The sequence below is a fragment of the Zeus faber genome (genome assembly GCF_960531495.2).
Source record: "Zeus faber genome assembly, chromosome: 22".
NCBI lineage: Eukaryota > Metazoa > Chordata > Actinopteri > Zeiformes > Zeidae > Zeus > Zeus faber.
In genome coordinates, this window is record NC_137209.1 from 18474719 (window position 1) to 18546807 (window position 72089).

Here is a 72089-nt window from a genome sequence, read left to right on the forward strand (position 1 = left end):
TTTATTTTGCCCGGCGGCTCTGGCCTCGCCACCAAGCGTGGAGCCGCCAGATGGGGCGCAGATGCTGCATCTGTTTAAATATTGAGGATGTAGCAGGAATAATAAGGTCGCTGTCTGCTCCTCGGCCTGAAACGCCCGAAAGGACAGTGAAGGTTAATGTTTTTGCTTTGGTTCCCTGTGAAAATCCTCTCATCGGGCTCATACGTGTGAAGCAACGCAGCATGAATCCAGAGTTTGTACACACTCTTGCGTTTAAAAAAGAAAAGAAAACCCATTATTTTATATGTTGTGTTTTCAGGGTCGGAACCTTTTTTCTATCGTGCTTTGCACATGTAACGATAACAGAATGATTCTTTTCAAATCAAGGTATAATATTAGTCGGTAACGGCAGTCAGTCCATGGTTACCCCAACGGCTGCTGAGGTTTCAAGCTCTTAAGTCGGGTCTCTGAGATTATATCCCTAATCTGGTTTTCATTAAAGTTTGCACAAGCACAATCGAGGGCCTGTTGGATGAGCCTTACGGTTGGCGATGTTGGTGTAGTTTCCATGGCTTCCTTTAGGTGGCGCCAGTTGTAACCAATTGTCTTATGTCATTGATTGCAACGTTTAAATATCCTCCTGTGAAAGAAATACCAGCTATGTATCAGTTGAAAGAGCTACAGGCTATTAAGGTGCTGGGAAAAGGTTGATTACACACATTTTCTTTCTGCAATAGGTATTGCGATATGAAAAAAATACAGAAATTTTCACCAGTTGACTTGAACAGCTCTATTTGGAAATAATTAAATAATTGTATTTACGATTGGGGTGATTTTGTACGGGAGTGCATCTGCATAAAAAATAAAAATAATGGTCTTTATTCTTGGCACATTCCGGCTATAATCATTAACGGTCAACAATGACAGGAAGGCTTGTTAGGAATATTCGGAATGGATAAGCACAATCAAAATGCATGCGTCTTTATCAAATCCACGGTTCTTGGAAATTTGGAACTGGGTTCTTGATACCCAACCCTTCCAAGAACCCTTAAATCGGGTCAATGTGGTTTTGGATAATGAAACATGCATACTGTACGTACACAGGCAGACAGAAATGGGTAACCTGTAATGGTCGCTCTATGCTTATCGTATGCCCCGAGGAGTTCTATCACAGTCTAATGAAATGACTGGAGGCATTAAGGAACCGCAACTCAGCTGCAGTAGGTTGTTCCCTATTTTTTTTCTGTTCGTTTGTTTGTCTTTGATAGATTTTTATGAATCAGGGTCGCGTGCCAGAAGATAACCCGTTTCACCGCTTGCCAGATTCCATAAATAAAGTGAGTTACGGCCCCTTTGGCAGAAGCACAGAGCAGGCAGTTTGGGGTGGAGTGGATGGGCCTCTTGAAAAAGCTGCGACAAACAGTCGCCCGGGCTCATATGGTCGCTGCAGAACAGGTCTAGTGTGGAGGGTCATGGAGGTCCTGGATCCTATCCCAGTCCACTTTGAGCTACACCGGATCTATCTTTGGTTTCTCGGCTTCTGTGTGTTGAAGTGGAAGATACCAATTCGGAGAATTTCCCCCACATAGAATTTTTTTTCCCCACATTCTTGCCAACACAGCTAAATAACGCCTTTGTCCTGAATTTTGTTGGGAAGAAACAAAACAGGACCTGTTTGAAGATCCATGCCTCTATTTTAGCTTGTTGACCTTTTTAATTGATTGGCCAAGTACCATGAGAAAGACCAACATGTCTATTGTGTATCGGTGGATACAAACCATTCATTCGTTATGCCTCCCATTTACAATAGACTGGGATTCAGTCTTCCTGCCTAAAAATTGACAGAATTTTTTACACAGGTGGATGTGGGGAAACGGGTAGCCAGGTGGTGTACACCGCCGTCGAGATTTGATTTGTAAATAATATCTCCCTTCTTGTTCCCTAGGTGGGAAGTGGTGGCTGCTGGACAACGGCATCCTCAACATCACCAGCATCGAGTTTGCCGACCGTGGCAAGTACACATGCATGGCGTCCAACACGCACGGCAGCTCCAACTGCACGGTGACGCTGCGCGTGGTCATCACCAAGGGCGACATGGGCGTGTACTACATGGTGGTGTGCCTGGTCACCTTCACCATCATCATGGCGCTCAACATCACGCGCCTCTGCATGATGAGCAGCCACCTGAAGAAGACGGAGAAGGCCATCAACGAGTTCTTCCGCACCGAGGGCGCCGAGAAGCTCCAGAAGGCCTTCGAGATCGCCAAGCGCATTCCCATCATCACCTCGGCCAAGACCCTGGAGCTGGCCAAGGTCACGCAGTTCAAGACCATGGAGTTTGCGCGCTACATCGAGGAGCTGGCGCGGAGCATCCCGCTGCCGCCGCTCATCATGAACTGCCGCACCTTCATGGAGGAGATCCTGGAGGTGGTGGGCGTGGAGGAGATGAGGCACACCTTCGTCCGGCAGGCCCCGGAGGGCCACCGCCTCACCGACGCGGTGGCCTCCATCGGCGCGGCGGGCGACGTCTTCACCATCCTGCAGGAGAGGGAGAGCGAGCGGGAGAGGGAGCGGGAGCGCAGCGGGTCCCCCGCCGCCGATTCGGACAATTCCTCCCTCGACCAGGCGCAGCACATGGCCGTCCAGGTGTCCATCCACCCCCCGCTGGCCATCGGAGGTTACTGCAGCATAGAGGCCCCGCCCCCGGCCGAGGCCTCGCCCTCCTCCCCGCCGTCACTGGCCCCCCTCCACCTCGACGACGACCCGGACGAAGACGAGCGGGAGACCAGCTCCGAGCCGGCGGAGACGCCGACCGAGAAGGTTCCTCCGTGCCAGGTCTTCTACGAAAGCCATGTCTAGCGAGTAATAACTCATCAGCAAGCAAACGACCAATCAAACGGACCGATCCTGGGGTCAGGGCGAACTGGCCGCTATGCATTTCCAATAGATAAAAAAAACAAACAAAAAAAAAAAAAAAACTGCCCAAATAGGTAAAAAAAAAATGTAACGTTTGTATTTCTTTTTTTTTTCTTTTTTTTGGGGGGGGGATGGAACAATCTCATTTTATTTCATATTTTCTGGACAAAATCAATGTTTTGATTCCCCAGGTAGAGAGGGCGGATCTTCGACACTTGAAGGTCATTCTCGTGCTTATTAACTTTCGTGTTTGAATGTACAAGGTCATGATATTACTACTAATAATAATGATAATAATAAGTAAAGAATTGTAAAGGGCCGTCTATTGTCGTTGTCATCGTGGATGACCATTATTTAAAGAGTTCCTTGATCCCACACTTTTGACAAAGACGATGTGCATAGTTTTGTTAGTTATTTTGGGTATGTACGACTACTTTCAGACATCTGCCTTGAGCTGGTCTTTCCGTCCGGTCGAGACGATGAGAACCAAGCCACTTTGTCTGCTGAAGAATCAAGTGTTCAGCTGCTGTTATTCAACCATGATCTGCTCACTTTGGGGGGGGGACAAAAAAAAAAAAACAACGAAATGCATGCTGGACTGAAGTAAAGCCTCATTTTCTAAAGTGTCGACCACGCTCAAGATCTGATGATTGTAAAGCCGAGCTGTTCTACAACCGGTCAGCCAGGTCAACGTCTGTACCTTCTTTCTTTCAAACACACTGGGACGTCATACCTTCATATCCCCGACATACAGTTAAGCACTACTTTTGAAATATTTTTAAAGGCTCTTATATTATTTACCGATAGCGTTGTGATTTTGTTTTATCGTTTAGACTCGAACGGCTCCTCACAGCGGTTTTATTACTTTGAAATGTATAAAAGGGTAGGTTGGCTGTTTCTTAATCCAGGCCTCATTAAAGTGTCACTCGCCGTCGGCTCCGGCTCAGGGCTTTACTGCTGAGAAACTCGCCACTCTGCTGCAGACCCCGTCCGGACCTCCGTGCCGCCCGTTGAGGCGCAGTGTGTAAGCCGTTTTGAAAAGGGAGATTTAAAAAGGTTAAAAGGTGGAGGTGCACTCGAAAAAGAGGCGAGAACAAAAGCCGTTAGAGCCTGACAGCGGCTATCGCGGCCTGGCTTTACATAAGGAGGAAAACAATAAAATCCCCCTCGGTTTAAAATATTTGTATCATGCAAGTAGAAACAAACTAGAACAACGGATCTAAAATAAAAACACAACGAAACAAGACCAAAACCACACTCACTCACAGTCGGCCCTGTTCGCCGGTTTTTATTTGAGGAGACACGGTATCAGCATAAAACTTAATCCGAATTTTTTTTCGGCTCTGGTGGTGGAGGGGACGAGCGCGTTGACCCGGGAGGAGGGGTTGAGTGACCCCAAAAAAGGAGGTGGAAGTCCCTCCCCTGCCACGCCCGGTGGCATTCGGACCAATCGCGACAGAACGAGAGAGAGTTGGCCTCCGCGGCGTGCGCCGGGAACGCGGCAAGAGCCACGATCGCCGCCTCAATTGGCTTCTCGTCTGGTTTTGAACCACGTCATTTAGAGATAAAAAAAAACAACTTTGTTTGTGTACCTCCACCTCCAGGCTCAAACGTCTGCCCCCATTGCTCTGCATTGAAGCTGCCGCGGAGTGGTAAGTTCCTTGACGGCCAAGCGCTCGGCGAGGTCGTACCGTCGACATTTTAAGGCCCGGGTTAAAAAAAAAACTAAAAAAAAACTGTGAACCCTCTCGCTTCAGGCCCCGGTGGAACGCTTGCCTCCCTTTAGGATTTACTAGTTTTAAGTTAACGTTTTTGGAATTCAATGTCCTTAAGTCTGATCCCAGCCTCCACTCGCTTTCCTGGGAGCTTTTAGGCCGCAGGGTACGGCGGGTTCTGCTGCATGTGAGGCGGACTGTGGTCAGCGGCCACTTTGGGGACGTTTCCTTTCTAATCCCGGCTCAAGGGTCCAGCGGGTTTGCGGAGGAGTGGGAACGGGCAACCGGGTGTTGTTCCGCTTTAAACGGTGCTCTCGAGATGCCTCTTTTGTAGTGGAATAAAGAGAAATTGCTGTGTAACCATGGTTTCCACCGGCTGGTCAATCACAGGACGGAACCGAGATTCGAGGTGAGCGCGGTGCCGCGAGAAGGTGAAACGGGCAAACTCCAAAACCGCTGAAAAGAACCATGTGGACAAGTAGGTAATAGATCAATTCTAGATCAGAAAACATACACATACAACGTGGAATAACTACGCAGTCTTGTTGAAATACATACAAATTGTGGAAATACTTTTGAATTTCGGGGTCAGTTGGATCGGGGGTTGGAGGGCATTCTAGTGGCCGTGGTCTGCGCGTCACGTTTCTGATCCATCACAAGGCGAGTGAAGCTGAAATGCAGGTTTATTTCGACAAAAATAAAACCAGGTTTTTGCCCCGAGTGCGACGCGACGATTACAAGAGGGAAACATGAAGTGCGGGACACGCCGCCCACACCGCCACCGTCCCCCCCGCCTTCTCACTCACGCTTTTCCATTTCACCCGGCGTTGGCGAGCCAGAAAAACTGCCTTTCTAAGCGCAACCGCGGGAAAAGACTTGTTTGATATTTGGATAGTCAACTTGGAGCTTTTATTTTGAAACGGAAAGGCTGTGCAACATGTCGATCAGGCCCTAAAAGCTCAGTCACATGACAAAAATAGCCGCTGAACGTTGGGAAATTGGGTCGTGTTGTTTTGAGGCGGTGTCTTGACCGAGTCCCAGCGCTGACGCAGGGAGTGCAGAAAGGTTTAACTGCTTATTCCACCCAAATACTATGGTTTTTAAGGTTTATTCCACCCAAATATAAAATGGTTTCAAGGTTTATTCCACCCAAATACTATAGTTTTTAAGGTTTATTCCACCCAAATATAAAAAGGTTTATTCCAACCAAATATAAAATGGTTTAAAGGTTTATTCCACCCAAATATAAAATGGTTTAAAGGTTTATTCCACCCAAATACTAGTTTTCAACCTTCATTCCACCCAAATATAAAATGGTTTAAAGGTTTATTCCACCCAAATACTATGGTTTTTAAGGTTTATTCCACCCAAATATAAAAAGGTTTAAAGGTTTATTCCACCCAAAACTATACTTTCAAAGGTTTATTCCACCCAAATACTATAGTTTTTAAGGTTTATTCCACCCAAATATAAAAAGGTTTAAAGGTTTATTCCACCCAAAACTATACTTTCAAAGGTTTATTCCACCCAAATACTATAGTTTTTAAGGTTTATTCCACCCAAATACTAGTTTTTAAGGTTTATTCCTCCCAAATACTATAGTTGTTAAGGTTTATTCCTCCCAAATATAAAATGGTTTAAAGGTTTATTCCACCCAAATACTATAGTTTTCAAGCTTTATTCCACCTAAATACTATAGTTTAAAAATGTTAATTCCACCCAAAAACTATAGTTTTAAAGGTCTATTCCACCATAATACTATAGTTTTAAAGCTTTATTCCACCTAAATACTATAGTTTTAAAGCTTTGTTCCACCTAAATAATAGTTTTAAAGCTTTATTCCACCCAAATACTATAGTTGTTAAGGTTTATTCCACCTAAATAATATAGTATTAAAGGTTTATCCCACCCAAATACTCAAATACTATCGTTTTTAAGGTTTATTCCACCTAAATACTAAAGTTTTAAAGGTTTATTCCACCCAAATACTATAGTTCTAAACGTTTATTCCCAGAGCTGTGGACGAGAGTCACTGTTTTGATGACTTGCAACTCGCCTTGGACTCGGAGGTGGAAAGACTCGGGACTTGACTTGAGACACGACGACTCCAAGGACTCGCTGGTGTTTCCTTTCATTCGCTCAAACATTTACATTTACATTTGGTCATTTGGCAGACGCTTTTATCCAAAGCGACTTACAAGGGAGAATAACATTCAAGCTACATTGCGACAGAGACATTAGTGTAACAACAACAATAATACTTGGTGCATAATGACGCGTAAACAAGACGCTGCTACGTGCGGGCTCGGCCCCCGCCCCTCGCCTCCCACTGACGTCACATATTGCCGTAACGCAGTCCCGCTTCGCGACATAGTGGCTGGGAAACGGTCCGAAAAGCAGAACGGCCTCCGTGTCCAGCGGACTTTTCTGAGCGCGTCGGGATCGGCAGTTATGCCGCCGATGCGTCCCCACGTTCGAATAAGCACAACAAACAAAAACCACCGTTGAGTTACTCACCAGAATGGGCCCGGAGGTCCGACGAGGCATTCTAAGTAGCATCCATGTTCGTTTACAGTCGCGCTCGGACCGGACGCGACGCTGCGTTCAGCGCAACTCGGGAAAATAATTGGACAATGAAAATGTAATTTCAATATCGCGAATTACGTTTTTTAATCGATCATGTTTTTTTGTTTTTTTTTCTTCCATTTGTTTGTTTGTTTGGTTATACGTGAAGGGTTTCTCAAATATATAAAGACGTTTTTCAAATTGATTTTTTGACAAAATATCGGTCAAAACATCGGTAATCGGTGTGCCTGGAGTCTCCCAAATCGGGATCTGTGTCGGACCCAAAAATGTGGCATCGTTCAGGCTCTAAAAAAAATATAGAGACAATACATATTTTTTATCGTCTTATGATATATATCGTCATATCGCACAGCCCTAATATTACGTGTAAAATACTACAATTTTCAATGTTGTCAAGTCACATGACCAGTGTTTCCCGGTATGTGAGCGCACACTGGGCATCGTCCTGATTGGATGACGGCCCTGTCAGTCAAGCTCCTCGTTACCTGACGTTTGTTTTACGCACGCACACACACACACACACGCACGCACACACACACACACGCACACACACACACACACACACCGTGATCAGATCACATCATCATCACATCGCCACGACTGTGCCAAGAGTCATGAGTTTCAGATTCAAAAATTCCATTCAATCATTTTGATTCAATCAATTCAATTTGTGCAAATCTGTTCATGACTTTTTGAGATATTCTGCAAACAGACAGACAGACAGAGAGACAGACAGGCAGACGGACAGACAGACAGACAGACAGGCAGACGGACAGACAGACAGACAGACAGACGGACGGCCAGACAGACAGGCCCAGCCTGAACCCAACTGTAGCAAGGTCTGATGTTTAGTCTGGATGTCAGTATTTCACTGTTTAAAAAGTGATGGGGAGGGAATATTTATTGATTGAGAGGAAATTAAGAAGTAAATAAGAAATAACTTTTAGAAAGTAATTTGTTTTCCCGCCCAAATGCTATAGTTTTAAAGCTTTATTCCACCTAAATACTATAGTTTTAAATGTTTATTCCACCCAAATACTATAGTTTTAAAGCTTTATTCCACCCAAATACCATAGTTTTAAAGCTTGATTCGACCCAAATACTAGTTTTAAAGCCTTATTCCACCCAAATACTACAGTTGTAAAGGTTTATTCCACCTAAATACTATAGTTTTAAAGGTTTATTCCACCTATATACTTTAGTTTTAAAGCTTTATTCCACCCAAATACTACAGTTTTAAAGCTTTATTCCACCCAAATACTATAGCTTTAAAGCTTTATTCTAACCAAATACTATTTTCTGGGTTAGTTTTTTTTGTTTTTGAGGTATGAGGTGAGAGATGGTTAGGGTTCGGGTGTTGTCCATCTTGTCCACGTGTCCTAGGTGCTGTCACGATAAACAGGTTCGGGTAAACCCAATCCTTTCGGCGAACATAAAATTTGGCAGTTTTTAATTTTTTTTAATCTTAGTTTGTCTTTTTGGGCTTTACCTTTTATTCGGTTTATTTTATTCTTATTTTACTTGTTTATTTACTTTTCAGACTACGTACCAAAATCCTCGCGCATGTAAATACAGCGGGTGCAGTAAACCCATTAGTTCATCATCACAATGATAAAGCAGAGACAGAACAGTGTTTTTAGCAGACGAAACATGCGATTCATCGCTTCAAGTATCCCAGTTACACGAACCCTCTCACGTTTCTTGATTCGGGAGGCCGAGGTCACCTGGCCGTCACCCGATCCCTCCCCCGGCTCCACCCTCTGTCACGCCACGCTTGTAACCACGGCGACGCCGGTAACACGTGGGAGCTCTGCTTCCACCCAGGGCTATGGTCACGCTAGCGGCGGCCACAGCGCGTCGCCTGTTGGATCCACTTCATTCACGCAGCACAGGGCGCGGGGGGGTGGGGGAGCCTTAAATCTGAATTAAATTCGGGTTTCGCGATAAAAGGCTTCAACAGGGTGGAAGGGTTGAATTGTTTCGAGAAACTTAGCGCTTGAGAAAAGAAACCTAACGCTCAGCTGCAGCTTCTCCCTGTGCATGAATCCGGTGTTTTAAAGGGGAGCAATTAGGCTTCTTTTACACAAGTTAATATAGACTCTGAGATCCCCAAAGCATGATTTTGAATTTTGTTTTTTTTACGCTGAAAATACCACTCTGATTATGCATTCTAACCATTCTGACATGCCTCTAACCCCTCCTGTTCCTGATGCTGTTTCAGTGTGTGTCACTTTAAGTGAAAATGCTGGTTGTTCCACAGCGGATCGCGCGCCGCAGCCTGCGGTCTACCAGATAAACCTGTGTTTTGGGGGGGTTTTTTAGACATAAAAACACTGGAAAATTATTTTTTTAATTCTTACATTTCCATCGTCTGCTGTTTCTTCACGGACAGTCGGTATTGATTCCTCTTCCTTCGAAAAGATTTGTGCTGGTCTGTAAGCCAGCAGCGCTTGTTATTCTCCAGCCATCGGTGGAGTTCGACGGACAGCTCACAACAAATTGACCGGGTCATCTTCTAAAGACGATAAAATAAGGATGTGATTCGACAAGCCTTCAAATATAACGTGAAGATGACAAGATGCAGAAAGACTTGGCTTTGGTATCTGGGAACCGTATCAAGGAAAAGGGGAAGGATGGAGGGATGAAGGGAGGGATGGATGGATGGATGGAGGAGGGATGGATGGAGGGAGGGCTGGACGGAGGGAGTCCAGATGAGCGGGTGAAGCACTCTGTGGAGCTGCTTTCTGGACAACAAGCCTCCATTGTATGACCTTGTCATTCTCCCGGGGCTCTTCACAAAGACCTGCCTGTGTTTCGGGAAACAAAAAAAAAACAAAAAAATAAAAGAAAGAAAAGAAAGGAAAAATCCCTCATTCTTCATCCATTCCAGTCGCTTGGCGCCAAAGTCCTAGAGTAGAAAAACAACAGATTTACAATTAACCAAAGTAACGAGGGTGAGGGTCACAGCCGTTCCTATTTTTGAAAGTTAAAGAGAAGAATCACTTTTCTACTTCTCCTTTGCTCCATTTAATCTCACCCATTAAAATAATTTCTCACTCAATTGTACAATCAATATCAACATTTTAAAAAGTGTTAATTCATGTTGGCCTTATTTGTCTTAAAAATTGCATTTTGTCTGTATTTTGTCTGTTCACAATTTACTTTCATTATTGTTATTGCTCTGATTATTATTATTCTCCTTGGCATTTTTTGGGCTAAAAGTGTCTGGTGCACGACAACCGCCGAACCCACAGGCGCGTTTGAGGCCTCGCTGGAACCAGGACGTTTCAGACAAATCATGCTGCAAGTTTGATCCCTGGAAGTTAAAGAATTGATTAGTTTGTAGAGCGGGGCGCTTTGCATGGAGATGTGGCTGCTTCGCTGCAACTATATAGTTCCATCTGCAAATATATATATACAGTCTGTGTGTGTGTATATATACATATATATATATATATATATATTTTTTTTTTTAATCATCAAAATGGTGAGCTAGTGACCTCTCGTATAGCATTGCTAGGCAACTCAAAAATAAAAATATTTATTGTTGGCTATTTAAATGTATTGAATCAAACTTGATTCAATCTTTTAGCCAAGCATCTGGCGCCACCTGGCGGCCACATAATGCACCTGTGGATACCTGCATTGGGTAAATAAATAATAATGAAGGCAATAATTGTGATCAGTTTAATACTTTACAAGGCTAAGAGTGTTTTATTTTTCCACTTATTCTCTATTTACTATAAATAACTGTACTGTATTCCACTTATGAAGGGTGCAATGTAAATAAAGCCTATTATAACATATTAAATTATATTGAGGTTTGGTAAAGCCCGCTTCATACCCAACACGACAAAAACAAACCGGAAGTTCCATTATTTTTTCCTGTGGAGAGTCGGATTGCACTTGCCAAGAGCTGTGAACCAATAATAGATGTCAAGATACTCAATATCAATAAATCTATTTTTATGTAAGTGAATTGTGTGTATTCTTTATTTTATTTTGTCTTTATTTTTTCCTCACTCTGCAAACTCGTTCATACATACAACACGGTAAATATCCAGCTGAGCTGTTGTTCTGGAAAAGAACAAGCTCTTCCATCTTCCCCGACATGTTTTGTGATGCGAAACCCAGACACAGTTTACCCGACGGCCACGAGGATGCGATTACGGATTCGGTGTGAAGCACACTTACACGGTAAGGGCCTTTTTATTGTTTACACAGGGATAAAAAGCAGCAGCCCGACACACCACGTGCAACTTGGAACAATTTTAATTTAAAACAAAAAAAACAAAAAAAACTTTTAATCTTTACATATTCTGCTTTAAATGTACAATCAAACCATCAATGTAATCAGACGTAAAATTCCTCATAATGTACAACTAATAAACACCAGCCATAAATAAACTACAAAAAAAAAAAAATAATAAAAAAAAAAGAGGGAGGGAAGGAAACATCGAGATCAGTATGAAACACGCGAGGCAACAAGCACTGCTCAACACACGGGAAAAGCCAAGCAGCAGACACACACACACACACACCTTCAGTCTCCACCTTTTAACTCTTCCTGTCCCAAAATTGCCACCTTCCTTCAGCAACAAAATCCTTCATTTCGCTGTACACATTGCTATGAATGGGAGTATGAGTTTGTTCTCTCTCTCACACACACACACACACACACACACACACACACACACACACACACACACACACACACACACACACACACACACACACACACACACACACACACACACACACACACACCTTCAGCCTCCACCTTTTAACTCTTCCTGTCCCAAAATTGCCACCCTCCTTCAGCAACAAAATCCTTCATTTCTCTGTACACATTGCTATGAATGGGAGTATGAGTTTGTTCTCTTACTCTCTCACACACACACACACACACACACACACACACAAGGGGTGGTATGACAGTGCATGTTGTCGTGGAAACAAAACAAAGCCGAGGAACCATTCTGACAAGCGAGACGACTTCCTTCCTTGTTTTACTAAATATAAGTTTGGGACGTTGACCCCGCGGCACAAGGCTCCAGTGGCTACAACCTGTTTTTTTAATTTTTTATCTGCGCTAAACACTTTAAATCTAGAAGTTAGTGGTCAGTGGGGGGCCAGGGACATTTACATGTTATGGGAATTTGTTCTGGTGAGGTTTGGTGTGTTTCACTACAGACGGTTAGCATTAGAAAAAGATTACAAAAGAAAAAAAAAAAAAAAAAAAAAAAGAAGCTTAATAGTCTGGAAAAAAATGGAGAATAAACATATAAAAAAAAAAGAATAAAAAGTGAAGTAAAATAAAAATTGTCAAATTATTTTGAGTAATAATAATAGTCCAAATATTAATTTCATCCAGATGGAGAAACTTCTCATTTGAAAAAGGAGCCAAACCGCACTTCATCATCAGGGCGACTCCGACGAGTAAACAAGTTTTTTATTTTCCTGTAAAAATTCTTCGAACCGTTCGTTCTTTAACCACAATCGAAAAAAACTGATTCGAGAACCAACACCACGTATGCGTGAACGACGGCCACGATTTCGATTAGGGGCCTCGGGGCCGCAAACGGCCCGCGAGACAATTTGCGGAAAATATTATTATTTTCCTTAAATCACGCTTAGTTAAGAAGTCCACACAATTTTACCTCATGTCCAAATAAAAAACTGAATTTAATAGATCATGAGACATTTCTTTTTTGTGGTTATGTGTTTGTTTCTCATAAAGAAATAAGAATGATAAACAAAGATTTCGGGCAGCCGACCACCCGGTAAGCGGCCCCCAGGTCGTTGAGTGAGAGACCCCTGGTTTGGAAGACGCTGAACTGGAAACCATACGAAAGCGTCCTTAACACAACAGGTCGTGACGAAGCTTCGTCAGAAAAACAAAAAAAAAAAAAACAAGAGACAAAAAAAACAAACCAAAACACATTTCATCTGATCTGCGCCGTTAGCATCGTCAGCACCGTTCTTCATCACAGTTTCATCATCATCATCTTCTTCTACTTCTTTCTCGCCTAGCTCCAGTCCGCGGAGCACGGCTTCCAGTTTTGACGGCCCCGCTTCCAGTTTTCACAGCCCCCTGCCTCCAGTTTTCACGGCCCCCTGCCTCCAGTTTTCACGGCCCCGCTTCCAGTTTTCACAGCCCCCTGCCTCCAGTTTTCACGGCCCCGCTTCCAGTTTTCACGGCCCCCTGCCTCCAGTTTTCACGGCCCCGCTTCCAGTTTTCACAGCCCCCTGCCTCCAGTTTTCACGGCCCCCTGCCTCCAGTTTTCACGGCCCCGCTTCCAGTTTTCACAGCCCCCTGCCTCCAGTTTTCACGGCCCCGCTTCCAGTTTTCACAGCCCCCTGCCTCCAGTTTTCACGGCCCCGCTTCCAGTTTTTACAGCCCGCTTCACACCCGACACGACAGACGTCAAACGCAAAGTGGAAGTCCGGTTCATTTCTACGGAGCCGGATTCCGCTTTGGAGAAAGGACAAACGGCGCTCCCATCTTCCGCCACGTGTCTTGTGAGGCGACGCCCGGGACGCCGTTCACCCCACGGCCGCCAGGGGGAGGGTCCGACTCGTTGGATGCGATTACTGACAAGGTGTAAAGCAAGCTTAAAGATTTAAAACTCATTCATATAAAAAAAAAAAAGGGGGGGGGGGGGTATTTTAGTCACACACACACACACACACACACACACACACACACACACACACACACACACACACACACACACACACACACACACACACACACACACACACACACACACACACACACACACACTACCCCCCCCCTTTTTTTTTTAAACAATAAAGGGCCTTCACTGATTGGAAAGACGCGCGTACACTCCAGTTTTCAGGCATTTTCAAACACATTTTGTTCTCCGCTTCCTCTCCGTTGCTCGCTCGCCCGCACACACACGCGGGCACGCAGGTGTGTGTGTGTGTGTGCCGAAGCAACACACTGAAGGGAATGTAGACAAACAAACAAACACGCACGTAAACAATGCTTTGAGAAGGATGGACGGGTAAGTTTCACCAAACTATCTATATATATATTGATATATATATATATATATAGATAGACATACATCTACCGCGTGCGTGTGTGTGTGTGTGTGTGTGGTTATCAGAGAGAGAGAGAGCGAGCGCGCCGGCGTTTTCGGAAGGTCCCTCTTCGCTTCCCAGCGGATCATTCTGACCTTTGACCTCAGAAGCAATACGCGGGTGGAGGGAAATGGGGGCGCGTGTGCACGTGTGCAGACAGTTAACATCATGCTCGTAAGTGTGAGTGCAAAAAGCTAAGACCGCCTGTGTTCAGGTGTGTGTGTGTGTGTGTGTGTGTGTGTGTGTGTGTGTGTGTGTGAGAGCGCGCGCGCGCGACCCCGTGACCTCCATGCGTTTCGAGTCTTTTTTCTCTCCCAAGTCGTTTGTTCCTCTCACGACCAGCAGGGGGAGCTGCTGCCACAGCAGTCACAGTGTTTGATGGGTGTGTGTGTGTGTGTGTGTGTGTGTGTGTGTGTGTGTGTGTGTGTGTGTGTGTGTGGGGGGGGGGGGGGGGGGGGGGGTCTGCAGAGGGATGTCAGAGATTGGCACTGCCCAAAAGTCGCACCTCCTCCCCCTCCCCCTCCTCCTCCCCCCCGGCCCAGCCGTCCTGGAAGCAGCGCACTAGTTGAACATGATGGAGGCGGGGTCTTGGTTCGCCATCTGAGCCATGTGACGCAGGATGTCTTTCTTTGTGATGATGCCAAGGAGCCGTCTGCAGGGAGAGGCAGGGAGAGGGAGAGACGAGAGAGGGAGGGGGAGGAGAGGAGGCAGAGAGGAAGGGGTGAGTGAGCGAGGGGGGAGTGACAGCGAGGGAGGAGAGAGGCCGGAGAGATATGGGATGACGGGAGGGGGGGGGGAGAGGGAGGCAGAGAGAGGAAGGAAAGAGAGAGAGAGGCAGAGGTAGAAAGAGAGTGAAAAAGTGAGGGAGGGAAGACGAGAGAGAGAGAAGGAGGAGGGGAAGGAAGGAGGGATGTGGAAAAAGGGGGAGAAACAAACAGAGTGAGTCAGCGCTGCTGCTTCTGGGACGCAGGAGTGACGGTGACGTCGTCTTTCTGTTGGCCAACATGGCCGCACGGTTTGGTTCAGGAGCCGAAAATTCTGTGTCCAAATAATAATAAATAATAATAATAATAATATTAAAATATGCTGCTCGTCACCAGGCGGAGTGACCCATGAGCAGATGCATGAACTCATCTGCATTTCAGCAATAATACAAGTCATTTAAGGTGAATTTTAACCCAAAGTATACTCCAGTTCTTTGGGGAATGTCGCCCGAGCTAGGCTAGGTGATCCCATCCGCAGCCTTGCGCCGATGCTAACCCAGTTAGCATGCAGCCCGTCGCTATCTCAGGCGCTGGACGCCCGGGGAGGAAATTGGTATCGACCTCCTCGTCTGAATCTTGAGAAATCTAAGAGTGACAAAAACAACAGCGCCCACCACCCCGAACAAACTGGAGTATCCCTCGGGGGCAACGTATTAACCGCCCCCAGCAAAACCACGCCAACAAAAACACGCGTCTCAGCCCGAACGGGAGGCGGCGGGGGGTAAAAGGTGGTTGGTAACCGGAGGGAGAGCAGCGAGGAAACGTAGGCAGGTCAAAAAACGGCGCCCAGTCGCGCACTCATCCCGAGCGCACTCCGCTTCAGTGCAGGGAGAAGCTCCCCCCCCCAAAAAAAAGGAGGACACGTCGCCATCACGGGAGCTCGATTCAGCGGCAACGTCGTCGCGGCCGGTCCGGGGTTTCTTTGGCCTGCGCAGTCTCACGGCGCAGGGCCACACATGTCGACGCGACACCCGGGGGGGGGCGTTTGTAGGAGGCGTCCGTTTTTCTTTTATCCCCGTTTTGACGGCACCGAGACCTCACGGGAGTCGCCGTTTTTTCTTGTTTGTTTTTTTTCGTGAGCCCCGTGATGGTTCTGCTCCACCTTCCGCTCTCCAGGCGCAGGACACCTACCTCATCAGCTGCAGGAAACCTCCCTGGGTCCGCCGGCTTTTTATTTAGAAAAAAAAATAATGGTTTTTTTCATTGCAGGTATTCTTGATTATTATTATTATTATTTTTTTTTTTAAAGCACCCGGGAAAGGGAGGCTGTTTCAGCGGCACCACGTGAGCCGAGGACGGGACGGTGGAATGTGCAAAACGATGCAAACGGACTTGACAACAGAAGCGGCGGGAAAAGCCCGCGGGGCCGAGCGGTGCTGTTCAACTCAGCCGCACGCAGCGCCGCGGCACCGGGGGCTGAAGGAAGGAGAAACTAGTCGACAGAAGGAGATGAAACAAGAGGAGAACTGGGTCCAACGAGCTCCGTCCTCACACTGAAGTGGATTTTGGAGATTGCGCTCGCTCTCGTTGTCTCTCAAAACCGGGAGCAAAGGGGTGGGAACCCTCCGGCCTGCGGGCCTATTAGGGCCACCCGGTCGGCAACGCCCCTGCGCAGGGGTTATGTTTTTTTTTGGTTTCGGAACGGGGACGACCTTTGAACCCAGGTCGGGGTGAGTAGAGCAGAGAGGGAGGGCGGAGATCAGGGCTGGAGCTACTCCGCGGACCAACGACTGGGTCTCGTAAAGGAAACTTGGCTTCAGCCGCGCAGGAAACAACCGTCGAGCGCCAAGATACTTTAGGGACACCGGGGCGTGGCTCAGATCGAGCTCAGCGTTGATTTGGATCAGAACCTCGATGGTGGCGGAGGAGAGGGGTGAGTCGGCGGAGTAACGTTAGGATTAGGTTAGGGTCAAAGAGGAGGGAGCTAAGGATAGCGTTCTACAGGTACAGGCGGTCGAGGGTGTCGGCACCACCGCACGCGGACGGGCGAGGTCGCTACGGCAACCACGAGCACCAATCAGCACAAGACGATCACTCCAACACAAGGCTCATCACCACTACAGGGCTCACTGATCGGAGGAGGGGGGGGGGGGGAATCAACTAACGACATCATCCCACAACACCACCCACCCAGCCCCACCCACCCCATCACCCATTCAGCCGTTTAAAAAATAAAATAAAACAATAAAAATCACAAAATAAACAGAGTCCGCTTCCCCGAGGCGGTTTAGCTACTCGCCGAGCGGCCGTTACGGACGATGTCGCTACGAGCCGGGCCTGACGTCGTCAATCTGTGGAGACTGGAAGCGACGGGAAGAGGGTTTCAAAACAAAACAAAAGAGGAGGGGCAGTTAATGGAGGTAAAAAAAAAAAAAAAAAAAAAAATTTTTTATATATATATATATATATATATATATATATATATATATATATATATATATATATATATATATATATATATATATATATATACACTACATTTTTTGTAAAAAAAAAACAACAAAAAAAAACCAAACAAACAAAAAAAAAAGCATAAATTAGTGTGTGAAAGAGGGGTGGAGGGGGTGGGGAAACACAAGCGCAACAGGCACCTTCACATGACCGCAGTAGTGTAGGGTCATTATGGGATGGGCTATATCTATTAGATCTACACACGAGGCCGGACTGACATCTCGCTGTGACACATGCACGCTGTTCAGGGGGAGGGGGCGGGGAAGGAGGAAGCTAAACGAGGACGCTTTGCAAAGCCGCGGGCGAGGACGCCACAGGACGACAGTTCCCTCGCTGTCCAAAGAACTGTCAGGGGTGTAATACATTTTATTTATTTTTTTTTTTTAAATAAAAGAAATAAGAAAATATTCGATTCTTGTGTCTTTGTGTGTGAATGGTAACGTAGCGTTGATTATTATTGCCCGCGACTTACTTCGGAAGACGCGCATTTACGCAAGAGGCGAAAGCGGGCGGGACATTAAAAAACGGAAACAACTGTTTAATATGAACAAGTACAGGATGTCTGCGGGCACCAGAAGGTGCTGATGACGTTCTGATGACACCTGGGGCAGATTTGTGGACAAATCATCTCGCCGTCGTTCCATGAAGTACTGCATATCGTCGACCGTGCAGGTAAGTGCCGTGTATTTGGAGCAGAGTGGTAAGTACCAGGTAAGTTTAAACCAGATGATTCGATGAAGGGCTAATTAATCGTCATCAATCAAAATGTTGGACCATGTAACATATCCTAAAACCTGAATATTTTTGTTGTTTTATTTATTTATTTATAAATCAAATCGAAACGCATCACATGACGGCGGCCACGGAAGCCTATCGAGAAAGAGCCGCCTGCTAGAAACGCAGAGGTTGGGGGAAAAAAACACGCCCGGGTAGAAGTAAATCCAACACCAAACCATCCCAAAACCAGATGAGACCTCAAAGTGAGCGACAGAGGAAGCGGAAAGAGAGCGGCTCCTCGTCGAGCTGGGAACTGTCTTCATGCGTCCCTCCTAAGAGGCGGAGCCTAAGAGACAGGCGTGAGGGGGGGGAGTCATGGGAGGAAGGGGGGGCGTGGCTAATCACCAGGGGCTCCGCGTGCTGCTTGAGCTCCTCCAGATGTTCTAATATATTCTTCTTAGTGATGATGCCCAACACAATCCTGCAACACACGCCCGTTACTAAGCAACGGCCAAGTACGAAAAAACAAAACAAAAAACAAAAATAGAAACAAACACAAACAAAACAGAAAGAGACAAAAAAGACAGCAGCACAAAGCATACAGGACAGGCAGAACTTAAAACACTGAGAAATTAAAAATAACACAAAATAACAGCAACAGAGGGTCAATGTTAAAAGGACATGGTCATTTAACTTTACAAAATAATACAAATTATATTGAATTTAAATGATCAATCACTAGCTGATTAACAGTGCTATAAGGTTTAGGTAAAAAAAAAACAAAAGAAAAAAAAAAAAAACAAATGATCTAAAACTTGAGATCAATGTAATGGAACCAAGCAATTATTTTGAATAAGCTAGCAAGGTCAGTGATCATTGTGTATATATACGGTGGACGTTTAAATTAAAATAAATGTGGGATGAAAGAACAATGCAACACAAGTAAAATAAAAATATATTCAATTAATAGTAATCTGGACCGCTGCTATCCCAGTCTCGTACCCCTGCACGGCTTCCATGACGGTGTCATGGAAAATCCTGCGATGCCTAAAGTCAGTCCCTCCGGGAAATTACGATCGCAATAATTTATGTAAAAATAACGTAAAAGTAATGAAAATTCGTCCAATCATTTTGCCAAAATTGCTGCGACTTTTTCGCATTAAAAGGCCAAAACCGACAGATCGCAGAATGCTGCCGGTAATGTCGCTGAGCGCTGTGTTACCGGCAACACATTGAGTTTATTTGGGGTTTACTGTATGTTGAATTAAATGTTTATTTTATACATTCATTCATGGAAACCAAGCAAAAGCAGTATTTTCTTTTTTTTTGTCACTTTGAGTGCATGCGCATATTTTCAGTTGTTTCTGTGATATGCAGAAGGTGCATGATCATAGGAAGAACAACTTTTTTCTTCTTTGATTTGCCATTTTACTCCTACAAGCTTACTGCCACAAAACAAAATAACCCCCCCCCCCCCATATAAGAGCTCTGTAAATAGCATCGCATGTTTTGCGAAAAGCCGCTCGGAATTCAAGCAGCAATCACAAAAAAATAAAAATAAATAAATAAATAAATAAAATCGAAAATTCTCTTGATTCGCAAAATACCGGAGGGAGTTTCGAGCCTGAGCCGATCTTGAACTCCCATTCAAGGTTCACCTAAAACGGCAAAATGACTTGGCGTGCGGCTGAATCTCAGGATGGAGGTGAGCAGCGCAGCGGGAGGCCAGGCGGTTAGAGCCGGTTTTTCAGGACATGGGTTCCGCGTTAGTCTGACGGAGGAAGGGGAGAGCACCAGCCCTGAGCTGGAGGGGAGGGAGGGTGGGGGTGAGGGGTGTTGGCGATCATCTCCCTCCCATCGCGTCCTGCGGAGGGGAAGGAGGGCGGTGTTCTACTCACCCGTTGTGGGTGACCAGGCACTGGCGCAGGCCCAGCTTGCGGAAGATGTCCACCACGATCTCCATGGGCGTGTGGTCGGTGACGGTGAAGGGGCTCATGTCCAGGATGGAGCGCAGCTTGAGCGGGCGGGGGCTGTCGGCCGGCAGGGTGGGGGCGTGCTGTGTGAAGTACACCCTGGAGGTCAGCAGGATGCCCTCCTGCTTGCGACGGGCGTTCTCTGGCGGAGCGATGGGGAGGGAGAGCGGGAGAGGTAGAGTGTGAGCCCGGCGAGTTTTGTTGGGGGAGAAACACTGAGACGCAGCCATGCGAGAGAAGGAGCCTTTACGTCCAAAGTTTAAAAGTACTTGGGTTGTTTTTTTTGAGAGAGAAAGATATAGATCGATTGAGATCAAAAACGGAGAGATAAAGGGAGGGATCTGGTTAGATATAGCAGGAAATAGAGAGATAGATAACGATACAGAGATTAGATGATGTAGATATGTACACATAGAGATAGATATATAGACAGACAGACGGATAGAGAGAGAGAGAGAGAGAGAGAGAGAGAGAGAGAGAGGGAGAGAGAGAGAGAGAGAGAGAGAGAGAGGGAGGGACAAATGTAGCTTTGGTTCTGAGCCACCTCTGCCACCGAGTCCTGCCTCACGGTGCCTCTGTGGAAGGAAATCACTCCGTGTGGTAGTGCCCCACAACAAGGTTTCATCTGAAGGGACTTCCATTTAAACACACACACACACACACACACACACACACACACACACACACACACACACACACACACACACACACACACACACACACACACACACACACACACACACACACACACACACACCTGGAGCTGCAAGCGAATTCCAAGTGCGAGGACACATACACGGAAGATGTTTTTGACTGTTTTCCATTCCTACAGTTTGCGTGCTACGACTGGCTCCAGTGCTGCGAAATATGGAGGGACACAACACCGCACCAAACACCGGGTTGGATGCGACAGAATGCGTTTATTTACAAAAAGGGCAAAAGACATAAAATACCAAAGGAAAAGCCCTGCCGGCGTCAAGCAGGTAAGACCACGCACGCACACACAGTTTGCCACCACTACAGACAGATGGGGTCTAGAAGACCTTCTTCCATTGCTCCATGGTCCAGTTCTGACATTAACGTGCCTTTGTAGGTGCTTTCAGAGGTGGACAGGGGTCAGCATGGACACTCTGACCGCTCTGTGGCTGCACAGCCCCATACGCAGAAAGCTGTGATGCACTGTGTGTTCTGACACCTTTCTATTTTTTCCCAACAGAAACTCTGGTATCGTTGAGCCGAACATTCCGCAACTTTCTGCAACATCCGGTAGATTTCGGTTTTTCCACAAATTCTTGCTCCAAATGTAGATCGATATGGATCAAGCTTATATATTATTAATAATAATAATAATAATAATAACAACAAACAGCAGAGAGCGTGGTACGTACCGATGGCGATGGTGATGTCCCTGCGCAGGGCGAAGCCGACCAGCCGCTGTGACTCCTTGGATACGATGACGGGGAAGCCGTTGTAGCTGGTGTCGTTGATGACGCACTGCAGCTCCTGCACCGTCAGGTCGTCCTGCGTCAGCACGGCCAGCGGCGGGTCGCTGCGCCGCGGCCGCATCACCTCCCGCGCCAGCGTGGTGTGCGTGAACTCCTCCTTGGCGTCCAGGAATGGGTAGCCGTTGAGTCGGATGTGCGCCTCGTAGATGCCCTCGCGGCCGAAGGCGTCGCCCACCCACTTGCTGGTCATGACGGCGGCCATGAGCGGCACGATGTACTCCAGGCCGCCCGTCAGCTCGAACACAATGACCACCAGCGACACCGTCATGCGCGTCACCCCGCCTGCCATTCCAAGACAAAGAGCAGAAAAAAGAGTTGATTCCACCAAGCACATTTTCACATGTGGGGAATAAAGACAATTAGCATAAAAAAGTTTCACAGGCCAAAAAGTTAAAAAATTAAAATGATAAAATAGAATATAATAAAAATAAAACAAATATACACAGATGGCCAAAAGACACAGAACAGAAAGCCAGCTTTACACTGAATCCGAAAACACATGAACGGTGTCGGATTCGCCGCAGCATCGATTCTCTCAAAGATTCCACCTTTTTTTTGTTTCCAAAACTCACCTTTTCCATTTTCAATGAAGGAAACAACGCTAAAAACACCCTTTATACAGTGTTTGAAATAAACTCCAAAAATGTTATATGTATACACTGTGTGTGTGTGTGTGTGTGTGTGTGTGTGTGTGTGTGTGTGTGTGTGTGTGTGTGTGTGTGTGTGTGTGTATATATATATATATATATATATATATATATATATATATATATATTTTTTTTTATATATATTTTTTTTACACACAAATTCATAAAATAGCAGATTTAATAACGCTCAATATTGCAACATTCATCCATTCATCCGTTGAGAGGTCAACTGAGAATGACCAAACTGGCTGGAGCTGACGGAGAGACCATGACGGGCTCCACTTGAACAGAACGCAGAGGCTGCAGCGGACACTGGCTCCCCAAAACTGGAAAAACGTAAGCCGGGTCTGATGAATCACCATTTCTGGTGCACAGACGGTAGGCTCGGAATTTGGCGACAACAGCATCAATCCATGGACCCAACCTGCCTCGTGTCAGGCAGGCTGGTGGCGGTGACGTAATGGGGTGGGGAGGAGTTTTTTTGGCCACATTTTGGGTCCGTTCATATCGATCAATCATCATTTGCCGCAGCCTATTTGAGTGTTGCTGCCGATCGGAGGCTACTTCCAGCTTGATAATGCACCGGGACGATGGGTTCAGCGTTGTAGAACGGGAGACTGGCAGCATCCACGTGCAGCCGATCATAATCTGCAGGAACTGCGTGAGGCAATCGAGTCAACATGGAAACTCAAAGGAATGCCTCCAACGTCTCGTGGAATCCATGCCGAGAAGAATCAAGGTCAAACCCAGTACAGGGTAGACATGTGAGCGAGTCCCTACTAATCAAAGTCCGAAGTCCTTTTTCTTTGGGAAAGTCAAGTCACAGGTCAAGTGGAGTTGAGTCCTTATATAAGTCAAGTCAAGTCCCAAGTCAAGTCACTGTTTTTCCCCAAGATACTAGTCTTACCTGCAGTATCCACTCTTTATAAAGATAAAAGACAAGGTATTAGTACCTGTCTAATAATAATATTATTGGCCAATCTAACCAACCTGTTCAAAAAGTATGACAATGACTAGAATTTGTGTCATGACATTTCACCTCATCTACGTAAGACCGTATGTACGTGACAAATAACCTCTTGAATCTCGAATTATTGGTATCCAGTGAAATAAAACAAATATCTTTATAAAAGCTCATTTATTTTCTGAATTTCTTCTCAATCAAAAAATATCGCTTGTTTGACTAGTGTTCAAATTCATCTTTAATTTGAATTTTTTTAATGGAGAATTGTTTTAATTTATGTTTAATTTTAACTTTTTACAGAGAATTCTCAACTGGCAACCCTGACAACGCCATTCCCAGTGTGTGCTGGCGCCGGGCAACGTCACACTGACAACATTGAACATTTTAATATTTTATATTGAATATAATATTTCAACCGAAAACCTAAAACGAACACAAAGAAGTCATCGAAGTCATCGTGTCTCAAGTCAAGTCACGAGTCTTTAACTCCCGAGTCCAAGTCGAGTCTCAAGTCATTTATTTTCTGTCAAGTCATCAAAACTGTGACTCCAGTGCACATCTCTGGTGTAGTGTTCCTAAAAAAGTGCTCAGTGAGCGTAACCTGCAGTTTAAATTAGGTTCCAACAACGCCGCTTAGCAGTTGCTTAGCAACCGCAACAGTTGAACATTTTCGACGCATCCTGGAGCCCCGGTCTAATATGGAAATTGGGCGCTGCACAGAGGTGGCGCTGATCGCAGAGGGTCACCACTTCCTGCGAGCGGAATCCACCCCTCCATAGAAACAAACCCATTTTTTTCCAGTTTTTGTTCTTGCCGTTTGTCGAATTCGCCGTCAGGCTGGCTCGACTCCGCAAAAACGGCTCTCTACAAGGAGTCGTCCCGGCCTCCCGGCGGACTCACCCAGGCAGGCGGCGGCTCCCACCATGGCGTAGAGACCGGGCGTGATGCAGTCGACCCCCACCTCGCACCACTCCTTGAACAGGAACCAGTCGTGGTGGTAGTACGCCAGCTGCTCCACGGCGATGCCAACGATACGCCCCGCAATGGCCCCGATGGCCATGCTGGGGATGAACAAGCCCGACGGCACCTGAGAACGGGGAGGGGGGGAGGGTGGTATTGAATCGTGGGTAATTTTTGGGTCAACCCCCTTCCCAGCACCGTTGATTGAAACGACCGTCGCCATACCACAGCGACTCAGTTCAATGACGATGCAATTCCACAGAATAATAAAAACAGATCGGTCTCAGAGTCCTACATTCTGGAGTTGAGAATCATCATCCAAACCAAAAAATATATTTTTTTAAATATAATTTCTAAACAATGTACTGGAAGGTACAAGGCACTTATCATTAAGATTCTGATGAACAAAAGCAAACAAATACACTAAACAGATACAATAAAAAAAACAAAAAGAAAAAACAAAGCTGATCCCATCTGCAGCCTTACAGTCAGCATGCATAAATCAAGTGTCTTTTTTAACTCGGGCTGGATTTAGAAATAAAATAAGTAAAGAAAATATTAAAACAAATTAAAACAGTAAATAAATAAAAAATAAACCTGATGCGATCGAATTCCCTTATTTCAATATCCGAATCAACTTGAAAACTGTAATAGCGATAATTTGTTTGGAAGGTTTGCAAGCATTTTCAGCCCCAAACAAAAAAAGGATTGAAATACCAAATTTTTGAATTTGTTCCTTGAAATTGCATAGAGTATAACTGAAAATTCGGTAGCAGTTTCTCACGATGGATAAAACGTAAATATCGAGTATCGAATCGCGACCCTCTCGCATCGAAACAGAATCGAAATTGTGAGATCCCGCCCAACACCCGGTGACCATCTTAAAAAAAACCCAGACCGGCAGAACCCAATTCGAGAGCCGAGAGTGAAGCACCGTCCGAGGCGAGACGCCGCCCACAGACGCCAGGATTCACCTTGAGCCCGAAGGTGAAGATGGTCATGATGATCTTGAAGATGAGCGCCAGGCAGAGCTGCCACATGGCGGCGTAGACCCCCGGCCCGGCGGGCCTGTTGGGGGTCTCGTTGAAGGCCTTGCTGCCGTTCATCTGGCTGCGGTAGCGGCAGAGCTGCGACGACTCCAGCGGGCCGCAGTCGGTGAACAGCTCCTTGATCAGCTCGCTGGTGTTCTGCCGCGTGTACGGGTTGGGGAAGGCCACCACCGCCGTGACGGCCGCCACCAGGATCACCTCCAGCACCGGGTACTTCCCTGAGCCGCAGGAAAAGGTTTGTCAGAGCCGTGCGTGCGTGAGTATTTGTGAGAAGTAGTTCAATTGCACTACTTCTCACAAATACTGTACCAGTACTGAGATATTACGTCTACTATAATGGATAAAACTATTCATTATTATTTATACCCAATATACCAATAATTTATCCTGTGCATAGAACCGCGTCTTGGATATTTTGATATATTTGGCACTTTTTGTTCTGTATATTTTTGGACTATTTGTGTATATTTGGCTATTTTTATATTATTATCCTAATTTTTTTTACTTCCCAAACTGGCAAGCTGTTGGCAACAAAAAGCTAATAAAAAAAAGATAATGCTTATCAGTCAGTCTTTCGATTCAGTTATCTTGTTTCAATTTCTGATTCGATTTGAAATTTGTAATATTACTACTTCAATTCCGCTTCAATTAAATACCACCGTCTTCACAAATATATCGGGTCAATTGGTAAATTTTGGTAAGCGGAAAAGTTGGTGGCCATTTTATGTAGAGAATTTGATATATGTATTAACATTTTATAATGTAGGACTGTCAACGTTAACTTGTTATTAATGCCATGTTGTAATATCACATTTCATGTAAACAGGCTTTTTGGCTCAAAGGAATAGGAGAACGACAGCGGCTTGTTTATGGTGAAAATGCCATTAAATCCATTTTCACAGAGGTTACGTTGTGTTTTATTCTCAATAATCAAAGCATAGTATGGCTATAACTCAGTGAACCGCTTTTTAAATAGAAACCTCTTTAGGGTCAAATTTGAGTAAAATGTAATTAATTGCACCAATGTCATTATTATTTCAATCATTAGACAGATCTGATAAAATGTGATTTTATCGCCAGAGAAACACATCATGAACCATCTCATCAATATCAAATCGAAATAGAATCCAATCGTAGAACCGTCAATTTTTTATTTTTTTATGTATTTTCTAAATACTTGCCGAAGCGCGTGGACTTGCGCCGCCGGCACCAGGCGATGTTGGCCCTGATGAAGAAGGCCCCCCAGAGGCCCCCGAACACGCCCAGCAGGATGAAGGGCAGTAGCTCGAACAGGTACCAGGGCGTGTGGTACTCCACGTAGAACAGCACCAGGCGGCTGTTCCCGAAGGGGTTGATGGAGCGCAGCACGAAGGCGGCCACCAGCGCGGCGAAGAAGGAGCGCCACAGCGTCTTCAGGGGGAAGTAGTAGCTCACCTGCAAGGGGGGCGTGGCCGAGGCAAGAGCTTCAAAACCAAGTGAGAGGGCTGCGAAGCTTCCCTGCGCCGCGTCCAAGTCGCGCTCGTTATAGCAGCCTGGTTTACGCTTCTGCGCCGGTCCAGGCAAACACCGCCACTGAGCGACGCAGTGAGGGGGGTTCTGGGCAGGCGTAGGGCGCACGGGAGCCTCCGCGACGCGTCAAACGAGCCGATTGGCTGAACTGTCCGTCCAAACGGAAAACCGAAACGTAGCAGGTAGAGGATCCAAAGCGGATTTTTATTTGCGAATCCATATTTTTTTATTACGAAGTTTTCAAATAAAGTTTGGGGGAAAAACAAACATGTTTCTTCCGTTTCTGTACATTGTCCTGCACTAAATGTGACACTGCCCCCCAGTGGAAATGTTACGTTATACACCAAATCCATACGAGTACAACAGCAAACAGCCACGCCACGACTCCCAAAGACACCTGTGCACTATGTGCACTATCGCTGACGTGCAGAAGGAGAAGCAGGAACCAGCCTTTAGTAATATTATACTACTTATTTTTATAATAATAATTATGCCCTTTATACCTAGAATCATTTCTCCTGTGCATAGAATCACATTTTTGTATATTTGGCTATTTCTGTTCTGTATTTTCTTGACTATTTATGGTTATTTGACTATTTTTATTATGACTTTCAGTATTATATTATTTTTCAGACTGTTTCGCTTTTTAACGCCAATTGTCTGGAAAGAAACACCCGAGCCTCACGACGACAAGTTCCTCGTATACTAAAATGTACTTTGCCCGGAATAAACTTATGGGGATTCTACTTTGTACTAAGTGCTGTAGTCAAACGTAGTTTTTTTTTTTTTTTTTTTTTTTAATCCTTTGTGATGCGTCAAGTTGTTTACTGTGCATGTACATTGAGATATTACATTGACGTATGTATTTAATAAAAAATGTCACAAATGCAAAACGTACGGGTTATCGAAACCCTGTGATATGAACAGGAACCTTAGTTCCACCAGTCAATTGTTACATTTTTTAATTTGCATGACAATGTAAGTACAGCACCATCGATATCACTTCCTCCCCGAAACACTGACCTCTGGATATAAACCACCCATGGTGGCTCGTGCAGAGTGTAATAGTCTGTGTTTTTTTTTGTTATTTAGATTTAATCATCCTGGGCTGATACGAACCTCCTCCAGGCTGAAGAGCACTCCCCCGATCGGGGCGCCGAAAGCCACCGACACTCCGGCGGCCGAGGCAGCGGAGAGAACCTGACGGTCAAAACAAACGCACCTTAGGAGGCTTCTGCACCGACGCAGCACAGGGGACACACACACACACACACACACACACAGACTTTATATAGCCTATTTGATTCAAATGTAGGTTGTGTAAGCAGCAAGACTTATCAAGGAGGTTTGACTGTGAGAGACTATTTATGAGGGGACACTGAAGCAACGTCCCAGCAGCTCATATCAAAACAACAGGCAGTGATAACAAGCGTAGAATAAAATACGAAAATATCAATATGAAAAACGAAGTGGCATTATGTGGAAAAAATAAAATAAAATATACAATAAAAACCCACAGTTTACTGTACACAATTAAGAATATAAAAATATGGCAGGATAGTTGAAAATAAACCTGAAGTGGAGTATTCAAGCAGGAACAACAGAATGAAGAACGACCCCGAAAAAAAAAAAGAAGAAAATCCGCTGTGATCATGATGTTTCCATCCAAATTGAAGGGGAATTTAAGGACAATTTGAAAAATGTTGCAAGTAAGAGAATTCGGATGAAATGCAGCGTCCTTAATGTTTATGTTTCAATACTCGACGTCAACACCAGGTGGATGTGTAACTCATTCAATCGTTTCCCCGAACGAGACTTTGAACTTAATGGCCGACGAAGTATAATCCACCGACATCCAAACGTCCTTCAATAAGTCAAACACTGAAAAAGAGAAAGTCAGCAGGTGTGACGTGATTTCTTTTTTTTTTTTAAATTCCACTTAAAAACGAGTAACGGACTCTTTTGTTCATTTCCACGGGGAAGGACTTTAATTCTGTCAAAATGATTTATTTCGGTGGAACGCAAAGAGTGAATCAGTCACGTTCGATAATGATTGAATTGTGCACAAATGCACCGTCCCGTTTTTCCTTGGACTTTAATTTATTCCTCAGCAACTATTGTCATTTTGTGAATCGAGTAGACTCTTTTATCGGAGTGACTCTGGTGTCATTTAAAATATTTGTTCAATATGACCGAATCGTTTGCGAATCATGCATCACTATGAGGTCATTATAATAATAATGTGTCTGATATGATATTCTTTTTTTTTTTTTTTTAACGCTGGGTCCATCAGCAGGGGGTCCGCTCACCTCCCTCTTCTTGGCCTCGTTCTTGCTGTACTTGGGGAACAGGTAGGAGAAGATGTTGCCGCAGCAGCAGGCCACGTGCACCAGGGGTCCCTCCTTCCCCAGACTGAGCCCCGACGCCACGGCCAGCACCAGGGTGACGGTCTTTATCATCAGCGTCCACTTCCCCAGGTAGCCGCGTATGATGAAGCCACTCAGGATGGTCTTGATCTGGGGAGGGAAGACAGAACGGGACGCACCGTTATGACGGCCATGGGCCATCTTTACTGACCCCTTAGTGACTTCATGTTTTACCAAGAGGTAGCGCTGCAGGTCAGTGTTAATGTCTTGTAGCCATTTAACCAGCTCATTTAACCATTTACAATTGAATGAAGTGCAGAAGAAGACGGACAATAAAGAGGTCGAGCAGCAGACCTCTCTGCCTGGATATTTCCAAAAAATAGTTATGGCAACAGTTTGTAAATCATCTTTTTTTTAATTTACTACATATTTACTACATACTATGTCCTCATTACACACTGTGTTTTGTTTGGTTTCATTCAATTATAAATACATCTACCATAGAACACAGTTACTTTTTTAATAAAGGTAAAAAATACGGTGTGTATTTACAGGAAAAATTATTCCACTTGTGTGACAATAAATACACCGGAAGAAAAGCTGCCCTCACAATGACACTCTCCAACAGCTTAATATTTAAATGCATGATCATATTCATTGTCTAATTTTAGTAGTTATCATTGGAGAAACGTTTTATTTTATTTTACGTTTCGATTCCAATTCCCTCTTTTTGCTTCGTATCAGCCAGATATCTGACGCCGCCGGTTGACCATCCTAAATTCCAACCCAGGAAAAATGACTGGACATGGCACTTTGAGGTAAAAAAATTTAAAGTTGAATATATTGGTTGGTCCCTCTGGTGCTGGAGGAAATGGGAAAAGAGAGGCGACGACTCATCGTACCGTCAATACGTTACGGTAACATTTGGCGCAGATCCTGTATCACTTCACTCCAAAGATTTTTGTATCGCACAGATGATTATGGGTTTTGTGATTAGTTTCGGTTGAAGCGATGGTGTCAAATCACAAGAACTCCACTTCTGACCGCACCGAGTCTCTGAAAACGGCCGAGGGAAGAAAGCTAAGACTGAATTAACTAAAAACCACTAGCAATTCAGGATGATTATCAGGCTGCGACACCACCACCTCCCCATCTCCTCCAAAAGCTCCTCTTGCAGCTATGCTGTTGCCACGGCAACAGACAGGGCAACCCAAAGAGACTATTCAAAGGCACAGAGACTCCTTACATCGACACCACTTCAATCACAAACCCGTCGCCCTGTTTTTTTTTCGGAAAAGTCCTCAGCGTAACCAGATCAGAGTTTCGTGGTACTGTGCAAAACCAATTAGCTCATGACATTTCAACACGCCGCAAAAAACAAGTTATTATATCTGATGGATTGAAAAACAAGGCATAAATATCTTCACCCACCGCCACCTTTGAAAGGGCAAACACAACAGGCTTATTTGGCTGTACATTGAAATATTCTTTTTTGGCGTCCTAAATCCATAGTTTTTAACCAAAGTTCTTCGCTAGCGGAAGCGAAAGCGGAATTTTGTCGCCAGCGCAGCGGTTTAAGCCATTTTCCCCGGGGAGCATGGGGCTCCTGCACGGAGCATGAAGAGGGTTTGATGGATCCTGTGTCAGACTGGGTGTCGAGCAGCACTGGCTCCCGTCCTCCCCTGCCTCTACACCTCGGACCTCAGGCAGGTACAATTCTGCTTTGTGGGGAAATGTCAGTGGAGGCCAGGAGGCCGAGGGCGTGAGGAGAACCACCTGCAACTATAAGTAAGACAGGTGGGAAAATGGTGGTGGACTTCAGGAGGACTGGGGACCTGGAATACCTGGGGGATCGCTTGGACAATAAACTGGACTGGATTGGTAACACAGACGTCCTGTACAAGGGGGGCCGGAGCCGGCTTTATTTCCCAGGGAGGCTCAGAGGCGCAGTGCTGTTTGCTGGAGGGGCAGCATCTGGCTGAACAAGCCTATTAAGAAAGCCGGTTCTGTCTTCGTTGTCACCCTGGACACCGTAGAGGAGGGAGCCAACAGGAGGATAAGGGAGAAACTCCGTGCCATCATGGACACTCCCTCCCATTCCCTAGATGACACCGTGGCAGTGCAGAGAAGTTCCTTTTGTGACAGATTAGGATCATATCTTTTCTGCCTGCTGCAATGAGATCGTACAACTCCTCCTCCGGCTGGCTGGATCAGGGTGATCAGTGTCAGGCTGGGGGGATGTTAAACCATAGTGGACAGTTCTTCTTACTATATATAATGTTTCAGATTTATTTTTATCCAATTGACACTTTATTTTGTCGTTTGTGAGCTGCTGTAATGCCTTTATTTCCACTCCAGGATCTATGAAGTACTTACCTACCTATCTATCTACCTACCTACCTACCCATCTATCTATCCATCTATCTACCTACAGTGGGGCAAAAACGTATTTAGTCAGCCACCAATTGTGCAAGTTCTCCCTCTTAAAAAGATGAGAGAGGCCTGTTATTTTCATCATAGGTATACCTCAACTATGAGAGACAAAATGAGAAAAAAAAATTCCAGAAAATCACATTGTCTGATTTTTAAAGAATTTATTTGCAAATTATGGTGGAAAATAAGTATTTGGTCAATAACAAAAGTTCATCTCAATACTTTGTTATATACCCTTTGTTTGCAATGACAGAGGTCAAACGTTCTCTGCAAGTCTTTTACAAGGTCACACACTGTTGCTGGTATTTTGGCCCATTCCTCCATGCAGATCCCCTCTAGAGCAGTGATGTTTTGGGGCTGTCGCTGGGCAACACGGACTTTCAACTTCCTCCAAAGATTTTCTAGGGGGTTGAGATCTGGATACTGGCTAGGCCACTCCAGGACCTTGAAATGCTTCTTACGAAGCCACTCCTTCGTTGCCCAGGCGGTGTGTTTGGGATCATTGTCATGCTGAAAGACCAAGCCACGTTTCATCTTCAATGCCCTTGTTGATGGAAGGAGGTTTTCACTCAAAATCTCACGATACATGGCCCCATTCATTCTTTCCTTTACACGGATCAGTCGTCCTGGTCCCTTTGCAGAAAAACAGCCCCAAAGCATGATGTTTCCATCCCCATGCTTCACAGTAGGTATGGTGTTCTTTGGATGCAACTCAGCTTTCTTTCTCCTCCAAACACGACAAGTTGAGTTTTTACCAAAAAGTTCTATTTTGGTTTCATCTGACCATATGACATTCTCTCAATCCTCTTCTGGATCATCCAAATGCTCTCTAGCAAACTTCAGACGGGCCTGGACATGTACTGGTTTAAGCAGGGGGACACGTCTGGCACTGCAGGATTTGAGTCCCTGGCGGCGTAGTGTGTTACTGATGGTAGCCTTTGTTACTTTGGTCCCAGCTCTCTGCAGGTCATTCACTAGGTCCCCCCGTGTGGTTCTGGGATGTTTGCTCACCGTTCTTGTGATCATTTTGACCCCACGGGGTGAGATCTTGCGTGGAGCCCCAGATTGAGGGAGATTATCAGTGGTCTTGTATGTCTTCCATTTTCTAATAATTGCTCCCACAGTTGATTTCTTCACAACAAGCTGCTTACCTATTGCAGATTCAGTCTTCCCAGCCTGGTGCAGGTCTACAATTTTGTTTCTGGTGTCCTTTGACAGCTCTTTGGTCTTGGCCATAGTGGAGTTTGGAGTGTGACTGTTTGAGGTTGTGGACAGGTGTCTTTTATACTGATAACGAGTTCAAACAGGTGCCATTAATACAGGTAACGAGTGGAGGACAGAGGAGCCTCTTAAAGAAAAAGTTACAGGTCTGTGAAAGCCAGAAATCTTGCTTGTTTGTAGGTGACCAAATACTTATTTTACAGAGGAATTTACCAATGAATTCATTAAAAATCCTACAATGTGATTTCCTGGATTTGTTCCCCCCATTCCGTCTCTCATAGTCGAAGTGTACCTATGATGACAATTACAGGCCTCTCTCATCTTTTTAAGTGGGAGAACTTGCACAATTGGTGGCTGACTAAGGGGACAGTAGCTCAGGAGGTAGAGCTGGTCGTCTAGTAATCTAAACGTTGCTGGTTCGATCCCAGGCTCCTCCTGCTAGCATGCTGTAGTGTCCATGAGCAAGACACTTAACTCCTAATTGCTCCTGATGGCTGCGCCATCGGTGTTTGAATAATTGTAAGTCACTTTGGATAAAAGCGTCTGCTAAATGTAATGTAATGTAATGTAAATACTTTTTTGCCCCACTGTACCTACCTACCCATCCATCTATCTATCTTCCCATCTATCTACCTACCTATCTACCTATCCATCTACCTACATATCTCTCTAGCTATCTATCTATCTATCTATTGTTGGATGTAGTATCGCGCTCAAAATGGCGCCTGATAGAAATGACAGGGCTTCATCCCTCATATAGTCTCGCCTAAGCAAGTCGTCATAAAGGCTATATGGTCATAAAGGCTATATATGTATTACTTAATACGGAGGCCAGGTGGACCGGACCGTTATGATTAACCAATGTGTTGCTGCAAGCTCTTGTTTCCAGTTTTGTCTCACAGGTGGAGGAGACGAGGGGAGGCCCGGGTAACTCCAAACTACCCACGGCCGAGTGGGTCCTGCTGAGGGTCATCTAGTGAAAGTAGGCGGACCCCCGGTGGACGGGACCACATCGGGTCACCAAGCGCACCTCCCGTGTCGTTCGGCTCGAGGGAGAAGGGGACACGCGGTATCACTGGAGTCAGTGCGCCGCAGCCTCTAACCCCGACTGCCGACGACCAGATCTTTACAGCACCACGACACCGCCCGACCCCTGAGGAACGGGTGGCAGCCGCCGATTCAGGGCACTCACTGTTAGCTGCGAGGGTGAATGTGCTAGTAACCTCTCCCCTCTAGGTCATAGAGGATTGAGGCGGGACGATCACCATTCCCCGCCCAGAAGCAGACTGTCCACCTCGACGGGACCCCAGGCGTTTCCCCTCCTGATTTGTTTATGGTTTATTTTAGATGATTATCTGGGAAGAGGTTCAATGTTTTATATTTTATTTCTCGTGTTAGGGTAAGATTCTATTAGGTAGGGAAAGGTCCAGCTGTAGGATCCGATGGGTTGACCAGTCTGTGTTGGACACTTTTATGTTTTAGTTACCTTCTTCCCCTTTCACTGTTTTAGCTCATCTAGTTGACCAGGGTTCAAGAGAGAAAGATCAAAACAGCTGAGTAAGCACACCGCGCATGAGGTTAAGAGCAGAAAAGCTGCAAGATCCAGTACCACACCCAGGGAGACACTGCTCCTACAAAATCACTCTGTACTTTTGTTTGCTCAAAATGTTTAAGTTTAGTATAAGGTTTAAAAAAAAAAGTTTAAGTTTAGTATAAGGTTAATAAATGTTTAAGTTTGGTACTCGGTTAATAAATGTTCAAGTTTAGTAAAGTTTAAGTTTACTATAAGCTTTAAAAAAAAAAAAAAAAGTAAGTTTAGTATAAGGTTAATAAATGTTTAAGTTTGGTACAAGGTTAATAAATGTTTAAGTTTGGTATAAGGTTCATAAAAGTTTAATAATAAGTTTAGTATAAGGTAAGAGAGAGTTAGATCTGTGCAGTTTGTTGAAGATTTTGTTATTAAAAATGGTCCAGGGGGTGAGCGAATGCCATCCTCGCGTTCAGTAATACGGATTAGTTACGGATCAGTAAGGTTTTCCCACTAAAAGACAAATGGGGTTTTTCCAGTAGGTTTTCCCGCTAAAGATAAACAGGGTTTTTCCACCCAATCACTCCTGGTCCAACGCACTGTCAAGAATTGTTTATTGTTGGTTTTATGTTTTATTTACCTTCCCCTTGATTAATATATGTTGTGATAACTGTTTTAGAGTGACCTCATATTTGATGAGGTCAAAAGGGGGATTGTTGGATGTAGTATCGCTCAAAATGGCGCCTGATAGAAATGACAGGGCGTATTACTTAAAATGGTGCCCAACATAGAAAATGTCTCTTTGTGACATGTCACATCCATATAGCCTTTATGACGACTTGCTTAGGAGAGACTATATGAGGGATGAAGCTTTTGTCATCTCTCTCTCTGACACTCTCAAGCGCGCTCTTGCTTTTGGCTGGTCTCTTGGTCTTTGTCGCTGAACCAATAAAGGATCCATTTTGCATCGCACCTGTCTCCATCGTATTGAGGAAACTCCACACATCAACCAACCTGGGAGGGATCCGTTTTCCAGATCCCAACACTATCTAGCTACCTAACTATCTATCTATCTAGCTACCTATCGATCCTTTTTGGTGGTTTGGTGGGTTTTTTTTTTTTTTTAGAACACTTTGAAAACATTGATGGAAACGTTTTACACGAAAATAGCGTTTTTAAATGTATCCGCATTTGTGCGGCTACACCCAACCTCCCTCCATTTTTCCTCTCCAAATTGTCCACCTGTCATTGAATTGTATGTCCTGCGATCTTAGTCGAATCCTACAAACAAAGCTTTTTCACAAGTTATCTTTTTTTGATTTCGGACATGGTCCTCACCTCGGGGATCCCGGAGCCGCAGGCGTAGGGAGCAAACACCTTGACCAGGCAGACGGCCAGGAAGGCGAAGGACAGCGCCCAGTAGATGTACATGAAGTAGTTCATGATGTACGAGCCCGGGCCCTGCAGGGAGAGAAGACAGACCATGAGGAAGCCGGAAAAAGAGGCCAACGTCATCGGTGCCGTTTCGCAGACAGGGTTTAATCCTAAAATCCAGATTTTCAAAATGCCTTTCTGAGACGTTGCTTAATTCATGATGAATAAGTTGTAGACTAGGAAGTCCTAGACTGAGGTGATGGAGGATTCGTCAGCTCCTTCTGTCTTGGTCTTAGTCCAGATCGTCCAGTTCCTCTGTTGTCAAGGTCGACCTGGAGGCCACGCCCATTAATCCAAAGATTTGATTAAAACCTTCACTTAGACTGAGATTTGCTCTGACGTTCCTTCTGGAAATCACTTTTTTTTGGTGTATTTCTGTGTGTGTGTGTGTGCATGCGTGTGTGGTCACCTCAGCCTGGCCCAGGATCAGCTCAGCCCAGCTCTTCCACCGGGGACACTTGTCCCTCTCAGCGAAGGTGGTCTCGTTTGACGTCCAGCAGCACTGCTCGTGGTTGAACCACATGGCGCTGAGGCACACGCCCTCCTTCAAGTCGTTCATCCAATCCGCGGCAATATCGATGAGGCCGGCCAGTGCTCCTGATTGGACAAGAGGAACCGGAAAAAAAGTTGTTTGAAGTTGATGTGTTGAAAGCAAGAAAAATGGGCAAGCGTAAGGATCTGAGAGACTTTGACACAACTCGACTATCGACCAATGGAAGAAGGAGGCCTGGTCTGATGAATCACGTTTTTTTTTTTACATCATGTGGATGGGCGTGGTGCACACGCACCAATGGTGCGTGTGGTGCGTGTGCACCATTTACCTGGTGCACCAGATGGCACCAGGATGCACGATGGGGAGAAGGCCAGCAGGCAGAGGCATTCATTTGGGAGTAACTTTGACACGTACCACCTAGCTACTCACTGTTACAGACCAACTACACCCCTTCATGGCAACAGTATTCCCTAATGGCAGAGGCCTCTTTCAGCAGGATAATGCTTCCTGCCACACGGCAAAAATTGTTCAGGAATGGTTTGAGGGACATCACAAAGAGTTCAAGGTGTTGGCTTGGAATCCAAATTCCCCAGATCTCAAGCCGATCGAGCATCTGCGGGGTGTGCTGGAACAACAAGCCCGATCCATGGGGGCCCCACCTCGCAACCTTCAAGAGTTAAAGGATCTGCTGCGAACCTCTTGGTGCCACAGGGCGCTCTCAGAGGTCTTGTGGAGTCCATGCCTCAACGGGTCAGAGCTGTTTTGGCGGCACAATGGGGAGCTATGTAATATTATGGAGGTGGTATTCATGTTGGGGCTCATCGGTGCAGATGTCCACAATAATTTTCTTGACTTGCTGTAAAAAATACTGGAGTTGTATACGATTAAAAAAATAGGTATATCACCTATACATTTGAAATGTATTTGAAACGCTTCCTTCAGCGCTCCATTGTTTGCGGATTGTTCCTTTAAATTCTTCTTATGCCAATGACCTTGCTGTGGTCTGCGGTGCAGTTCAGCTGCGTCCAAGGCTCTTATCCATTGGAGGCAAAGAGGTGCATTCAACTGTGACTGCAAAGAAATGTGTGTGTGCGTGTTTGCACATGCTTAGTAGTGAACTATGTCCCGTGAGGCCTGATAAGCTGTGAGTGAGTCTGTGTTGCGTGTAAGTGAATGAGCCAAACCAGCAAACATAAAGAGCAGATAACGTTTCAAGTCATAAATTGCCGCACACACACACACACACACACACACACACACACACACACACACACACACACACACACACACACACACACACACACACACACACACACACACACACACACACACACACACACACACACACACACACAGTTGCTTGTGTGCACTATAAATATTACAGTATGGAAACAAAAGCATGGATTGCCATTTTAATGATTTTGGCTACCACCGGATGTTTGAATACTAGATGGTATCGACACAATTTGGATGGTGCCATAAAAGTATTGAATTTCTAGTGTGTGTGTGTGTGTGTGTGTGTGTGTGCCTGTGTGTGTCTGTGTTACCTGAGGCCAGGCCTGTTAGCGTCACCACCAGCCATCCGGACCAGGCATCATACAGGCTCTTGGTGAACTCCCACGCAGACTCCTTTTTCTTACTGTTGATCTAGACACAAGCAAAGAATTCAAACTTCATCAGCCCGCAAGGGGAAGAGGCAATAAAAACATAAAATACTGTTTACTCAATGTCTGAAAAGGCCGCATGTGCCCACAAAAAAAAGAACACAGTGGCAAACATGGCCCCGAATTTCCCTCCGGGGATTAATAAAGTGTTATCTTATTTTAGTTACTACTAAAAAGGACATAAGGTTCAAGTCGCCAGTTGAATCTTTTTTGTGATTATTGGACCAGGTCCTGTTGAGAAAATGTTTAAGAATATACTCAAATCAGAATGCTTTGAGAAAATCCTGAAATCCATGAAATCCTGACTGACAATCTAGCAACCACTGGGGGCGTGGACCGCTTGGTGTTTACTGTGTCAATATTTGGATGAATGAACTGAGAGACAAACTCTTACTGGAACTAGTCTGCAATTCGTTCCCACTGCTGATCGGAAACAGGAGTAGTAACCGTGAGATGAATACATGAGCTGAATAATATTACGGCGCAAACCATGAGAATCTCCAAAGAAAACTGAACCCTGCCCCCCCCCCACTAGGGGCAGCGTTAGCAACATTTTATAAGGCCTGGGATGAAAAACAGTCAAACTATCCTTTAACTTGTAGGTATGGGAATCTCCAGACACCTCCCAAAAATGACTGAACACAGCTTCATCCATCCCGGCTTCCCCCTCTCACCTTGCGGTGCCTCTCCCGGTCTTTGCACTTCTCTCGGACCCAGTCGATGGTGTGGAAGTCATCGTAGGTCCCCACACCAGGGATGGGCTCCTCTAGGAAGTCCAGCAGGTGGGTGGTGCTGCTAGCCGCGCCGCCGCCGCCGTTAGACATGGCGTAGTTAGATCCTGGCGGAGGGAGGGAAGTCAAAGTGAGAGAGGGATCTCACTAGGGAACCCGAAAATAGTTAGAAATGCGGCTCCAGGTGATGTACGTGATGGATACAGGTTAGGATTAGGGATATAGCTTTTCCGCCACAGGAAGCACAAACTCTGTTTGCGGTACTTAAGAACTTAGGATCCCAAACTGGTTCCACTTGAATCATTCCTGTTCCAAAAGGAGCACCAGCAATGGCAGATTCATACTTAGAAACAAGAACTTTGACCAAAAGGACGTGTTCAGAACAATGGAAAAACTCATGACACGGTGATATGGGTTCTTTCTGTGTTTTCGAGGCAAACTTTTTTTGTCTTTTTCTCCCTCTGAGAGCTCCCCCTGTCGCGATTGGTCCAAATGTCCTCATGTCGAGGCAGGAGACTGACTTCAACATCCCTTTGTCAGACTCAACCGTTTTTTCTTTTTTCATCTTAAAATCCACCAAACACACAGCCGACTCCTCTCGTTGTTGCATTTGTGCTTCTTTCACCGCCGCCATTGTTGTTTTGCTGTTTTTGTCCCGGTTTCCGGCAACTCGCTCTGGAAATGGGTTCATGTTATGAAACGACACATAAAGAAGTAAACGGAAGTCTTATTGAGTGTTCTGGGACATGTTCTCCGGTGGTTCTTCCGTCCTTAAGTATGCCTCTGCCTTTAGATAGGTGGTTCTTTTCGGGGGGCACGGGAACCATTAGGACGAGGGTTGTTGTGCCGAACAACGCTGATTGGTCAAACACATGCTGCGTGAGACCCGTCAAGCACGCCAAACGCCATCTTTAAATAGCGGTCAACAGCTGAGTTAACACTCACTGCTTGCTCACAGTACTCACTTCCCATCGCTACACGCAACCTTGAACCATCTGCTGATGTGGTACTTTTGTTGCATAATTTGCATGATCTCCATGGTTTCTCTGTGCAGTGGGAAAGCAACCAGGAGCAGTTAGGGGTTTAAGAAGGTCCCAGGCCTAGTAGGTCCCTCAGTGAGTTCCTGTACCTTGGTGGAAAAGCAGCTACAGATGGGTCCCCCAACACAGAGTTAGACAGATGGTGGATAAAGTGAGGGATATCACTTCACCAACCCTGGGCCTACGTGTCCACAAATAAGGTATGAATTGGTGTCATAGCCTTTAGGCACAAAACACACGGTGGTGATGAATAGCGTGTCACACAAAGATCGAACTTTAGTGTCTGTCGGCTCAATACGGCTAGAATCTACATCTAGGAGATATGAATTACTGTGAACCGATGAAAACTACTTTTTGACCTGAGCTCAAACAGGCCAGACTTTGAGTCATGGGCCGACATTAAAAAGGGTTAGACTACAGTAAGTTAAGATTACGGTAAAGCTTGAGCACCGAACCTCGACTTCCTGGTGTTGCTTCTATTAATCCTCATAGTCTCGATGCTATTCTCTCTACATGTTGGATCGAAAGCCGAGTTTCCAACGCAGTAACTTTCCCCAGGGACAGGAAGTTTCGGCATTTTATTACAGTCACCATATTTTTTAAATCTGCAGACACAAACCAACTGTATGCACAGTTTGTTTTCTGTTCATTGTGCCTCGAGACATCGGTCAGTCGCGTACCAGCTCTGCGGAATCGCATTTACCCGAAACAAGGTAAACGTGGGGGATTTTCAGAGGTTTTACATTACATTACATTTAGTCATTTAGCAGACGCTTTTATCCAAAGCGACTTACAATTGTTCAAACACCGACGGACGCAGCCATCAGGAGCAATTAGGGGTTAAGTGTCCTGCTCAAGGACACTACAGCCTGCTAGCAGGAGGATCGAACCAGCAACCTTTGGATCACTAGACCACCAGCTCTACCTCCTGAGCTACCATCCCCAAGGTTGACCTTGTTTGTGTATTGTTTTTTTCCCCCAAATCAGCCGTCGCTTTTTCATCCTAATCTTCACGGGTCTTTAGACCGCGGTGGAATCACAGACAACAACAGGCTGAAAGGACCTTTTAGTTCCTTGAAAAAAAAAAAAATCCTGGGACTGGAATTCCTGGAAACGCGGCTGAATGTCATCCAATCAATATCCATGGTTGGATATTTCCACAGTTTTAATGCCTTCAACACAAACAGGCACAATCACAAGACATGGCGACATTATTACATCTGGGCCATCCGTCCTGTCCCTTATGTGTGATCGGTGGTCTTTCTACTGCCTGCACAAAGAATTTCCTCCGTTATCGGTCCCATCAGCAACACACCGGCAAGAGATAATGAGCTTGTCAGGATGGCAGGAACATCATGAACCCACCCCCGGGGGGCCCAGAACATCACAACCGGAACAGAACAACAAAGCAGAGGTTCGTACAGGGTGCTAGAGCTGCTCTGACTCAAAATCATCTCATCTTCTCCATCAGGCTCCCGGTCGTCGTTTTTTTGTACTTTTAAACAATCCTAACAATCAGTTGTGTTCAATATGAACCATCATGACACCAGATCACTGGGCTGGATTGCTCAAAATGCAGAGTGCAAAAAGCACAAGAAATATATTTGCTGCAAGTGTCAACATATACAGATAAAAATAAAAAATATTCAACCATGCACATGAATAAAAAAAGATTTAAAAAAAAAAAGAGCTTTGAAGCGCAACACTTAAAGTAAAGGTCTGACAGTTTAATTTCACCATTGTATTCCGGTACCATGTCATCCATCTTGAATAAAAAAATACAGTTCTACTCATCTGTTCCACCGAACACCGAAGCATGCAAGACTTGTGCTAATGCACCATCAATTTATTAATTTAGGGACGAACAAAGAAGCAGAAGCCAACCATCCACTGTCAATTCAAATGTTAAAATGACACAGTGTGAAGCTACTGTTTTGGGCTGGATAAAGTAAGTGTTCTGTGATTTACAAAACCACGAGATGACAACAAGAGATGCAAAATGGCCGTGGATTATTCTGTTCATCCTGAATGGGCTGGCAGAATATGAGAAATCTCAATGTCTTGCGCACACACACACACACACACACACACACACACACACACACACACTCACGCACGCACGCACGCACGCACGCACGCACGCACGCACGCGCGAAGCTGCCGTGCCTTGGGGCCTTCTTCTTGCTGCCTGTTATCGCCACAGCATCGCAGAAACACTATGTCAAGCAGACGTTCCTGCTCGACATCAGGGTCTGGGTCTCCTTTAAATACTTCCACATTGGCCGACTACGTTACCGTTCCCAGAGAATACCGTTTTTAATGAGGATCATATATTTATTTTAAATAGCATCTCTGCCGAGCTTTCCCCATGAACAAAAAATGAAATGACAAGGCAAATGTTTTGATGCTGCACAAAAGCTTACTTTTCTCTGTGGTTCCCTGGCGTTGAAGAGGAGGAATTTGGCATCTCAAGTCTAAGCCCAAATGCTGATTTTCAATACTTCATAGTATATAGACAGTGACAAAAACATTGAATCATTTTGTGTCGCAACTCAATGTTGTCTTTAGGGTTATATGTTTTCGGCTTGGTTATTCTTTCAATGTTTTACCTCAACCAAAATTATGCTAAAGTGCTAGAAGGCTCCAACACCGAAACCAGAAATTAACCCTAAATAGTATTGTTGCTGCTTAGAGCACAATAATGTATGTCATCTCCTTTTGAAATTTGGTGACAGTTAATTGTTATATTTCATTTCAACAAACAAGTGAATATAAAAAAAAAGCCATTATTGGATCTAAAATCTGTCGTATCAGTACCCAAGAGGGGGTACTCAGTCCTCTGCTCGAAACAGAAGCTATTGGTGCAAGTGATAATCATCTTTTCCCGAAACAGTGCTTGGTCATAGGGTTAAACCCCTAACCCTGACCCATCAGCTTCAGATAAAATTCATGTTTAATTTGAGAGTGACAGCAGCTCGTGGAGCAGTGAATAGAGCACATCCCATGAGGATCAGACCAATCATTTTATAATGGTGGCTATTTTCGTTCAATTCATTCCTTGTCATGAGGTCAGACGAACACTGCTCGCATGTAGCGGCTGAATGTCACGCCAGTGTGTGACATGATGTCACCCGCCACTAGTCGCCCGGACAGTTGACCAAGGCTCACACAGGCGCTGTGTACTTTGACCATTTCGACAGCCAAAAAGTGCTGATATTGTGTCCTTCCAGTGTGGCTCTTAAGAAAGCAATAGTTAAAAGTCCAAAAATTTTATTTTTACAATTTGCCCAATAGCTCGCTCTTTCCTCTACCCCGCATTACATTGCTAGGCTAAGCCAACTTGATCTGGCACCCAAATTCAAGGGTATAAATAGGGTTTTGTCCAGCAGGGACTTCTAGAATAGCAACGGCCTTTATGGAGTTAATGCCAACACTATGAATCAGGTCATGTGGGCAAGAGTTTAGCCAACGTAAGGACGGACAAAGCTTAATGCTAAGCTCCGAGGCCAAATCTTGTGGCCTCGGACGTAGCTAACCGGGTCAATCAAAGCCTTTTTTTGTCGTTGTAAAGCCCCTAAACCTCACGGTTACCACATTATGGTTTGTCATATGACTGTTGGTTAACCCAGCAACCACAAAAAGGCAGCTGGTGTTGTTCAGTTTCTCTGAGGGTTCCAACAGCGAAATTAACTTCACATCATATTTTGGTAAGATGTAGGGCAGGATACTTTGCAGGAAGTACGGTTTGTAATCTCTGATCACAGTCACACCAGCAAACAGTTAGGACACATAACCTACAGATTATTCAGCCAATTTAATCATTAGGATCTGAACCAGAGGAACAGGAAAACCATACATTAGAAGTAGCAGTCACTCCTCCATGGATATCTACACTGCTCAGCCACAACATTAAAAGTGACAGGTGAAGTGAATAACATTGATCATCTTGTTCCAATGGCACCTGTCAAGGGGTGGGATATATTAGGCAGCAAGTGAAGTCACTTGTTGAAGTTCCTGTGTTGAAGCAGCGTAAGGATCCGAGCCACTTTGACAAGGAGCACATTGTGATGCTAGACGACTGGGTCAGAGCATTTACAAAACAACAGGTCTTGTGGGGTGTTCCCGGTGTGCAGTGGTTAGTACCTACAAAAAGTGCTCCAAGGAAGGACAACCGGTGAACTGGCGACAGGGTCACGGACGCCCAAGGCTCATTGATGCGCGTGGGGGGGAAACCACAGAAGAACTACTGTAGCACAAAGTGGTGAAAAAGAGAATGGTGCTATGATAGAAAGGTGTCAGAACACACAGTGCATGGCAGCTTGCTGTGTATGGGAGCGATCAGAGTGTCCATGCATCCTGTCCACCACCCAAAGCACCTACAATGGACACGTGAGCGTCAGAAGTGGACCATGGAGTGATGGAAGAAGTTGGCCTGGTCTGATGAACTATATATTCTTTTACATCATGTGGGTGCGTGTGTGTCGTTTACCATGGGAAGAGATGGTACCTGGATGCATTACGGGGAGAAGGCAAGCCGACACAGGCAGTGTGATGCTCTGGACAATGTTCTGCTGGGAAACCTTGGGTCCTGGCATTCATGTGGATGTTCCTTTGACACGTATCACCTACCGAAACATTGTTGGAGACCAAGTACGCCCTTTCATGGCAATGGTATTTCCTGATGGCAGTGGCCTCTTTCTGCAGGATAATGCTTCCTGACACACTGCAACTCTCCAGGAATGGTTTGAGGAACATGACAAAGATTTCATGGTTTTGACTTTGCCTCTAAATTCCCCAGATCTCAATCCGATCAAGCATCGATGGGGTGTGCCGTGACAACAAGCTCCATCCATGGGGGCCCCACCTAACAACATCCAGGACTTAAAGGATCTGCTGCTAACGTCTTGGTGCCAGATACCACAGGACACCTTCTGAGGTCTTGTGGAGTCCATGCCTCTATGGGTCACAGCTATTTTGGCGGCACCAGGGGGAGCTACACAATATGAGGCAGGTGGTTTTAACCTTGTGGCTGATCGGTGTGTATTGCACCAGCTACAATAAATTATATGAATCCATTTCCCCAATCAGTGCTTCGTTAAATATTATTAACTAAGATTAAATATTAGCATTAAAGTTAGACACCGGTCCAACCCCGTGAGCTTTGCAGGGCGTGTGCTGCTGACAGAGTCCGGAACACTTGTACAGTCCGCACCAAGCCTCTTCCAAAACGCTGCGTCTGTTTATTTATTTTTGTTCTTTTTCCTCCTTTTTTTTTTTAATTCAACGAGCATAAAGCTGTCCCTGAGCGCATGGAGCGCTGCACGGACAAAGCTCATTCACTTGCAGCACAAAGAGGATGTACGTGGACGTATGCGTGTAACATTTGCATAATCAATCATTTCTGCTGAAACGCTGCATATTCTCCAAAAGTTAATTTTCAGATTCGATCAATTGCAAGGCTTGAAGTTCAATGAGCAGTCAATATTCTGTGATTGAAGGTTATTCTTTTTACAATTCGATAGTTGAATAAAGATATGTTATTTATATCAATTAATTCCTTAATTAATCTCAATTCATCATAACACGTAGGCCCTGCTGACAGTAAAGAGCAGTTTATATGTTGACTGTATCCACTGTTGTGTTGGTCATACTATAGAATGATTTATTGCTTGTGTTTAGTGAATAATACAGAAGATAAGGAACTTAGAAAAACATTGCATACTAAATCATAATATTGGTAAAAAAAAAAAAAGAAAATTACAATTATATTAATTTCTCAAATCGCTCAGCCCTACTATGTGTCAGGGTCTCCCAAAGAGGGTGTTATATTACTGTGCAACAGCATAAAAGAGCACAGAGGCAAGTGATGGTGACGACATGGAAACGAATGAACAGCATCCCAAACAAAGGACGCATCATGCTTCAGCAGTTCGGCAGAACACACAAGCAAATACGCACACACACACACACACACGCACGCACGCACGTACGCACGCACGGAGATGCTGAGGTTTTCAGCTTCCTTCCTTCGTGGATAAACAAACGTGTTGACAGTGACTCCCTCAGCTCACGTCAGGGGTAGCAACAAGTTCGCACACACACCGGGAATGTTAAGCCCTTTCACACATAGTTCCCGGTTAATTGCTATTCACACATGCAGCTACATTCCGGAACATTGCAGTTTTGCACCTGCACCACGGCACTGCCGCGGCAAAGCTATTTTGGAAAACGGTAACGCTTTTTAGAACGTTTTGAATAGGTTATTACATAAACATACATATATATATATATATATATATATATATATATTATTATTTTTTCCTTGACACTTTTGGGATTGGGATCCTCCAGTTACAATGGTCCAATTATAATAGAAAAATAAGCTAAATACATAATCGCAATGGTTACCAGAGTACTAGAGCTCCTGCAGCAGCCGAGCAGCCCTCTCTACTACAGCAGCGTGAATCTAAATCAGAGAGGCTCAGGATTGGCCATGTAGGACACTCTGGGTCAACCTGACCGGGTTAACTCGGCTTAACCAGTCAGTACACCACAGAGGAACAAATAACTCGACAAAGAGAAACCACTGGTGAACATATCCCTTAATATAATCGCTAGTAAAGAAATGCACATGAAATGGGAGTTTCATTCTGGGCTCAACTGTGACGCACCCAAAAATGTGCTATTTGGACCAATTGCAGACAGGGGGAGCTCTGGCAAAGCGGTGAATGGTTGGTGCTGGGGGCTTGCACGCCTCACCACATGAACACCCTTTACGACAATAACAACAATCATCTTCGTTCATATTCCACTTTTCAATATATAATGTTGCAAAGGGCTTCACGGTCCAAATGGAGATTAAAGGACAAATCATCAAAGGACGCCATCATAAGAGGAGAAGACGTTGGTTTCGTCGTGGGTACACTTAACCGGCAGCTTTAGTCTGCTCAGGCAGCACATGATCAGCATCACATCCCAGTCGGTCACAGTCTCATCACAACAACATAATTCCATCTGCTGGCTCTGCAAGAGATGCTGAACGGGCGAGACGGCAAGTCGGGCTCAGAGGAGGCGGGAGGGAGGGAAGACTGAGGGAGAGGGATGGAAACACGTGGAAAGGAGAGAAAGCATCAGGCCGAAGCCCAGGAAGTAAGGACGGACGGGGAGCATCAATCACGGATTTGGCGGCTGTGTGGACTGCGGTGGAAAAATGCGGAGAGGACTGGGGGAAGTGTCTGGATCGACAGATCCAAGGAGAGACGAATTAGAAAACACTCGATGGGAAGGAGAGCCGAACCCAACTCATTAGGAAGCTTCTGACGTCGCAAAAAAAACCAAAAAAAAAAACAATAACACATTGTCAGGCCCGGAGGACCGAAACACAAGAAAAAAAAAAGACAACTACGAAGCCCCCCCACAAGCAAAGACAAACATGAAAGGTGAACGGGATCTCAAATCTGACCGAGCATCTGAGAAAGGAGCGCAGATTCGCACGCGCCACGTGCGCTCTTACAGCAACGGCGCCGTGGGGGGCGCGAAACGTGACGTAGTTCAGGGTTTTAAGAGAATCTTGAGGAAATCTCTCGCCTTAAGGGTTGTTAAGAGCGCGCTCAGTTTGATCCCAGACGGCCAGAAACCCTCCTCGACTAGCTGGGGACTCCCGTGAGACAACCAGGGCCGGTTTGATATCATAGTCACTTCTGAGCTTTTAAAATCTCGGCTGCTACGGCGTGTGCTAGAACCACACAATCTGTGAAGCCTGAGATCGCCGTCCCTGACCATATCCCTCAGTGCGTGTGCAAGACTGCGACGGGAAAAAGAAAATAATGATTGTGAATTCCTGAAGTGTGCTGTGTCGTCTTTCGGTGTCAGAACATCTGCGTTTCGCTAACGAAGCCCCGCTGCTGGCGAGAGGCTCCAGCTACACAACTGCAGCGCGTATGCGCGTACGCATACGCGGGCGCGCGCGCGCACACACACACACACACACACACACACACACACACACACACACACACACACACACACACACACACACACACAGTGTAGATCCGGATCGTTGGCCTCAACATGTGTCTGACCAGCGACCACTTGTGATCAGCTTTCGCTTCTCCGCTCAATATGCAAATAAGCCTGTATTGCATTGACCAGGGCTCAAAATTATATGTATTAAAAAAAAAAGATATATATATATATATATATATATATATATATATATATATATATATATATATATATATATATATATATTACACACACACACGCTTTATTTTTAAAGAATTCTCCCCTTATTATAGAAATATTCGGGGGGTTTTATTTACAAATCTCAGCTGAGCTGTTTTTGTTTTTTTAATTTGTTTTAAACAAATCTCCGCTCGTTTAATTATTTATTTTTACAAATCCACATGGGCGTGTTGTCATTGGGGGGCGACAGACAGACAGACATTCAGGTTGATATTCAGATGGATAAGACAGACCGATAGAAAGATAAACAGAGAGACGGATCGACAGACAGACAGACAGCAACCCACACACCACCACAACAACAACAACAACGGGTATGGTATGGATCCTTCCAGACACACCCAGTAAATTCGACACCGAGCTCATCCACGTCCTCACGCGGGGAGGAACGAATAATAATGAACCGAGCGTGGAACGGCACCGTCAGCAGTAAATGGCTCCCTAATCCACGCAGTCCCCGCGGCGCGTCACGTAGCATTAGCATCCTTAGCACCCGCCGAACGCCGCGCCACACACACACACACACACACACTGGCCGACGCGGCGGAGGGGGTGGGGCCGGCCGCGCCGTCCGTCCGCCGGACAGCCGGCCGGGTGCAGCGTACCTCTCTTGGGGATCTCCTGCAGCGGGATGGTGTCTCCTCCCCCGTCGTAGGGCAGGTAGGGGTCGGCCGACACGTCCTCCTCCTCCTCCATGTTTGACAGCTGCCCGGCACGCGCTCACGGACGGACGCGCGAGCCGCGACGTGTTTTGGGTTTTTTTGTTTTTTTTCTTACCGAGCCGCGTGCGCGCGCACCGCGGGACGTGCGTCGCGATGGCGAGACTCGGGACGATTCGGCCGCTGCGAACGGATCTTTCCAACCCCGGAGTCACGAAGGAGTCGGTCGTTCGCGACTGTGACTGCAGCGAGGCACACGGGCAAGGTTAAATGTTGTTGTTTTGATATGCTTTTTTTGGGGTTTTTTTAAGATAATTCCGCGTCCAACAGAGCTGGACTGAACTCTCCTGACTCTCGCCCCCCCCCGCTTACAGTGCGTTCAGTTCGTTAGAAGCAGCTGCATCAAAAGCAGTGACGAGCTGGAAAATGGAACGACTCTATTTCCCGAGTCACTCGTCAAGAACCGAATCTTAGAAAAAATTGTCGAACCTTTCCTCACTGTGTGTGTGTGCGTGTGTGTGTGTGTGTGTGTGTGTGTGTGTGTGTGTGTGTTTGTAACCAGTTCTCTCTCGCTCCACTGCAGCAGCTGACGATGATGTCAACACACGTAGGTTGGCCCTGTCTGGTCGGGTAGTTTCTGTAATGGAACAGTCCAGTGTGTGTGTGTGTTGTATTAATTTATTTTTACTTGATGTTTATTTTACCAGATTAGTCTTAATCAGAATTTTTATTTTACTAAATATACAACTGTGTGTGTGTGTGTGTGTGTGTATTAGATGGAGAGGCAGATAAAGGAAACTCATGAACCCGTCACGATGGATGGTAATCAGAGATGCTTAAAACGTCTCCTGGAAAAGATCATTACAGTATTGTTGTTACAAACCGTCGTTGGGAACCAGGCACACTTTTTTTCTCCTCAAAACACCGATGGGCTCCACATACACACAGAGGAAACAAAACCGTGTTTAAGCAACTTTTGTTCCAGGCGTCTCACAATTTTAGAAAATCCTCCACTACCTACAATGACACAATGCACATTGTTGTGTTTACTGTTCATTCATTATCTTTTGCTTTATATTTATTGTTTTTTTGGTAGGTCTTTGTCCTGCATCGTTCCATTTTTTCTTATCTTAGTTTGTTTTTCGTTTTATTGTACCACGGCCCATTATCCAGTAAATTGCCATTTTCTTTTTTTCCATCTAAATCCTCTCGACTTAATTATCATCGCCTACTTTGATAACGAGCTGCTGTGACATTGTCATTTCCCCTCCGGGGATGAATAAAACATACAACCATCCATCCCTGACTTTCACGCCTCACGATCTGGCTCGTCTGGTTCTGTGAAATAGGTACTTCCTACTTCCTGCTTCCTTCTTCCTGTTTCCTGCTTCACATCCGGCCGGGTTTCACACTGCCCACCCGCAAGTCCGAGTGCATCCCCCCCAAAAAGCATCAATAAAAACGCTCCTTGGAAACCCGGCCGTTTGAAGACGTGGCACATTACCTCACCGCAGCGCTGCTGTTGCTAGGCACCGACCCAGTGGAAGCCAAAATTTGTTTTCTACCTCTGCTGCTGCTGCTGCTTCCTCCTCCTCCTCCTCCTCCTCCTCCTCCTCCTCCTCCTCCTCCTCCTCCTCCTCCTCCTCCTCCTCCTCCTCCTCCTCCTCCTTCTCAGCCTCCGGGCTGGAGGAGTTCGGACAAGCTGATCGAAGTGCGTCGAACCGGCCCCCGACACGAAAACACCCCGGAACGGGTCCCGACGCAGGCGTGCAACCCCGATCGACATTGCTGCGGCGTGTCCACGCCCTTCGCCACGTTTCTTCGGGGCCGAGCTGACATGCCAGCCGCCGACCCCGCGGCCGCCGGGCGCTGTGCCACCTGCGGCCGCCGGGCGCTGTGCCACCTGCCGCCGCCACATAAAAAAAAAACGTCACCGTTGACACACGGGGACACTGGCAGGCGAAAGCAGGGCCGCATCACTTGAGGCACACTTCCAGAAGTGAAAGCTGCTTTGTCGTCAGGCGAGACAAACCGGTTTGTGGGATTGTTGTGTGTGTTTAAAATACTAATACATTTTAAGCCTGCTGGCGTGTCCGCCAGGGGTGCGTGACGTAAAAATTACACCGCAACAAATAAAAAATAATATTCTGGGTTGTTTTTTTTTAAAGCTGCAGAGCATCAAACCAAACTGTCATTACAAGTAATAACTATTTGTCCTGTCGTTTCCAAAATGATAATAAAACATTTTTAAAAAATTGTCGTCAGTTTTGTACATTTTTCGACATTTTCTTGTATCTTTCCTTCGCTTAAACGACGTGATATATCACGAGGGGGAGCCGGCTGGACACTCGCTGCGCCGTCACACCTTTGGCGGTTTGGAACACGACAGGACCGGGAACGACGGGTCTTTTGTCACGTTGGGTCTCCCCAAAACCACGAGAACGATGAATATGCCCTTTAATAGACACTTGGCCAAGGAGGTTGGTCGCTGGGCAGATCTGAGAGACCAGACGTGGGCAGGTTTCCCCTTCATCAATAATAGAAAAGCTGGGGACTCGCGTGCTCGTACGACGGCGGCCGATACTCGACCACGCGGAGGTCGATGGCGGAAAAACCTGAATTGCAAATTGAATCGGGCGGGATGACGACGCGCTGGGAGCAGAAGCCCCATCAAAACGATTCCCGGTCCGTTTTTGGACCCATGACAGGGCTTCACAGCTCAGTTTTCCTCGAGCACCCTCTGTGACCGGCTAGAGAAATGTAACCACCAAACGCACACAAATACCATATATATTATAAAAAAAAAAAATAATAATAATAAGAAAAAAAACAACGTAGAGGTCTTAAACTCCATGTTCTTCAATATGGATTTGCCCAAGACAAGGTGCATTCTCACTGTGGGACCTTTGATATTCCAGTCTTCTCTCCCGGACAATGACTGTTGGGTCGATACAGAGCGGCCCGAAGGTAGAAAATGAGCCTTGCACTCTGCAACTCATTGAGCTAAATATGTGCACGCCCCCGCACACGCACACGACGCACGCACACGACGCACGCACGCACGCACGCACGCACGCACGCACGCACGCACGCACGCACGCACGCACGCACGCACGCACGCACGCACGCACGCACGCACGCACGCACACACACACACGAGGACAAGGAGATGATTATGCGGGATAAAGCTCCCTTTGTTTCTGCGTCTGCGTAATAACCTAATAACAATTTGGGCCATGAGTTTGCATTGCATTGAGTCATTTACTAGACTGTTTATCCACAATGAATTGCAAGCACACGCAGCACACACACACACACTGAAGAGAAAGAATAACCAATCTAAACTAAACTTAAACCAAGAGCAACAGTACAAGGGACTTGCTCGACCCTGATGCCAGTGGATGACTGTTTGATGACTGGAGGAGGTTGAGTGATTTTGACAGTTTTCGATATTATAAATAGTGTATATAGATCCCATTGATCTATTTAACGGCAATGCAGGACAGGGGGATACAGAAGAAAAACTCCCCGCTAATTATTCCGACCATATATCGGGATCATTAATGCGGACATATGGATATATGGTTGCATATCATGGTAGGGCTCAAACTTAATTCCATGCTGATACAATCGCGCAAAAATGCCTTTGAACCGAGTAAAATCTAAGAAAGGTTTCACAATCCAAACCAACCTACAGACAGAGGATGGATGTTCCCTCCGTCAGCCAGCGCTTTCCTTCCACATCCCTCAGTCGCGGCTTTAAAACGCCGACCTTTTCTCACGGGGGAAGCTCTCGGTTCTCCTTGTTTTCCGAGGCGGAGCAAATCCATCACTCGTATAGCAATGGAACAAAACAGGATCGTGAGGATTCAGGAGCACGGGCTGGGAAGCGGACGGGCTGGGAAGCGGACGGGCGAGGAGGTGGGCTCCCGGTTCGGGGAGCTCTCGAGGACGGGTGAGGGCAGCCGGTGCTGAGCCCCACGCGGCGGACGCGGCAAGGCAGTGGGACGGGAAGGCCCGGGGGAGGAGGGGTGCGGCGGGCGCAGGTTGGCCACGTCCTCACATCGGCTGCGTGGAGGCCGTTTCTGCACACTGCACGCCGTGATTTCTATTTGCTGGCGTTATTTTTGGGGTTAGCGTTTGACACACACCGCCAAGTTAACCCGGAAAGGTGACCAACATATGACACCGAACCAACGGGGCGGAGGAAGAGAGGGCGCAGGAGGGTTTTAATGGGGGGGGGGCTATCTAATCACAGGTGTCAGTCACCGGCGGGAGGTTTGGAGTTTGGTTTGGGGGGTGTAGGACATCCGCCATACTCCCTACCTGGGGAGGCGGCGTCGCCGTCCAACAGGTTGTCGTCCTCGGTGGTGTGGAAGTCCATGACGACCCCGGCTCCATCCAGCAGCTCCTCGTCGCTGCTGGCGCTGGCGATGCTGTTGTAGCTGTTCCTGCAGTAGCCCCTGTTGTACAGCTGCTCCGACTCCATTTAGCAATGCACCAGTGCCCTGGGTGGACGGGGGTCGGGTCGGGGTTGGGAGGTTAGGGGAGGGGGGGGGAGTTGGAGGAGATAGAGGAAATAGAGACAGACCGCTTTGTGGTGAAGGTGTTAACAGGATAGCCTTCAGAGTCAACAGTGTGGGGTCAGTAGGTTAGAGGCAAATAGGCGCGGAGAGGCACGCAGATCAGCCATGCAGTCAAAGTAGATTGCAAAGTACACACACACGCACACGCACACGCACCCACACACACACACACACGCAAACGTTTGAGGAAGAAAATTTGTTTAAGAAAAGAAAAATGGTTCAGGAAAGAGTGATAGATATATAATATGGGGGGACCCAGAAGAGGTGTGACATAAGGCATAAGGGTCTTATAGACGAGACGAGACGAGACAGGGGCTGAGGATGGATGGTGACGATGAGGATGGATGGTGGCGGCGAGGATGGATGGTGGCGGCGAGGATGGATGGTGGTGGTGGAGGTGGTGATCCCGAGGTGAAATCATGAGCTTCGTCTTTCGTCTTCGGTGAGGGACCCAGACGACTTGCTGGGCGGGACCGACCACCGTGGACAACGTGGCTCAGCGGCTCATGTTTACATACAGTTGTACGGGATATTTCTTCACAAGTTTGGTCTGCTCTGCCCAGTCACTCCCCATGCCGCCGCGCTCTACCCGCAATCCGCCATTTGCGGCGGCCGTCCACTTAGGAAGAGCATTTATAGACAGAGGGATTAGGATTTACCAACATATTAACACCTCTCCGCCAGCCCTCCACCCTAGCACTGATGCAATGGGATGGAAATGATAATAGCGTCGCTGGCCTAAGGGAGGCGGAGGAGAAATATTGTAACTTATTCACAAACCACGCGGAAAAACCCTTCAGACTACTGCGTTGAACTGGGGGCAGAACCATCAAATGACGTAAACCCAAACAGTGACACGTATCCACACCAAACCAGCCAGGATAGGCAGATATCTACAGGTCTTTATTAAAATACTTGTAATCTGTTTAGTGAAATTTAAGAGCACTTTGAATATTATTTAAAAAAACAATACGTAAAATACTCGTTGCAGATGGTTTCTTCTAATGAGTTTTGAGCCTCAGACCGTATATCTTCAGTCTATTTCCCGTGGATCCGCTGCCTCAATGTCCCTTTGGGATTACCATCTCGAGAACTTAATTTCAGCCAAATATACACAATTCTTCAGAAGACTTTTTAAAGCCCTGCAGACGGAGGGATAGCACCGCGGAGTTAGGCTGCTGAACAAACTGATAGGACCCCCACCCCCCCAAAAAAAAAAAAAAAAAAAAAAAAAGAGGAAGACAGTGGGAGAATACACAAGGAAAAGATCAAATCTTTCAGAGGGAGAAATTTGGCTTCTCTTGTGTTCTCTTTCCCCATTTTTGACAATGGAAAGATATAGGAACAGACCAGCCATGATGTGTCCTTGAATTCCCAGAGTGAAAACATGAGTCCCCCCTCCACAATTCTTACACAAAACCAACAGAAATTAGCTGAAACGGAAAAACAAAAACTCTTCCTGAAGCCTACAGCTACAAAGGCTCAGCACGGGACCGGACGTCCCCTCGGAGCCGGAGCCAATTTGCGTGGCCCACGCAAATTCAATTTTGCCGGTCGGCGGCGGAGGACCTCAGTTACCTCACATGATCCGGCCCACTCTACTGACTCTCTGCTCGCGTCGGAGAATCGTTGCAAGGACGGTTCGAGAAATCTATCCATATCTCCGATCGTTTTATTTCAACAGGCTCCGCTTAAGAATAACACATTCGTGATCCAGTTAACGGCAGCAATAACAACTTATTTCCCAGCAGGGGGGTTCCGATCTGTGCATCCGTGGGGTCTGACCGAGCCTGATGTGCGGCCTCCGTGGAGAGACCAAACTGTGCTGTTATGCGAGGTAATTGGACTAACTGTGGATCCATCTTTCCCACTCAATAATCAAACACAATGACCATTGTTGCATGAGGCAGCTGCAGTTTAAAAAGCCGTTCCACAAAGCGTCCTTCGATAACTTTTTACCCTGGTTTCTCTGCACAACAATGTTCAGTATAAAAAAATCAAAATCAAAATAAAAAAAGTCTTATTTCAGTCAGATTTCAGACGGATAAAGAGCCATCTTATCAAACTAGTAGCTCCTGTAGCTGCCTTATCTGCTTCCCTGTGGTCGCTATGGAGGCGGCTCCCTGGCGACTGTTGCCGGGATGTGACTCAGCGTTTTCCCCAGCCCTCCAGGCGGTGTTCACACCTCCTGAGACAGCAGGTTGACTGTTGACACATTATTATTATTATTATTCTGAAGCAGCAACCACTCAATATACGGGATGATTTCCAGAAAAAAAACGCTTCTGTTAACGGCGGACAATGTTCCCTTTGCATAGATTATTATTTATTTTAACATGTATAATGCCGTCTTGAACTACTACTACTGGATTTGATGTCATGTAAACATGGGGACGACCGACACAAATTTGTTTTCAGACTCCCCATGGAAAGCAGCATCACTTCCTGCCGTCTCTGGGCCCGATGCTAACTTGGGAGCGCTTTCTAATCCGCGGGGGGTGGGGGCAGTCGGCGCATTTGGTGGGGCATTGCCCCCCCCCCCCCCCGCGCCCAGGCCTAGAACCGCCCCAGCAACTCAGAATACCCGACATCAGTCTGTTCAGTCTCATCATTAAAAAGTGAGACCGTTTCCACCAATAAAGGCAAAATATAATTTGGGTTTTCCAAAGCAGCAAAACTTGCTTTTGACTCGTCGTATAACATCTAGAAAGTAGTTAAATTGAAGTTGAAGTTGAAATGAAGTAAAATTTAACCTATGTATGTGAAAGATCTTAAAAAGATCTTTATATCCCTTTCCCCCCCAAACTAGGCAAGAGGCAGTACATAGTTTTACGTGTGCTGTCAAAAGCCCTTCACCTCCAACTTTTTTGAAGAACACCTTTGACAAAAATGACTACGATAGACCGTCCAGACCGATTCAGGTATTCAGCTTTATCTGATGGTTTGAATAGCAAAAATAAATATTACATTTAAATTAGGTTAAAGGCATTAAGAGAATGTGAAACACCAGCCTTTAATCATGTGTTATAAGTCAAAATAAAGCAAAACAGCATGATAAACAGCAAGCCAAACTGTCCTTTTTAACTCGTTCCAGACAGGAGCGGCACCATCAGCCGATACTGGTTAAATCAACAGCGATACCAAAATCAAATAATGAACCGTAACCTTCTCCTTGGCCGGAGCTAATGGAGGCTGCATATCCACCCTTCTCGCTGGTTGGGACATAAAAGCTTGCCGGCCGAAATAAGTGATCCTAGACCACTCCAATATCCACTTTTTTTTTTAATTACAAAAAGCACTTTAACAATATGGGTTACATAAAGTGGGTGATTCTGACCATGCAGTTGATATGAGACACTCAAGCGGAGAAAGTCCCAGAATGACTTTCAAATGCGATTTTATGACACATAAAACTATGCACCATAACTTGGTCCACTTGCTTGCACATCACACCAGTGTCCAAACATCTAGTCTGAGAAGCATCTCGTCTGAGAAGCATCATGTCTGAGACCCATCGAGTCCGAGACCCATCGAGTCTGAGACCCAACTAGTCCGAGACCCAACTAGTCCGAGACCTGTGTAGTCTGAGACCTGTGTAGTCTGAGACCTGTCTAGTTTAAAATCCTTTAGTCAATGCATCTGGTCCATGCTGGACCAATCTAATCCATGCTAGACCCATCTAGTCCATTGACATAATTTAGTCCATTGACATAATCTAGTCCATGCAAGACCCATCTAGTCCATTCTAGACCCATCTCCTCTGTGCACGTTTCGTGGTCAGCTGGGAGAGGGGACCGAGGTGAGGTCATGAGCGCGGCACCAGGGGGTACGTGGCCGCAGGGCCTCCCCTCGGTCCGAGCAGCGGCGGTTTTGGGACAACTCGCGTCGTGGACTGTGGGGAGGTGGGGGGTTGGAGGGTCTACAGGGTCCGCGCAGCGACCCCACTCGCCTGCTCCGCGGGTTAGGGTGCGATGGGCGCGGGACCAACCTGCGAGTTGACACCGTTTTGGGGTTGTTGTTTTGGTTTTTTTTTGGGGGGGGGGGTGAGGGGTGGCCCCGGCCCCGGGCCCTCGGACCCCCGGAGTAATGGGACGGGCCGGGATGCTGGAGCACCTCCCTCCCTCCGTGGACACGACGCGGACGGTCCTTACCTTCCCGAAGCCTCAATCCGAGCCGGGGCAGAGCGGTCCATCCTCCTCCCGAGCTGGAGCCATGTCCCTCCGACGGAGATCCCACCGAGTCCCATTCCTGTGGCGGTGACGTTCACTTCCGGTCAGGTGGGCGCCTTCCCGCGGTCAGGTGACGTGCGGGAGGGCGCGCTCGAAACGGTGCCGCGCTCGACAAATCATCTATTGCCAAGAAAACATATTTTATTGTTTTTATATGATCATTTCTCTCTTTATATCTAGTATTTTTTTTACGAAAATAAATAAGTGTCCTGCACAAGTAGAAAGATAAACATATATATACAACAACAACAATCATAATAATAATGATAATATTATCATTATTATGATTGTGATTATTATTGTTATAACAAAGCATTGGGATACAAACAATAAAAAAAAGAAAATGCCAATATATGGGAAATGTGGAAATACACAGTAAATAACCCTAATCACAAGCAACAATATATATAACGTGAAAACCAACCGAAAAACACCAACAAAATAATTCATAAATCGGAAAAGTGCGATCATACACCGTATTACTTCAATGAAGCCAGCAAGAAAGCTAAACCTCAGATGAGAGAAAATGTTTCAATTAAATATAAAGTCTAAAATAATATTAAAAAAAATCAAATTAAACATTTAAAATATGCCTAACAAATGGACAAAAAAACGAATTTGTACAGACGTTTGGTTATATTTTTCTATCATCATTATCATAATGACAAAAATATATTATCTTATTGTGATATAATGACAATAAGATATTATCTTATTGTCATTATGATGATGATGATGATGATGATGATGATGATGATGATGATGAATAGTCATAATAATGTGTTTGTACGAGATAAACATGGAATGCGTTGGGTGTTGGATATCAATTAAATCATTTCGCTTTGTGGCATGGTGTGGAAACAACCACCTCCTCTTGAATGCGACCAAGATGAAGGAGATAGTTGTGGATTTTTTTTTAGGAGGACCAGGACTAACACTATTTCCATCCTGGGAGAAGGGGTGGACGTAGCGGAGGGTTACAGCTACCTGGGCGTTCACCTGGACAGCAGACTGGACTGGAAATGCAACACTGAGGCTGTCGACAGGAGGGGACAGAGCAGACTCTACTTCTTGAGGAAGCTCAGGTCCCTCAATGTGTGCAGCAAGATGTTTCATATCTTCTACCAGTGTGTTGTGGCTAGTGCAGTTTTCTTTGCAGTCATCGTGTTGGTGCAGCAGCATTAGAGCCAGCGACTACAAGAAACTGAACAAACTGATTAAGATTAAGAAGCTGCTTGTGGAGAGATGGACGTTGCATAAGCTGCGCAGCATAATGGACAACACTGCACACCCCCTACACAACCTACCGGTCAGACAACTGAGTGTCTTCAGCCAGAGGCTCCTTCAGCTCCGCTGCAGTAAGGACCGTTACAGGGGGTTGTTCCTGCCCACCGCAATAGCACCTACAGTGACTCCCATCTGTGCCAGGAGAGGAAACTACATTATGTGTGTTTTGTCATGTATGTCATCGCTGCTGCAACACTGGAATTTTCCTTTGGATATTGATAAAGCAGGCCTGGCCAACCCGCGGCTCGCGAGCCTCATGCGGCTCTTTGGCTGGTTTCATGCGGCTCTTTCACATGACAAGCGTCAAAAACTCAGAAAAAAAAAGCGCAGCCATTCATTCCCTATTGTGATTATAAAATCGCTATGATATATCACTCGTTTTCCACCGCGGATCACTTCCTCATTTACTCAAAGCGAACAGCAGCAGGAGTCATGTCCCATTAACGCCTGTTTTATTAGTCCTAATGCCGCGTTTACACCAAAAGCGCCGGGGCGGCGCGCCTCCATACAAAGTCAACGCGGCATTAGGACTAATAAAACACCAAATAAGATTCAAAAACATTTGGAAGTTTATTTTCAACACTATTGACATGGTTAGTAGTCAACATATAAGATGGATCGGCCGGTGAATTGCGTTGCGTATCGAACATCTCCGATGGAGAACTGTGAAGGCTGGAGGGGTGTGTGTGTGTGTGTGTGTGTGTGTGTGTGTGTGTGTGTGTGTCGCGACTCGCGAGCTGCAGGAGGAGGACCGACTGAAAGCTGCTTTAAGGGAAGGGACCATTGAGTTCTGGAGAAGTGTGCCAATGGAACAATGCCCCAATGTCAAACGGGCTGCGCTTAAGATACTGTCAAAGACACCCATGTGAAAGAATTGCTTCGAGTGGCAACAACGGAATTCAAGCCAGATTTGAAGAGCATTGTTCAAGATAAGGAATGCCAGAAGTCCCACTAAGCAACATGCATAGTAAGAGAAAAACGCTATTGTTAATTATTATATTTTTGTTTGTGGACTTGGTTGAACTGAGAGGTATACCGCGGAAACGCAGTACTTTCAGTACTTACAGTACTTACTTTTTTTTTTTCAAAAATGTGGCCAGGACTCCGGAACACCTAGTCCCAGGTATATGTGGATGGCCAAAGCATCAGATCGTGTATGGTAGGCAAGAGCCAAAACTGATTCTTAAAGGTTAGGGTTTAAGGGACACTATTGAATAAATTGACCCAACATGAAAAAAATACATCCTTATCATTAAACTCGAAGTCCAATTCCTCCCTCTATGAATAAATAAACAACAGTACTTTTTGAACTGAGAGTTTGTGTGTGTGAGACAGTGCACACAATGTTATATTTTTGTTTGTGGACTTGGTTGAACTGAGAGTTTGTGTGTGTGAGACAGTGCACACAATGTTAATTGTTGAAAATAACTGGCCTGTGGTCTAAGTACTCCATCCATCCATCCATCTTCAACCGATTATCCTTAGTCAGGTCGCGGGGGCTAGGAGTCAATTTCTGTCATTATCATGTTGGTGTGTGACATTTACAATAAATCTGGCTGAGCAGAGGTCTGTGTGTGTGTGTGTGTGTGTGTGTGTGAGGAAGGGATGGGGTGATGTTCATGTGTGCCCATGTGTATGACGTGGCTCTTTGCAGTAACACAGTAAAAAAAGTGGCTCTTAGTCTCTGACTGGTTGGCCACCCCTGTGATAAAGTATCTTTATCTTTTCTTTATCTTCTCTTAAATGTCAAAGCTTTGCGCATCACAGAAGACAACATTATTTAATCAAATGTATGTATTATTTATTTCATAAACAAGTTTTTATAGTGCCAAAGCATAGACAACGAGTATTTCATGAGAAAAAAATATATAGATATATATATTCTTTCATTTTCTTCTATTACAGTATTATTATTTTTTTACATTTCTAACATTCTGGATTGTGTTCAGACTCAACCGTGCCAGCTCCTGGCCGTATTGAGGAATGGCACTGGGCCATTACAACGTAACAACATCCTTTTCTTCCGTCAGACACATCTGGCATTCTAATATATGTCAAAACAACAGACAGTCTAATTCTCGTATTCTCGAACGTTTGACATAAACCTCGCTGTTGATATTGATGCTGATCTCTTCTCGTCTGCAGGGATATTGATGTATCCCTCTTGGGAACATAGTTCTTACAAACACAACTATTGAGATCACACACAAAATGAGATTGGACAGATCAGATTGGAGGGGATTCCAATAATTAGACAATAACTACTTTTATTAGTAGTTTCAATTGTTTTCACTCACTTGTGTACTTTGTTTACCATTACACATTAACGGCTTTGACGTTGGAAACATATTCCTTGTGTTTTTAATCTGAAAATAAAAATATTATCCAGGTTCGTTAGATTAATCATCAATTAATTTGTTTAGCAACTGTTCAGAAAACATCCCAACAAGCACCAAAGCTGCGGCGGTGGCCCCGGGCCCTCAGGTGTGGTCCAGGCTGCGGTAGAAGCCGCTGTCTCTGCGGTGCTCCTGGACCGGCATACTCCTCCTGGTGTCCCGGACCTTCTCCAGGTCCACCTCCACCAGCGCCACGCCCTCCCCCTCCGCCTCCCCCCCGCAGTCCCCCACCACCGTCCCCCAGGGGTCCACCGCCAGGGCGTGGCCGTAGGAGGAGCGCTTGGCGTGGTGCGGGCCCACTTGCGCCGCTGCCAGCACGAAGCACTGGGTCTCGATGGCGCGAGAACGGAGCAGCACCTGGAGCGCCAGGTCAAAACGTCGGAGAAACAACAGTGAGTTAAACGGCAAATTCCAAATTCTATTGAGTGAATCTACTTACACAGGACTTCGCTCTTTTCTTATCATTGGGTGATGGCTAATTCCCTTGCATGTTTCCATTTTTCAGCCGTCAATCTTAGGGTGGTAGAATATAAACAAAGGAATGTAAATGAGTTGTAGCTTGTGGAGCTAGATCTGTCAGACAACTTGACAGTGCCACGCGCTTCCACGCCCTTATTTGAGCTGGGCTATTTCTCGCTCACTAAGGTTGCGCTACGGCATGACCCGCTCTCACCTCCCAGTGGGCGGCCCCAGTGGCCTGCGTGAAGGCCGAGGGGAAGGTCAGGACCTGGGCTCCGTGTCTCTGCAGCGCGCAGGACGCCTCAGGGAACCTCAGGTCGTAGCAGATTCCCAGCCCCACCTGGATGAAGAAGGATCATTAAGACAGATTAGTCCGGCCATTCGACTGTGTTGAGGGTGAAAATGGAAGCCAGACCGTCTTACTTACATCACACAAACTCGCTGCCAATGTCAATTGTCGTTTTTATTTCATGTCAGTTCTGTGATAAACAGTCAATTACAGGAGCCAAACTTTGCAAAAACTTTGACAAGGTACAACTTTATTAATATTAAGTTTCAATAATATATAAAATGAATAACTTGAATTTATGATTTGAATTAAAAAAAATTAAATGTACAATTTGAATTTGAAATGTAAAATAAAATAAAATGTAAGATAAGGACCAAAGGTAAATTATATTTTTCTCCTGCTTGGTTTTCAGTGACTGCAGGATGACGGACATTCCGGAAACTTCCTAATTAATTTGGTTATAATTACGTGCGAAATAAAGTAAACGAGGGCGACCTTGCCGATGGGGGTTTGGACGGGGGGAACCAGGCAGGGTCCGGGAATGGTGAAGGAGCTTTCTCTGAGGGAGACCCCCCTGGCCGGGAGCTCCACGTCAAACAGATGACACTTCCTGTAAACCGAGACTATAGAGCCTGAAGGAGGGAAAAAATATATCACACTCAAATCATGTCACATTCAAAACAAATATCACATTCAAATCCTGTATCACATTCAAAACTTATATCACATTCCAATGACATATGACATTTAAACAATTTGTCACATTCAAATGATGCAGTGAAAAGGAAGAAAGCCAGAGCTCCGGTCACAGCACCGCACCTTCATCGTTAATAACAACATGGCTGTTGTAAATTCTCCGCTCAGTCTCCCACTCGGGGCCTCGTTCGTGAAATCCACCGAGAGACAGCCACACCTTCAGCTTCCTGTGAGGGACGCCGGTTTAATTGTTTTAGAAAAATAATAATAATAATAATCTAAATTTTCGGTTACCGCTGTCCCCACGATCTGATATATATTTTTTGCTTCATTATTGCTGGGATTTTATTGTTTTTAATCTTCTAGGCATTTTTCGGGCTTAAAGTGTCTGGAACACAACAGCCGCAGTACGCACAGACATGGCTGAGGTCTGGTTAGCACCGGGACGTTTCAGACGTCGAGTTTGATCAATATCGATCTACATTTGGAGCAGAAATGAGTGAGTACGTGTTGTAATTGAACCGTCAGTAGAAGAGCATTGAGGCCATTTGATTAGTTTAAGGAGTGGCCCACTTTGTGACATCATCATCCAAAGTTATATGAGTCCAAGCTTCGTCTCTCGGGAGTCATTTGTTTTGTGGACTGCATAGCGTTTGCTATACCTAGACAGACAACCTGGCGATGCTGCGTTTAATGGAAAGGTAGGATAGGGTAGAGTAGAGTAGAGTAGAGTAGAGTAGAGTGGAGAAGAGTAGAGAAAGGTAGAGTAGAGTAGAGTAGAGTAGAGTAGAGCAGGGTAAGGTAGGGTAGGGTAGAGTGAGAAGAGTAGAGTAGACTGGAGTGAGAAGAGTAGAGTAGAGTAGAGTAAAGTAGAGTAGAGAAAGGTAGAGTAGAGTAGGGTATAGTAAGGTATAGTAGGGTATAGTAGGGTAGAATAGAGTAGGGTAGAGTGAGAAAAAGAAGAGTAGAGTAGAGTAGAGTAGAGTAGAGTAGAGTAGAGTAGAGTAGGGTAGAGTAGAGTAGAGTAGAGTAGGGTAGAGTAGAGTCGAGTAGAGTAGAATCTTGTCCACCTGGCCAGCAGGCTGTACTGTGAGACAGTATCCCCCTGGAGGCTCTCAGCCAGAGCCAGGGTCTCCTCCCGGCTGGAGCCGATGTAGTCGAAGGCCTCGGGGAGGAACACCATGCTGGCTCCCCGCTGGGCCGCGCCCTCCACCAGCCGCGTGCCAGCAGCCATGTTGGCGTCCTTGTCCGGGGTGGAGGTCATCTGGCAGACGGCAGCCACTGGGTGGGAGCGGGTGGACATCCTGGGGGAGGGGAGGACATCTTCCAAATGCCTGTACATGTATACTCAGTTTGGGAGACTCCTGGTGTCCAAATCAATGATCATTAAAATAAAGGAGATATGACGGCACATGTAAAACGGAAAGCATCCCTATAAAATATGCTCCATGTGAAACCATTTTCAATTATTTTTTAGTTGATTCATTTTGGGAGTTTTGTGGTTTAAAAGTCAAAAGATGTGAGGCGGTGCCACCAGGTTTTTTTCAGGGCCTACGATTTGGCCTCAAGGTTGTACTGCCTGACATTTTTAACAAATTATGTCAAAGAAATCTAACAAACCAAGTCTTTCAAATTAATAGATACGTGAATAAACAAAATAAAAAAAATATATATAAATACATGTATCTCAATATTTCTTTACTCCCCTTTGAAAACCTTATTTTTAATTTACCCGTACCTGCACAGTCACTAATTCACCCACTGCATACAGTACATATTCAGGAATTCTATATTTATTTAGTTGATAGATAAAGATGTTTATCCTCACTGTACAAACTGTCATAACTGAAGTAAGCAAATACATAGTAATAATTTATAGCTATTATTTATACACTAGATAACCATACTAATAACTTACCCTGTGTAAAGAATCGCATTTGTACATTCAATATATTTTTATATATTCCGACTATTTCAGCTCGCCTATGTGTGTATAGAGACGCATTAATCCTCACCATGACAAATCCCTGACCAAAACCAAATCTCTGATGTGTCAACATACCTGACGGAATAAAGTCTCTGTTATATTGACATTTGTCTCTTTTAGGGATTACTGCAAAATGCCAATTTTTTAAATTCTTTTTTTCAATTTTCAAACTTCTATTCTTATTCCTTTATTTGTAGTGCCTTTTGTTTTGATGTATGTTACGATAAAGTATCTATCAATCTCTCTATAAACTATATCCATCGATCTATGTCAAGCTTCACACACTGTTAAACATTAATTCACCTCCCTGTGACTTTTCTTTCCTTCCTTCCTTCCTTCCTTCCTTCCTTCCTTCCTTCCTTGCTTCCTTCCTTCCCTCCCTGCAGTGACCCCCCCCCTTTACCTGCTTCGGATCCCTGCGCAGTCTTTCCACCTCAGGCGGACCGCGCACCTGAGCGCGCGCATGTGAGACTCACTTCCGCCGTCCCCGCTTCTCCTCAGTGCGCCTGCGTGGTGCTGAGGGGGCCCCAAAGTCGGGCGCGGAAAGTCCCCGATGACACGCTGCGTCAGGTGAAACGGCGCGGCTCGGCTCGGCGCGGCTCGGCGCGGCTCGGCTCGGCTCGGCGCGGCTCGGCTCGGCTCGGCTCGGCGCGGCGCGGCTCGGCTCGGCTTGGCTCGGCTCGCTCCTCCACGACTCGAAAGGGTTCCCCTCTCCCACAATGCACTGCGGCACCGTCGACGACGGCCGGTGTCCTGCCATATAGTGATCGTCCGCCAAAAAGTGATTGCCGTCCGCTGGGTGGTTCTCTAATCTTTCAACTATAACCATCCCATCCGTCCACCCGTTATCTATACCGCTTATCCTCGTGGGGTCGCGGGGGGGCTGGAGCCAATAAAATATAACCCCCACGAATAAAAACCAAGTCATTTTGAGGCAAAAATAAAAAAAAAACTTTCAGTCACAGGGTAGGAGCCGCAATCTCTTTTTGGCAAGTTCAAAACTGCATTTTATGGTTTGACAAGTGCAAAACTGCATTTTATGAGTTTGTATTGGTCCTTTAAATACTTTTTAACTGGTAAAAGATAACTGTGTGGGCTATAATCTTTAAAATATAATCCCTCAAGAATGAAACCAAGTCATTTTGAGGCATAAATAACGTTTCGGTGACAAGGTAGATAAAGCAATCACTTTTTGGCACGACACCGATAAACACAAAGCATGGCGGCGCAATGGCGTCCAAAATAATACATAAATACACACATACATAAATAGATAAATAATAATAATAAGTCCTGCAATGTCGGGATATAGGTTTTACGGATCATGTTCATGCTCTGAAAGAAAAATGCGTTATCATTCATATACAATATCATTACAATTCGTTTATAAAATCCAAGACACATTTTTTTTTTAAATAAAATAACTTGGATCACATATAAAAAAGATCAGCGAAACAAAAGGCATTAAAGGTTTCTTAAAGACCCAATAATATGCGCGATCCTGAATGTTTTTATAGACTAATTGGACTTTACTGCCACCTGCTGGATCATTAAGAAGAAGAAGAAAAGACAATTAAGACAATTAATATTAATTAAGACAATTGAGATGCGTATGTACGTAACCCTGGCCATGTGTTTTTGTAAGCTTCTCATTAAACTGAAGGTAAAAACAGAAAGTTCCTGTTTAACTCAACCACGTTGTTTAAATGGAAACCATGTTTGTAGAGGAGCGGTTCACTGTAGTTTACCAGCTAGTTTACTGTAGTTTACCAGCTAGTTCACTGTAGTTTACCAACTAGTTTACTGTAGTTTACCAGCTAGTTCATTGTAGTTTACCAGCTAGTTTACTGTAGTTTACCAGCTAGTTTACTAGCTAGTTCACTGCAGTTTACCAACTCGTTTAGTGTAGTTTACCAACTAGTTTACTGTAGTTTACCAACTTGTTTACTGTAGTTTACCAGCTAGTTCACTGTAGTTTACCAACTAGTTTACTAGCTAGTTCATTGCAGTTTACCAACTAGTTTACTGTAGTTTACCAGCTAGTTTACTAGCTAGTTCACTGTAGTTTACCAACTCGTTTACTGTAGTTTACCAGCTAGTTCACTGTAGTTTACCAACTAGTTTACTGTAGTTTACCAACTAGTTCACTGTAGTTTACCAACTAGTTTACTAGCTAGTTCATCGTAGTTTACCAACTAGTTTACTGTAGTTTACCAACTAGTTTACTAGCTAGTTCATTGTAGTTTACCAACTGGTTTACTGTAGTTTACCAGCTAGTTCAATGTAGTTTACCAACTAGTTTACTGTAGTTTACCAACTCGTTTACTGTAGTTTACCTGCTAGTTCACTGTAGTTTACCAACTAGTTTACTAGCTAGTTCATTGTAGTTTACCAACTAGTTTACTGTAGTTCACCAACTAGTTTACTGTAGTTTACCAGCTAGTTTACTAGCTAGTTCACTGTAGTTTACCAACTCGTTTACTGTAGTTTACCAGCTAGTTCACTGTAGTTTACCAACTAGTTTACTGTAGTTTACCAACTAGTTCACTGTAGTTTACCAACTAGTTTACTAGCTAGTTCATCGTAGTTTACCAACTAGTTGACTGTAGTTTACCAACTAGTTTACTAGCTAGTTCATTGTAGTTTACCAACTAGTTTACTGTAGTTTACCAGCTAGTTCAATGTAGTTTACCAACTAGTTTACTGTAGTTTACCAACTCGTTTACTGTAGTTTACCTGCTAGTTCACTGTAGTTTACCAACTAGTTTACTGTAGTTTACCAACTAGTTCACTGTAGTTTACCAACTAGTTTACTAGCTAGTTCATTGTAGTTTACCAACTAGTTTACTGTAGTTTACCAGCTAGTTTACTAGCTAGTTCACTGTAGTTTACCAACTCATTTACTGTAGTTTACCAGCTAGTTCGCTGTAGTTTACCAACTCGTTTACTGTAGTTTACCAGCTAGTTCACTGTAGTTTACCAACTAGTTCACTGTGGTTTACCAGCTAGTTTACCAGCTAGTTCACTGTAGTTTACCAACTTGTTTGCTGTAGTTTACCAGCTAGTTCACCGTAGTTGACCAGTTATTTTACTGTAGTTTACCAGTTATTTTACTGTAGTTTACCAGTTATTTCACTGTAGTTGACCAGTTACTTTACTGTAGTTTACCAGTTAGTTTACTGTATTTTACCAGTCGGTTTAATGTAGTTTACCAGTTACTTTACTGTATTTCACCAGTTAGTTCACTGTAGTTTACCAGCTAGTTCAAGTAGTTTACCAGGTAGTTCCCTGTAGTTTACCAGCTAGTTTACTGTAGTTTGCCAGTTTCTTTACTGTAGTTTACCAGTTACTTTACTGTAGTTTACCAGTTACTTTGCTGTAGTTTACCAGCTATTTCACTGTAGTTTACCAGCTAGTTTACTGTAGTTTACTAACTAGTTCACTGTAGTTTACCAACTAGTTTACTGTAGTTTACCAGCTAGTTCACTGTAGTTTACAACTACATATGTGTATATAACACTGTAATACTGAAATAACACTAACAATACTGTAATAACACTAACACTAGTGTAGTAACAGTGTAATAACATAACATTTGTAAGGTGTAATTATAATATAAAGTGCTTATATATTTTGCATTTGTTATTGTTCACTTTTATTACGTAACAACAGGAATGTAAGTTTGCAGGAATATATAAGTTGATGGAGGAATACAAGTTTCATATGTTTAGATGTATGTACATGTTTATATGATATGTTTATTTTTAGTCTTATCCCTGTTTTCATTTTGTTCTTTCGTTTTTGAAATAATAATAGTTTTAATAGAAATATTGATTTGTATAGCACCCAACTCAAAGTGATTTACCTTTATAGAAAGAAAATATTAAAAAAAAAAAAAGCAAGCAAACAAGCAAAATGCATTTAATAAAATTAGGTAAATATTATACTTATTTAATTATGTATATTATTCAACAACATCAACATCGTATTCTCGTGGTGTCATGGGACGGCGCGGGAACTTTTAAACCGATCAAATAACTTCCAGCGGATCCGTGACGTCACGCGTCTGACGTCGCTGCTCGTCAGCGTCCCATCCCAGGTACACGCATTTTTATCATACATTTAATTTTGATGTGAGTAAAACTTTGGATACATAAATGCATAAATTCACTGACGAAAATCCTGAATTCTTTGTTTATTTCTCATTCATTAATTATCTTAAAAAATATTAAAAAGCAGTAAAACCGTAGCTGTTATCTCAACAAACATACACTCACAGGCAGTTTCAAAATAAAATATGTAAATTGCGACGGGTGTGGATTTTCTCACAGGCAGCGCCGGGGCCACCTCTGGACGGGTCCTCTCTGGGTCTTCGGCCTCCGCTTCGGCAACACCCTTCCAAGATGGCAGCCAGCAGTAGCAGCACGGGTAGCAAGTCGAGTAACAACGCCGGGGGGAAGCAATCCGGGCCCTCGGCAGAGCAGGTACCCCGCCGCGGAACTCCGCCGCCCCGGCGGAAAACTCACCCGCCGCGTTGTTTTTCGCCGTATTGGACGATGTTGAGGCGTCTTTTTAATCCACATCCAGGCAGCTTCCCAGCGGCCATCATCATCATCATCACCACCACAACCACACAGCGTGTTGCAGAATCATTCAGCCCGCACACCGTCCGATACCTTGAATTAACAAAATAATTATGGTGTAAATCTATATTAATGTTGTTCGTTGTGATGACACTAAAAGGGGCGCTCTGCTCCGGAGCTTACTCGGCCCCATATAGGGAAGTGTGCTCCAGTGGATGGATTCCCCCCCTCCCCGGTGTATTTTTATCACTGCAGTCCACTCAACGCTGCTGCGTTTTGTTGACCAGTTAGATATTTGCAGTTAATCTTATTTTAATTATAATATTGTGTGGCACCCAGTTGAAACTTATTCCCAATTATTGATCATTTCGTGGACAGAGGGATGGAAGTTGCGCTGTCACGGAAGCTGACATCCAAACAACGGGTCATAATAATAATAATAATAATAATAGTAAAAAAACAATTTGGCAATATGCAGCCAACCCTCCAAAAATGCAAATAAAAATTTGCAGTTGACATTCAACATGAAATGTAACTTTTTTTTGTTGAAATAAAGCCTCTGCATCAACAATCTCCGCGGTCAAAAAATGGAAATTGCACATAATAAAATCTGCACATATAGTGTGTGTTACAGATGGAAAACAATGCTTACAACAACACACTCTACACAATATTGCAGAGGCGGTGGTTTAGCAGGAGCTGTACATCTCACTGTATTCACTCCGAGCGTCGTGGGCAGGAGCCGTACGGTGGAACCGCTTTGGTGTCATTTTAACTTCATGGGTTTTGTTTTTTTTTGTTTCTTTTTTTTTGATTGACAGGTGGTGGCAACCTTTCAGAGGATGCGTCAGGAGCAGCGCAGCATGGCGTCCAGAGCTGCCGAGTTTGAGATGGAGATAAACGAACACAGGTGATTCTCAGTTCGGACCACGTGCTATTTGGCCAGATCTTCGTTGTCCCGGACTGATCATTATGGTCTGGGCATCATGAAATTAAATTAATTAAAACACCACTCTGCGTAAGTTGTATTTTTTTATATTTTGTCGGCACGGCTACGCGTCGGTGTCGACGGAGGCAATGTCAGACTGAAGATGGAAACGGAGTGAAAGGCGTTGACAGTTCTGTCTGATATCAGTCCAAGAGAGATTTGTGAGCTCGGGGGACAAAACGCTTCACGCTGGTGCCTCTCGGTAGTAGTGGTAGAATGGGTAGTAGTGGTGGTAGTGTGGTATTGGTGGTGGTTTAGTAGCAGTGGAGTAGTACTGATGTAGTAGTAGTTGTTGTCTAGTTGTAGTGGTGGTAGGGTAGTATTAGGGGTGATTTAGTTGTGGTGGTAGTGTAGTAGTAGTGGTGTAGTAGTAGTTGTGGTCTAGTTGTACTGGTGGTAGTGAAGTATTAGGGGTGGTTGAGTTGTAGTGGTGTAGTAGTAGTGGTGGTAGTGTAGTATTCGGGTAGTAGTAGTTGTGGTCTAGTTGTAGTGGTGGTAGTGTAGTATAAAGGGTGGCGTATTAGTAGTTGTGGTCTAGTTGTAGTGGTGGTAGTGTAGCATAAGGGGTGGAGTAGTTGTGGTTAAGTTGTAGTAGTGGTTGTAGTGTAGTATTAGGGGTGGTTTAGTTGTAGTGTGGTAGAAGTGGTGGTCTAGTAATAGTAGTAGTGTTGTAGTATATGTGTGTGTGTGTGTGTGTGTGTGTGTGTGTGTGTGTGTGTGTGTGTGTGTGTGTGTGTGTGTCAGAATGGCGTGACGTGGCCCCAGCTTCGGTCGGTCTTCTAGAAAACTCAGAATCGGTCTGAAAAAGCGTCTCCCAGGAGTGATGAGGGCGCATGTGTTTATTTATGATGTCACATCCTCTCTCCAGTCTTGTAATAGAAACCCTTAAAGAAGTGGACCCCTCGAGGAAGTGCTTCCGTCTCGTGGGCGGGGTTCTGGTGGAGAGGACGGTGAAGGAAGTTCTCCCGGCGTTGGAAAACAACAAAGAACAGGTGAGCGCCCGGGGCCCCCGGGAGCCCAGCTGCGATGCACCTCGGTATCCGCGTCGGCGGAGGGGACGCAGAGCCGTTAAACGGGGGGTTCCAGCCGAGTCCTTGGGGTGCTTGGATTTCTTCCTCGCAAATTAAAAGTCTCGGAAGGCCTTGAAAATAGACCCGTTGTTGCCGAAGTGCTTGGAAAGTCCTGGGGGGGGGTGGGGGGGTGATCATTGAAAACCTGTGATACTCCCCCTGGTTTTGTTAAACAAATCGTAACGTAATGAAACATTTTCCAGAATGACTTTTACGACAGTAATTGTTCCAGGGAAATGCACACTTATAATAGTAGATGACAATGAGATTAATAATAACTAGATATACGAATATAAATAAAAAACAATGAGGAGATTATACTATATTTCTATTAATAAAGGGCATATATAAAATTGATGATACCTTTTCCTTGGAAAGTCCTTGAAAATGAAAGACAGTGCTTCAAAAAGTGCTTAAGTCCTTGAATTAAATTTCGTGACGCCTGAATGAACCCTGAATTAAATAATTCAAATAATGAAATAAATGAAAAACGGGGTTAGAATTTGCGAACAAAAGAACATATACAAAATTGCATTTAAAGAAAAAAATATTTATATATTTCACTCATTTTGACATTTGCGTGGCTCCTCTTTAATTCGCTCGATTCCCAAATAAATAACTGTCCTTTTTCTGCCCTCCCACAGATTTCCAAGTTCATCGATTCCCTGAACACACAGATGCAGGGGAAGGGCCGGGAGCTGACGGAGTACAGGGAGCGCTACAACATCCGCCTGGTGGGGGAGGGGGAGGGAAACTCCCAGGGCGCGGCGGCGTCGGCGGCGGGGTCCTCCGGGCAGAGCGACGACGGCCCTTCCAAAGGCGGCGCCGGAGTTTTAGTATCGTAGTTGGGGACGGACGGAC

At 45.2% G+C, this 72089-nt stretch overlaps 4 protein-coding genes across 7 annotated transcripts in view; 2 read left to right on the forward strand and 2 right to left on the reverse strand.

Annotated features, from left to right (window-relative positions):
• The window catches only part of mfap3l (microfibril associated protein 3 like), a 9765-nt gene extending 6551 nt beyond the window's left edge, over positions 1-3214 (forward strand). For all 3 annotated transcript variants that reach the window (XM_080023519.1, XM_080023520.1, XM_080023521.1), the window contains exon 3: positions 1925-3214. In XM_080023519.1, coding sequence (XP_079879645.1) covers positions 1925-2838 — 914 coding nt within the window. In that variant the 3' untranslated portion in view covers positions 2839-3214. The remainder of the gene's footprint in view (positions 1-1924) is intronic.
• An 11567-nt stretch (positions 3215-14781) lies between these two features.
• clcn3 (chloride channel 3) lies at positions 14782-48745 on the reverse strand (the record flags this gene model as incomplete). 2 transcript variants are annotated; one of them, XM_080023105.1, is made up of 14 exons in its annotated part: positions 48605-48745; positions 38659-38822; positions 37868-37967; positions 36237-36424; positions 35732-35854; positions 29155-29361; positions 27965-28045; positions 26518-26770; positions 25262-25554; positions 24228-24414; positions 21600-21998; positions 20137-20353; positions 18644-18719; positions 14782-14958 (listed from the first exon to the last, which is right to left on the reverse strand). In XM_080023105.1, the coding sequence occupies exons 1-14, from the start codon at positions 48693-48695 to the stop codon at positions 14782-14784; spliced, it is 2556 nt and encodes an 851-aa protein (XP_079879231.1). In that variant the 5' UTR covers positions 48696-48745. The 2 variants fall into 2 exon arrangements, with proteins under 2 accessions (XP_079879231.1, XP_079879230.1); XM_080023104.1 differs by lacking the exon at positions 18644-18719 and having other exon boundaries at positions 14853-14958.
• Positions 48746-60536: 11791 nt separating this feature from the next.
• Positions 60537-65266, reverse strand: nit1 (nitrilase 1). Its single transcript, XM_080023516.1, has 6 exons — positions 64991-65266; positions 63671-63904; positions 62724-62827; positions 62400-62536; positions 61830-61955; positions 60537-61513 (listed from the first exon to the last, which is right to left on the reverse strand). The coding sequence occupies exons 1-6, from the start codon at positions 65050-65052 to the stop codon at positions 61241-61243; spliced, it is 936 nt and encodes a 311-aa protein (XP_079879642.1). The 5' UTR covers positions 65053-65266; the 3' UTR covers positions 60537-61240.
• Positions 65267-68955: 3689 nt separating this feature from the next.
• pfdn2 (prefoldin subunit 2) overlaps positions 68956-72089 on the forward strand; it is a 3939-nt gene continuing 805 nt past the window's right edge. Inside the window, exons 1-4 of the mRNA XM_080023657.1 lie at positions 68956-69071; positions 69992-70080; positions 71027-71150; positions 71873-72089. The exon at positions 71873-72089 is cut by the window's right edge and continues 805 nt beyond it. Of these exons, the coding sequence (XP_079879783.1) occupies positions 68991-69071; positions 69992-70080; positions 71027-71150; positions 71873-72073 (495 nt within the window). The 5' untranslated portion in view covers positions 68956-68990 and the 3' untranslated portion in view covers positions 72074-72089. The remainder of the gene's footprint in view (positions 69072-69991; positions 70081-71026; positions 71151-71872) is intronic.

What these genes read in the sequence shown, in the direction of transcription:
- nit1 (XM_080023516.1), bottom strand. Translation starts at nt 65,052, where the DNA reads ATGCGCGCGCTCAGGTGCGCGGTCCGCCTGAGGTGGAAAGACTGCGCA. An exon ending in TGCGCAGGGATCCGAAGCAG is followed by an intron (nt 63,905 to 64,990) that starts GTAAAGGGGGGG and finishes CCCCTCCCCCAG; the next exon opens with GATGTCCACCCGCTCCCACC. An exon ending in CAGTACAGCCTGCTGGCCAG is followed by an intron (nt 62,828 to 63,670) that starts GTGGACAAGATT and finishes CGTCCCTCACAG; the next exon opens with GAAGCTGAAGGTGTGGCTGT.